A 72,089-nucleotide genomic window follows, 5' to 3' on the forward strand; every position below is an offset into this window, starting at 1 on the left:
TTGGTTCGTGATTGAGAGCAATGGCTGGCGGAGAAGGATCGTCACTTGGAATCAATAAGTTTGATGATATGGATTTTGCATTCAGGAGGATGCAGATCAAAGATTATCTATATAATAAAAAGCTGCATGCACCACTTTTGGATATGAAACCAGTAGGTATGAAAGATGATGAGTGAAATCTCCTTAATAGATAGGTGTTGGGAGTAATCCGGTTAATACTATCGAAGAATGTTGCTCACAACATGGCGTCAGAGAAAACCAGAGCAAGGATGATGAAGATTCTATCCAACATGTATGAGAAGCTATTATGGACTCAATAGCCGGACGAGTCATCCAAAGGTGACGTGGGTGAGTTGGTGACTCAGAGGATCATTCAAGTACCTTAGGATTTATATGTTTACTTTATTTCAATAGGTGGTAGCATGTACACCAACAATGGCATTACTGTAAAAACATTAAATTAGGTCCTTAGCGTGATTAACCTTTAAGAGGGCTTATGAAAGGGAAGAAGGCAAGTATCATTTCAACCTAAATCATGATCAACGTTCTCCGTTAATGAACCTAGGATCGGCGTTCTCCTTGATGAACCCAAGTTCAGGTCTCCCTTCGACGAGCCTGACTTTTTCTCTCCACTCAATCCATCATTCCATCCATTCTCGGCAATATAGGTCGACTAGGCAGATCTGTTCGCCCTGGTTCATCCCCTGCTGCCCTTGACGATCCTTCACTTCGTCGAGTGACGAGGTCTATGGCCAAGGACGGTAACACTTTGGTATCAGAGCAGGTAAGTATGGGGGAGTCTTCAAGCCATGCGGAATTGCTGGCAAGGTTCACAAAAATGATCAATGCCAGATAGAAAGCGATTGAGGGCCGATTAGCAGTACTATTGGATAGTCGAGTTTCTCAAGCGATATCTCAAAAATTAGAAGCCGTCACTAATCGGGTGTATGAGATGTTTTCAGGAAGAACACCAACCCCTAGAGAGGGGGAAAGGGGCCCTTCGAATGGGCAGGGCGCACATCAGGCTGGACGCACAGAGCACAATGTATATGGGGGAAATTTCAGTCCAAGCAGTGGGGTGGTTCCAAGGTACACTAAACTAGAATTTATTGTGTTCAATGGGTCAGAGGACCCTTTAATTTGGTTGTATCGTTGTGAATTTTTTTTTGTAATCAAAGAACGGATGAAATTGACAAAGTTGGGTTGGCCGCCATCCACATGCTCGATGAAGCGCACCAATGGGGCCATCAACTCGAATTGGAACATCTTGGTCTAGATTGGGAGGAATTTAAGGAATTGTGCACCATTCGGTTTGGACCGCCCGATTTAGTACTCTTAAGACAAACGGGAAGTGTAGCATAATACCAAAAATAATTTCAAGAAAAATTAGTGCGAGCAACCAAGATGGTACGCGTAGAATAGGATGTCAGTTTGTTCACGGCTGGCTTAATTGAGGCACTACGATTAGAGGTGGAGCTCCTTGGACCTATGGATTTGGCTAGATCCATGAATTTAGCAAGAGACTTGGAGGCCAAACAAAAATTTCAAACAAGAAGACCAATGTGGCAAGGGGGGGGGGGGGTGTTGGTATGGTTCGGGTGTGCCCTCCACTGTACCACTGTGGAGAAGTAGTGCTGCTGCTCCTAATCCTCCAACCCCTAAAAATCCTCCATCCACTCCAGCATTCATCCGGAAATTAAACAGGGCTGAAATGGAAGAACGTAGAACAAAAGGGTTATGTTACAATTGTGATGAGCAGTACACGTTTGGCCATCAATGTAAGAAACTATTTTGGTTAGAAATTGAGGATGAGGAACAAGGAGAACCAGAAATAGAGCAACCTGCCATTTCCTTACACGTAATCACAAGACTCCAGACAACCAAAACAATGCAAGTTTGTGCCTTAGTCAGCGATCATCCACTTTTAAGTCTTGTGGACTAAGGAAGCACTCATAATTTTTTGAGTTTCACAACAGCCAAGTACTTACAATTTCCAATTCAAACTCGACCAGTAGCTTCAGTTTCGGTTGCCAATGGGGAAAAAGTTCCTAGTAACGGGGTCAACAAGGCAGTTGTGTTTAGTATTGTTGGACACCAATTTTTGACGGAATTTTTTATCATCCCACTAGTAGGATTCGATATGGTTTTGGGTATCAAGTGGTTCCAAACGTTGGGCCCAATCTTGTGGGATTTCGTAGCATTGATAGTGAGATTTGCATTTGAAAATGAAGGGTTACATTACAGGGCCATCAACCTGAGGTTACAACCCATGTACATGGACTTCAACAACAACACCCTACAGAGAGCCCTATAGATAACTTGTTGGATGAGTTTATAGACCTCTTTCAGGAAGAGATCACTTTACTGCCATTGAGACATTGTGACCATCGGATTCGTTAGAAGGCTGGGTAAGAAGTGGTGGTTGTGAGACCATATAGGTACCCCCACCTCCAAAAGGATGAAATTCAATGTCAATGCCAAATTATGTTAGAACAAGGCCTCATCAGACTGAGTACGTCCCCTTTCTCCTCTCTAGTTCTATTGGTGAAGAAACATAACACTTGGAGGTTTTATGTGGACTACCAAGAATTAAATGCCAAGACCATTAAGGACAAGTTCCCTATACCAATTGTGGATGAGTTATTAGATGAACTGCATGGGGCACAATTTTTCACAAAGTTGGACTTGCGCTCGGGGTATCATCAAGTCAGAATGTTCCATCTGGATATAGAGAAGACCGCTTTTCGTACTCACCATGGTTACTTTGAGTTCATCGTCATGCCCTTCGGTCTATCCAATGCCCTTCAACATTTCAGGCCTTAATGAATGAGGTATTTAGTACCTATCTCAGAAAATTTTTTTTAGTATTCTTTGATGATATTTTGATCTTCAGCAAGTCATCGAATCAACAAGTAAAACACCTAGTTTGATATTCCAACTTATTTGTACTCATCATCTATACTTAAAACGTTCCAAGTACTCATTTGATAGAAATCAGGTGGCCTATCTGGGTCACGTTATTACAGCAACAGGGGTCACAGTGGACCCGAAAAAAATTGAAGCTATCATACAATGGCCCCAACTGAGAAACATTTTAGCATTAAGGGGATTTTTGGGCTTAGCGGGTTACTATAGAAAGTCCATCCACAATTATGTGCCACTAGCAGCTCCTTTATCTAACTTGCTCTGCTGAAATGCCTTCCACTAGAATGACGCCACTGAACAATCATTCCAAACACTCAAGCAAGCTTTGGCCACCACTCCGGTACTATAGTTACCCAATTTTGAAGTTGTATTTGTGGTAGAATGTGATGCATATGGAGGCGATATTGGGGCCGTGCTCCAATAATCTCAGCACCCTATTGCCTATTTCAGCCATCAACTCACACTCCACCATCATAAGTTGCCGGTCTATGAACTAGAACTCATTGGCTTAGCGAAGGCCGTCCGCCACTGAAAACCTTACTTGTGGGGCAGATTTTTTATCATTCGCACTGACCACAACAATTTGAAGTTTTTGTTGGATCAACGAATATCAACTTCTCCCAAACATCACTGGATTAGCAAATTAATGGGGTTCGATTTTATAGTGAAACATAAAGCCAATACATTGAACAAAGCTACTGATGCACTCTCACATCGTTTAGAAGAACTACTGCAACTTGCTGCCATTAGTCAGCCGATACCTCTCTTACTTGATTCCATACGAGAGGAAAACCAGCACACACCAGAACTGAAGGAGTTGTCCTAACAGATTGTAGAAGGAAAAATACCATCCACATGGTCATTTCTTGACAACATTATTCTATATAAACATCGCATCTATTTATCTCACACTTCTCCTTTGGTGGATGTGGCATTATCATCTTATCATGACAACACTCATGAAGGCCTACAGAAAATATTACATCGCATCCGCATGATTTTTATTGGGTAGGTATGAAATCCACAGTTGCAACGTATGTGGTTGCTTATCCGGTGTGTCAACGGACTAAGGCAGACCATTTACTCCAGTCGGGGTATTGCAACCACTAGTTCTTCCCACCCAGGTATGGTTGGACATCTCTATGGATTTCATTGAGGGCCTCCTTAAACCCTAAGGCATCGGGGAAGTCTATTCTTTTTGTGGTGGTTGACCTCTTTTAAAAGTATGCACAGTTCATTCCTTTTGAGCATCCTTATATAGCAGTGACCGTAGCCCAAGTGTTCTTTGAGAATATTGTTCGTCTCCATGGCATTCCGGAATCAATCGTAAGCGATCGAGATGTAGTCTTTACAAGTAACTTTGGAAAGACCTATTCAGATTAAGTGGCACGAAACCCAAATATTCCTCCGCCTATCACCCAAAAACAAATGGCCAGACTGAGGTGGTGAACCGCACCATTGAAATGTATTTAAGGTGTTTGTTGGGGGATAGCCCGAAAATGTGGGTGTAATGCATTCCGTGGGCAGAATATTGCTACAATACCCCGTTCCACATGGCTTTACAGGAGACACCATTCAAAATATTATATGGCAGGGATCCCCCTCGTTTTCTTTCGTATGCTAAGGGGTCAACCAGAGTGGATGCAATTGACCAAGCTCTTATGGGTTGAGATCAATTGTTGGAGTATGCTGTCCAACGCCTTAGAAAAGCTCAAGCATGCATGAAGGACTATTATGATCAGGGTCACTGCGATGTTCAATACACTTTGGGGGAATTCGTATGGCTCTGTCTCCAGCCTTCCCGTCAAAATTCCATTGCGGGCAATCGGCACAAGCTTTCTCCAAAATATTTTGGGCCCTTCAACATTATCCAGTGGGTTGGGCAAGTCGCCTATAAGCTCCAACTTCCTCTAGAGTCCAAGCTTCACGATGTTTTTCATGTCTCTCTGCTTAAACCATTCAAAGGATCAACCCCAACGTCCATTCCTTACCACCGATTGAAGACGATAAAGTTTCTCTCACTTCCATCAAAATTTTGAGTTCTCCCCAGAATGCGGAAAGGAGAGAAGTACTAGTTCAGTGGACACACACAAATGCCACGAAAGCCACTTGGGAGGACCTAGAAGTATTCCAACACGTATACCCTAGCTTCGAGATTGCGGACAAGCTCTTTTCCCAAGGGGGGAGTGATGTTATGGACTCGATAGCCGGACGAGTCATCCAAAGGCAACGCGGGTGAGTTGGTGACTCAGAGGGTCATTCAAGTACCTTAGGATTTATATGTTTACTTTATTTCAGTAGGTGGTACCGTGTATGCTAGCAATGGCATTATTATAAAAACACTAAATCAGGTCCTTGGCATGATTTGCCTTTAAGAGGGCTTATGAGAGGGAAGAAGGCAAGTATCATATCAACCTAAATCAGGATCAGCGGTCTCGTTTTAATTAACCTAGGATCGGTGTTCTCCTTGACGAACCCAAGGTTCAGGTCTCCCTTCAATGAGCCTGACTTCTTCTCTCCACTCAATCCATCATTCCATCTATTCTCGGCAATATAGGTCGACCAGGCAGATTTGTTCGCCCTGGTTCATCCCTTGCTCCCCTTGACGATCCTTCACTTCATCGAGTGACGAGGTTTGTGGTCAAGGACCGTAACAGAAGCCTTTCGCACATAATAAGGTACATCTCATGAAAAAACTCTTCAATTTCAAGAGTGGCATCGTATTTGAATGAGTTTACCATGATTGTCAATCAATTGACCTTAGTTCAGATTAAGTTTGATAATGAGGTTCGTGCTTTAATTCTCTTGGCGTCTCTGCCAAATTGTTGGGAGGCTATGAGGGTTGAGGTCAACAACTCTGTAGGCAACTAGAAGTTGATTTTTAATGATGTTCAAGATACCATTCTTGCGGGGGAAGTTCGTAGAAATGACAGGAGAATCATCAACATGTAATTTTGCCCTAAGTGTTGATAATGGGGTTGGAACTTCAAGAGGAATTCCAACAAGGGCAATGGTAGAGGGAAGTCAAGGAATGGAAGAAGTAAGACCAAATTCAGAAGGAATGTGGAGTGCTGAAATTGTGGCAAGTTTGGTCACATAAAGAAGAACTGCAGAGCACCGAAGAATGATGAAAAGAAAGGCAATGCTGTAAATGTGGTGACTGAAGAAGTACAAGATGTTTTACTCTTGTCAGTTAATAGCCACTTTGATTCTTGGGTGTTAGATTCAGGGGCTTCTTTTCACACCACTGCGCATCGTGAGATCATGGAGAATTACGTTGCTGGAGATCACAGAAAGGTGTATCTTGTTGATGGAGAACCTTTGGATATTGTCGGTATTGGTAATGTCAGTTTGAGGATGTCAATCAGGTCAGTGTGGAAAAATCACATGGTGAGACATACCAAAACCGATGCATAATCTAATCTCAGTAAGGCAACTTGATGATGAAGGTCATAATGTGACTTTTAATGGTGCTGCTTGGAAAGTCACTGAGAGAGCCATGGTTGTTGCTCGAGCAGTTAGAACTGGAACTCTACACATCACTTCTAGTTGTAGAGACAAGGTTGCAGTTTCTGATGCTGTTACTGATTCTAATTTTTGGCATTATAGGCTCGGTCATCAAAGTGAGAAGGGAATGAAAGTGCTTCAGTCCAAAAGGAAGCTACCAGGGTTGAAAACTATAAATAACAATTTGTGTGATGGCTATATCTTTGACAATTAGAAAAAGGTTAGCTTTTCTAAGACTGGAAATGAGCAAAAGACTACAAAGTTGGAGTCGGTTCACATAGATGTGTGGGGTCCTCATATTTTTACCTCCCTTGGTGGTTCTAACTACTATGTGACATTTATTGATGATGCAAGCATAAAGTTATGGGTTTATTTCCTGAAAAAGAAATCTGATGTCTTTGATACCTTCAAGAGATGGAGAGCAAAGGTTGAGAATGAGACCGATTTGAACGTGAAGTGTTTGTAGTCAGATAATGGAGGAGAATACATAGACAATGATTTCAAGCGATACTGTACTGATAATAGAATCAAGATGAAGAAGACCATACATGGAAAACCTCAACAAAATGGTGTGGCTGAGAGGATGGACAAAACTTTGAACGAGCGTGTTAGGAGCATGAGATTACATGCAGGATTGCCAAAGATGTTTTGGTCTGAGGCTATTAGCACCACTACCTATTTGATCAATAGTGGTCCCTCAACACCATTGGATTGCAAAATACCAGAAGAGGTCTGGAGCGGCAAAGAGGTAAACCTTTCTTTCTTGAAAGTGTTTGGTTGTGTTTCTTATATTCATATTGATTCTATTGCTAGAAGTAAACTTGATGCTAAATCTAAAATATGTTTCTTTATTAGCAATGGTGGTACCAAGTTTGGTTATCCCTTCTGGGATGACCAACGTCAAAAGGTTATCAGGTGCAAGGACATGATTTTCAATGAAGTTATCTTGTATAAAGACAGGTTGAGAACAAATTCTGAGAGCACAAGAAATGAAACTAAGAAGTCTATAGTGATTCAGTTCAAAGATCTTCCAGTTATTGAGATGGAGAATATTGCTCAAGAAGATTAGGAAAACATACCTCTAGAAGTAAATTAGAACATCCATGTTACTGAAGTCAAGAGATCTGCCAGAACTAGTAGACCACCATAGAGGTACTCCCTTGTATTGAATTATATTCTTTTGACCGATGAAGGTGAACCAGAGAGTTACGAGGAAGTTGTGCAAGTTGATGAATCAACCAAGCGGGAGTTGGCCATGAAGGATGAGATGGATTCAATGTTATCCAATCAGAAATGGTAGTTGATAGCGTTACCAAAAGATAAGAAGGTCTTGCAGAATAATTGGGTGTACCGAATAAAAGACGAACATGATGGCAGCAAGTCGTACTAGGCAAGATTGGTGGTAAAGAGTTTCAAAAAAAAAAAAGGCATTGACTACACTGAGAATTTCTCTCTAGTAGTGAAATCGACTACTATTAGAACAATGCTTGGACTAGTGGCAAATAAAGACGTGCACTTAGATCAATTGGATGTAAAAATAACCTTTCTTCATGGTGATTTGGAGGAAGAAATTTACATGATGCAGCCACAGGGTTTCAAAGAACAAGGAAATGAGAAAATGGTGTGCAAACTTCAAAAGAGTTTGTATGGTCTTAAACAAGCTCCAAGACAATGGTATAAGAAGTTTGAAACCTTTATGAGTATTAATGGTTTCTTGAGGTGCCAGACGGATCATTACTGGTATGTGAAGCTTGATGACATGTTGATAGCAAGTGTTTGAAAATAGGAAATAGATAAGTTGAAAAGGGAGTTGTCCAAGTAGTTTGCAATGAAGGATTTGGGTGCTACAAAACAAATCCTTGGGATGAGGATTGCTAGAGACATTGATGTCTTGAAACTGTCACAAGAAGAATATGTGAATAAGGTGTTGAGTAGATTCAACATGAATGATGCAAAACCAGTGAGTACTCTTTTGGCTAGTTACTTTAGCCTATCTAAGAAGCAGTCACCTTCTACAGAGCAGGAGCAAGCCCACCTATTGTCAGTCTCATGTATGCCATAGTGTGTACTAGAAGAGACATAGCTGATGCAATGGGAGTTGTGAGCAAATATATGAGTAATTCGAGTAAACAACATTGGGAAGCAATGAAGTGGATTTTCAGGTATTTGAGAGGCACTGTAGACTCAACTTTATGTTTCAGAAAGTCAAACTTGGGATTACAAGGTTTTGTAGATGTTGGCATAACTGGAGACATTAATGGTAGGAAGAGTATCACTGAATATGTATACACATTGGGTGGTACAACAATTAGTTTGGTCTCTAAGTAGCAGAAGATAGTTGCTCTTTCCACCACTGAGGCAAAAAATGTTGCCGTGATCGAAGCCAACAAAGAGATGGTATGGTTGCAGTCCTTCTGGGAAGAATTAGGTCTCAAACATGGGAATAATGTGTTATATTGTGACAATCAGAGTGTTATTCATTTAGCAAAGAATCTTGTTTATCATGCCAAAACAAAACACATACAGGTGCGTTATCACTTCATTGGATCGACACTAGAGGATGAAGTCTTAGCACTTGAGAAGATTCAAGGAAGTTAGAATCTGATTGATATGTTGACAAAGACTGTTACGATTGAGAAACTGAAGTTGAGTTCAACTTCAATTGGATTTCTATTTGAGGATTGAGAAGTTGTTGCCACTGCAGAGGAGATATTGATGATAGATTAGTCTCCGAGTGGGAGATTGTTGTGGAGCCTAATTAACGCCTTACGCTGAGTTGGTCGCGGATTGACCTTTATGGTAAGGTTGTCATGGGGGTTGGAAGGGGGGTGAAGCCCCCGTCTGATCCACGATATATTGATTGTTGTTTCATTAAGGGAAATTTGGGAATTTTACTCTTGTAATACGGTTGCCCTGGTTTTCTCTTTAAATTGGGGGCCACTGCTATTAGGGTTTTATGATCTTATTCTAAGGAGTGTCTTGAGTTGTAGCCCGAGAGGTTAGAGAGAAACATTTCTAAGTGTGTGATTTTTCTTGTAAACTATTTCCTCTTTATAGTGAATTATTGTAGTAGCGGAAGATAGGACATAGTCTCACCTTAAGGCGAACCTGTATAAATCTTGTTGTGCTTTTTTGTGCTTGCATTTCCTTTCTTTCACATTTATTATTATTGTGCTCGTTAGTTTGGAATTAGGGAGTCTAATTCCTAACACATGGGACTTGGGTAAGAAAATGGGAAAATTATATGGCCATGGGGCTTAGGACCAGTGAACGCCAAATGGTGATGGAGAGCACTGGGCAGGAGGGAATGATAGGTAACAGAGAGGGTTTTTTCAAGGAAGAGGGAATGAACGGCAAACATCAAGAGTGAGAGAGAGGGAATGAGAGGCGACGACGAGCGATTGGGTGGGAGAAAAACAGAGAAAGAACAATGAACACTGGGCAAGAGAAAGATGGATGCAAATTAGAGGTGTGATGAGGTCCGATGAACGACAACAACAATGGAGACACTGCACAGGAGGAAATCAGAGGCGACTAGAAGGATTTTTGAATAAGAGGCGAGGGGTAGTGAAGGCTAGGAAGAGGTTCTTTGGGAACGGAGTATGACGAACGATGACAGTGATGGCGAGAAGAGGCAAGCTGATGGTGATGGATGGCTTAGGCGAAGGTAGGGCGATGGAGGGAGGCAATGAGTTAGGCGAAGGTGAAGGCAAAATGAGAGGGAATGAGCGGGGATTTTCATTCACCATTGATCAAAATTGAACGACTGGAATAGCCGTTTCGTATTTTTTACATGAAACTAGGTTTCATATTAGACCAGGTCTCTCTCTCTCTCTCTCTATATATATATATATATATATTAGAATTTAAGTTGATCTTTATTTACTTTATGTCACTATCTCACACTTTTTTATATCTTTACTTTTTGCTAAAGATGAGCATCAATTTGGCATATTAAAAATAGTCTCAAGGTTTATTTGGTTGTTCACGCTTGAATCTCTTTCTTTTATTTTTTCTTTCCTTTCCATAATTTTAAAAAAATATTTTTTGAAAATATAGAAAAGAGGTTGAAGAGTATCATTTCATTGTTCTGGTTTGAAATGAAAATGAAAAATAGTTAGAGTTTGTTATTGTTGTTAAGAAATCCATTGGTGCCCATTTCCTAAAGGCACAACAACATCAATTTCTACTGAGGCCCTATGCAAAAATCCTCGTGAGCATTACTATAGAAAGAAGCCTAATTATACCCAAAGAAAAAAAAAGATATTGATTTCCAAATTGGTATTGTTGGGATTTAAATGCTTTTTAATTGAACAACAAGGGTACCCTCAGCTTTAAACCCCTTTTTAATAGTGAAAATAAATTCAAAATAGCTACTTGAAAATTTTCTTAATTCTAGGGTCACAGAGGGGATGACTTATTTATGCACAAGTAAATGATATTGATATTTTTTTTTGGTTATTTTATTGACTTCAATGCATGTTAATTCTTCATTTCCTTTTAATGTTTTTCATCTATCCTTCCCTACTCACCAAGAGCTTCTAATGGCCAGATCTCTTGATGAGGCTTACCCTAGATCACAAAACCAACATTTAGGTAGTATAAAAGTTTATTTATATATGCCAAAAGTACTAATATTACAAATATACTCTTCACCCTAGAAAGAGTGAATAAGAGATATAAATCATAAGGTAATTACATCAATAATATCCCAACTTATTCATATCTTCCAACACCGTAAAATAAAAGATCCCACAATTTAAACACTCATATACTAGTTGTATACAACTACACTCAAACTTTGGTAACATTTGTTGTGATATATAACAAGTAAAATGAATGTTCCCTTGTCTACAATTTAATTGGTCTACAAAGTATGTTGTATGATTGTGGCCTAATGGTGTCTGAGCTAGATTGCCTCTACCATCAAAGTAAATACTATAGAATTTTTTTTTTTTTTTGTAGAAAATTATGTGGATGTTTGCAATATATGGAATTATTTTTTCTCCAAATGTTTGCAAAAATTACCACAATGAATCCAAGAATACCGGAAATGATTAAAAAATATCATAATTCTACAAACCATTCAAATTTGAGTGGACTTGAGCTTCCTTTTGTCTATTTTGACTTTTTATAGAGATAAACATATGGGAAAAAAGCTTTTTATGGTTGAGAAATGACAAGGTAACACAAAAATAGGTAAAAATAACACAAAATTTATTACCCAGGAAAGATACGAAAAAACTAAAATAGATAAAAAATAATAAAAAATGTACGATAACATACAACAATATTCAAAACATTTATTGCAAAATTAAATATATCATTTTACACTTTGGAACTTCTAATGCCTCTAAAAAACTCTTCCTCCAAGGTGTTATGCCCTATTACCTTGCCCATGGGGATACCTCTAAGGCTTTCATCGAGAAGTATTTCCATCAAGAAAATGCATGGGAGAATAATTTACCAATTTATAACTCTACAAATTCATATTTTATGCATATTAACTATACATGCATATCAAAGCTTATATACAGACAACAAAATGTGAATTGTGAATGTCGACAAACATCCTTGAACCAAATTTTGTGTGTGAGAAATATTTTAAAAAACTTTTTATTATTTTTATGATCTATTTGTGGTATTTTAGCAAACTTTGTAATGTTTTTGTTATATTTATGGTATTTTAAGTACCAAGTGGTTGTTTTGCAATTTATAGTTCATGAAAATTTGCCAAAAAAAATAGAAGGTGAACAAGAATTATCCATTTTCTAATACATGCAATGACTAAAAATGCTTAGGGTCTGTTTGGAACCCCATGGAAAAGAAAAGAAAAGAAAATGAGAATTTAACTATTATTATTTCCAAAAATATTTAATAAAAAAAAGAATTTGATCATTATCTCATTTTTAATAACTATTTAAAGGAATAATAATAGTCAAATTCTTATTTTTCTTTTCTTTTCTAGGGGTTCCAAATAGACCCTTTGAGAAAAAAGAACTCCATATATCGCAAACATCCACATAACTTTCTACAAACTAAAGAAATTTGAATCACTTCTAAGCACAACTAATCTTTGATTGTATGGAGGTGAGAGAATGATCATTGATTTATTGTTCTGTCAACTAAATATAAATTACATATGAACAAAGATTCGTAAAAATAGAGAAAAAATTGAAACTTCAAAAGTCATAAAATATAAAAGTGTGACATATGAGATTTTTTTATGTAAACTAGAAACTTCCATAGTCACGCTAGAGTAGTTTTGAGTGACAAAAGTGAGGTATTGCCTCATATAGACATCACTCTAGCAAGGATGAACCAAAGAAGACTTTTGATAGGTTAGCACTTGAACACTAGATTCTTCTAGTAATCCTGGATCACTTTTGTTGCACAAGATTTATTTGATATTTGGCAAAAATGGATATAACTTAGGTAAAAGAGTAAAATATGCCCTAAAGATACTCACCTGTCCACTTCTCATTTGATGACGAGATTAATGTACTCTGCACTCAAACATCTAAACCGTCAAACCAAAAGTAAAAGGAATAAGGTCTAATAAACAAGGAAGCAAAACATAAGCATTAGGACACATTAAATAAAGAAGACAAATGACAAGGAATATTCAATTAGTATCTCAAAATCTACTAGAACAAACCTCCCATGGTCATAATTAGGATACTATTTGAGAATATTAGGAAAAACCACCACACTGTTAGTGGTGAGAGTGTTTCAGATATGTAGTCATTTACAGTGTGTACAACGTAATTAACATAATTACACATAAAGATTGATTACAAAATAAATGGAAAGAATGAGCTAAACAAGCTCCTATAATTGAGGGTCAAAGGACCCCTCCTTGCAAGCTAAGCGTCAGATTGGGACAGACGTGGAGCTTGGATCGGAAAAATTAAAAGAGAGACCGAGACACACTTTTTGGGGAAGATATCAACAACCTGTGAGTGAGAGGGCACATACGGTATACGAAATTTGCCAGCAACAACAAGTTCACGAAGAAAGTGGATGTCTAACTCAACATGATTGGCTCGCTGGTGAAAAACATGATTGAAACTAAAAAAATCGCATTTTTGTTGTCGCATAATAAAAGAGGCCATTGTGGAAGAGAAACTTTGAGGTCACGAAGAAGATGCATGAGTCAAAGAAGTTCGACGACAGTGAGAGCGAGGGCACGATACTCAGACCCGCAACTGGAATGAGAAACGGTAGGTTGCTTCTTGGCACTCCAGGAGACCAAATTGTCACCAAGCAAAATGGAATAGCCAGAGGTAGAGCGATGAGTGTCAGGATATCCTGCCCAGTCGGTATAAGAGGAAGCAACTAAAGAACTAGGAGCAGCGGATGAACAGAAAGAGAGGGAAAAATGCAGGGTACCCTTGACATAGCGAAGAATGCGCTTGACAGCAAGAAAGTGGTCTTTAGTTGGAGAGTGTAGAAACTGACTGATAGAGTTGACAGTATGAGCAATATCGGGACGCGTGATAGTCAAATACAGAAGAGCACCAACAAGAGATCGGTAAAGAGAGGATAAGAAAACAAAGGACCATCAAAAGACAGGTGCTAGGAAACAACCATAGGAGTGTGAACAAGTTTGCAGTCAAGTAACTGAGCGCGAGTGAGAATGTCACTCTCATATTTCAGCTGACTGAGAAAAAGACCATCAGTGGTGGGTGAGAGAACCCAAATCCTTAGTAGCAAACTCAGAATGAAGCTTACAAGTAAAATTGTCAAGAAGAGAGAAGTTGTTGCCCATAATAATAATATCGTCAACATAAAGAAGCAAATAAATAATGTCAAATTACCTGTGAAAGACAAAGAGAGATGTGTCTGCACGACTGCAATAAAAATCAAGGTGAATGGGGAAGGAGTTGAATCGCTGAAACCAGATACGGGGTGCTTGTTTGAGGCCATAAAGAGTTTTTTTGTAACTGACAAACATGATTAGGAAAGCGAGGATCGATGTACCCAGGAGGTTGTTCCATATAGACTTGTTCAGTAAGATGACCATTAAGGAAGGATGGCATTCTTGACATCTAGTTGGCGAAGATGCCATTGGTTGGTTACAACAAGAGATAGGACAACACAGACAGTGGTAGCCTTAATGACAGGGCTAAAAGTATTCGTGTAGTCAAGACCAGGTACATGTGGATAGCCCTTGTCAACGAGGCGGGCTTTGAGACATTCGATAGATCCATCGGGTAAATAGTTGGTCCGAAACACCCATTTGGAACCCACAATGTTGGTGTGGGTAGGTCGAGGGACCAAAATCCAGGTACGATTATTTTGGCGACGAGCCAAGCAGGATTCTTAGTAGTAGATTTGAACCCTTTAGGCTCAGTGGATGTCAGTAGAGCAGAGAGAAGACCAGAGGATCCGAAGAAGGCAAGATTGGCCGAGTGGCGAGGTTTGAAAATATCAGCCTTTGCTCGTGTGAGCATAGGATGAGAACCCATCAGAATGGCATCAACAGGAGCAGTGGGCCCAATAAAAAGTGGACTAGGATCTGAGTGATGTAGAGAGGGACCTGCAAGAGAATCAGCGGCCTGCAAAGACTCATCCACGGGATCAATACAAAGAACACACGAACGAGATCTGGATTAAGCAATGTGCCGGGAATGGGGCACAGGGGAAGATTGGGGCATGGCTGTATGAAGAAGACTTGGTTCCAGAAAATTTAAAAATTGGAGGAAGAATAGTGGTTGAGCCTGGGAGTTAGTTAGGGAGGGAAAGTATGTCTCATCAAACTGAGCATGTCAGGTGATATATAGATTAGAGATAGTGGGATCAAGACAACAAAACCCTTTATAAGAGGAGTTGTATCCCATAAAGATGCAAGGAACACTACGAGGGGAAAATTTATTAGACATATAATCATGTAAACATGGATAAACATGAGAACCAAAATGATGAAAATTTTCATAATTGGGAGAGAAACCATAGAGAAGCTCAAAAGGGGATTTACCTCCGAGAAGTGGTGTGGGCAAGCGGTTGATGATGTAAGCTGCAGGGCTAAAGGTGTCAAGCCAGAAGCGAGGAGAAGTGTGGGAATGGAAAATTAGGGCCAAACCAGTTTCAATAACATGACAATATTTTCGTTTAGCACGATTTTTTGGGCAGGAGTATATGGACAAGATAGTTGACGATGAATGCCAGAGGTATGAAGGTGATCTTTAAAGCAGTTGCTAGTAAATTCTGCACCACTATCACTTTGAATTTTTTTTATACGAGCAGAATGTTGGTTGTCCAAATTTTTTTGAAATTGAATAAAGGTATCATAGAAGTCAAATTGCAATTTTAAGGGATCAAGCCAAGTGAAGCGAGAATAATCATCAACGAACAAAACATAGTAAACAAAACCCAAATTAGATTTTACTCGTGAAGGACCCCATATATTGCAATGAATAAGATCTAATACATGAGACAACCTTTTTTCATTACGAGAATAAGGCAAACAATGACTTTTTGCAAGTTGGCATGTATCTCATAATTTAGGAGAGGGCAATAAGGAGGTAAGATAAAGTTATCCTTTTTTATTTAATAAAGAAATGATAGAATGATGCACATGACCCAGGCGAGCATGCCATATATCATACGAAGCATGAAGAGATTTATTTTTCAGGACATAAATAAGAGCGGAATTGCCGCGCTCTAGCACATATAAGCCTCCATCATGTTTACCAGTTGCCACCACTTTTCCCGTTTGACTATTTTGAATAGTGAAAAATCATTAGTAAACGTAACGGATAAAGGAAAATCATTCGTTAATTTACTAAAGGACAAAAGATTTTTAGTGAGATGGGGAACAACCAAAACATCTAACAATTGAAGATCGGGGGAAGGGGAAAGTTTACTAGTGTGGGTAATAGGTAGAGACGCACCATTCCCTACAATCACACAATCCTTACCCGTGTAGGTGACAGAGTTATCCAAAGATGAGTGGGCTGGAATCATGTGGGCTGAAGCCCTAGTATCCAAGAACTAGTCCGATGGTTCATTTTCGGACAGAGAGCATGAAGAGGTGAAAGCCTCTACAAGTTGTGTCGTGGGTTCATGCCGAGCATAGCGTTACCGACACCGATTTGCATAATGGCCTTCCAGGTGTCAAATCTGGCAGCGTGGTGGACGACGATCGTGGTTGGTGGTGGCACGGCCCTGTTCGTGACTGGAGTCGTTGCTATGGCCCTGTCTGTGACTGGAGTGGCTGCTATAGCCATTTCCACGACCACATTTTTGGCAAGAAGAGCCTCCGCAACGATGAGAAGTGGTCCGATTAGCAGTGAATGCAGCAGCTGAGGATGCCGGAGGCTCTAGAGATTTTTGAAAAATTTCAAAACTCTCAGCTTTAGACACAAGATCAGAGAAGCAGAGGAGGGGAGTTTGTGTCATTTGAGCAGTAGAGAAACTGGAGAAATCGGGACCGAGACCACGAAGGAACCAATGAATTTTGTCGGTTCCATCGACTAGACGACCGATGGCATGGAGTTGATCACACAAAGCCTTGAAAGCACGGGCATAGACAGTGACCGAGCGAGCACCGCGTTTCATCAATTGGAGATCATCTTTGAGGTGAATTTCAGGGGGCTTGGAACAGTAGTTGAAGGTGTTTTCTAGGGCAATCTATACCTCACGGGATGTAGAGAGGCTGACGGCTTCAGCCATTGCTTCCTCTGAAAGGGAGGAGAGGAGAAGGCTAAGGAGACGCTGGTCTGTTGCTTTCCATGCCAGGTGTTTGGTGTTTGGTGTTTGGCGTCTGAGAGGTGTGTGTGTGTGTGTGGGGGGGGGGGGGGGGGGGGGGGGTCGAATAGAGGTGGTAGCACATTGGTTCCATCCACATGACCGAACAAACCTTGACTGTCAAAGAGGGGAAGAAGTTAACTCTTCCATAGAAGATAGTTGGAGGATGAAAGCTTGATAGTAACCATTTGAATTATGGTGTTGAAGGGAAGAGGGGTGGGAGAGAAATCAGAGGCCATTGAGGATCATGGGATGCTAATCCAGGTATGTTCTGATACCATAAGAATATTAGGAAAAACCACCACACTGTTAGTGGTGAGAGTGTTTCATATATATAGTCATTTACAGTGTGTACAACGTAATTAACGTAATTACACATAAAGATTGATTACACAATAAATGGAAAGAATGAGCTAAACAAGCTCCTATAATTGAGGGTCAAAGGTCAACACTATTCTCACACCCATAAGAGAAATAACACCATTATCACCAAATAACATTAATTCTGCCATATTTGTTTACTATTAAGAGCTTGAAATACCACATTCTTGCTAAAATTTGTATAAAACTATTTCGAATACGTTAAAATAGTCCAAATGATTAGCATTACAATTTTTTTTGTTTTTGTTTTTTAAATAACAAGAATCATGATTATGGAGTTTCAATTTATGAAGATGAATTCACTCCTATTGTCTAAATATAAGTTCCATACAAACAAAGAATCACAAGAATATATTGAAACTTCAATAGTTACAAAGCATAAAAAATAGCACAAACCATATCTATTATTTTCAAAACACCAAAAATGTCCATAATCACAAGAGTGAACCCAACTCATAAAGAAGAGTGACCCCTTCGTTCAGCATCCTGGTGGATGAAATACTTGAACATTATGCAAAAATCTGAACTCAAGGGAAACATAGAGCAAACCAAGAAAAATAACAAAAGAAAACCTACATGAGATTAAAACAGTATGAAGCTTTTAGATATGACAAAATAAATTATAAAGCTCATATGACAAGTAAAGCTCATATAAAGCACATACTAGTAGACAGAAAACTAGTTCAACAAAACTGACAAAAAAACTGAAGGGAATTGCATAATACATCGGAATTAACTTACAAAATACAGTTTTCGACAATCTAAACATACAACTGCTTTCCACAACTTTATGTAACAGTAACTAGTTTCCAACAAGGAAGGCCACCACCGGGCCTGCAAACACAAAAACATATTTATGTACATGCTAGTAGCCTAACCAGGTCGATGGAATTCCTTGAAATTTGAACTTTGCATATGCTAGTACATCGTAGAAATCTGTATGGTTAAAACAATCACGAAAATCCGTTAAGAGCTTCTCAAATATCCTCCATTCAACCCTGGATGATCTCGAGTAAGGGTATGGAAGAAAAACCTGTAAAAATAAAATTCTCAATCATATTCTAATTTCTAAGTGATAATTTACATATACGATAAGAAATGTAAAATGTCTTCATATATATGCTGTAATTGTGATGGATATGAAAGGAATAGACATGAGGTGTAATGCAAGTTACTTGGAACTGGATAGGCTTCTAAGGCTTTAGATCATGTGGCAATTTACATAGAGAAAGATAGGGAACATTGAGATATAACAAAATTGCCTATATATTGCTGTATAATCACCAGAACCAGTATACTCTCTTACTCTTGAAGATGGTTATTAAACTTTAACATATACAAGGATACAAATAGCTCCATAGTAATGACATAAACCTAAACCTACCACTTTTCTATCTTGCATGCTTCAAGAGTAAATGTAATTCAAAAAATTTAAGTGAAACCCTATATAGCTCATTTATGTGAGCTCCCGTAGCTCACGTGAACAACAAAAGTCACTGAAATGCACATATAAAAGTAAGTTTTTATTCTTGTGGGGTTGTTCTTTTACAAGTCAAATTTGAGAGTAAATTGACTACATTAAATAAGAGCAGGTAAATTTATCATATTCTAGGGAAAATGGGGCAGTCACCTATTAAGGAGGTGTTTTGCCGCAATAAGAAAATAAAATGATGAAAAAAACATTAATCTTGTGACTAATTTTCCCATTGAAAAGATTCTTATCTATCAGTAATTTGGATTTGTGCAACTACAGAAAACAATGGAAAATTTAATAATAGTGCTTGTGTCTACCCTAGAAAAAACTGAAGGTTCTATAAATAATAAAATATAAGGTAGAGGTAAGAGGTGAGTGATTAAGGACAATGCTTCTAAATATAGTTTTTCCAATGTTTCCAATGGTTTCATATTAGAGTGATAGGAAACTTATTTTCCTACCCATTTAATGTTTTGAAGGGCAAGAAGAATCAAGTGACAAAATTTCACATCTCAAAAAAATCAGAACAACATAAAGACAATTTTGGTCAAACAATTTTTTTTTTGTTAGTGAGTTATTCCAGTGGTTTCTTGTCAACACAAATACACCCTAACATAGAAAGTGTCATAATACCATAAACTCTTCCATCAATCCATACCATCAACTCTACCTAGTCTTACTTTATAGCAGGCATTTTAGGAATAACCAACTTAATGTTAGAAGGACATGTAATACAGAAAAGTCGATGACAACAAAGAATAGGTGGAATGCAGTAAGTTTCTAGCATTACCACACAATTTTCAGTAGAACTAATCTAGCCAACTTAAAAATGCACCATGTTTGAAGATTCGCCTTTTTCTCAAATCTGCATCGTTTGTCTTTTCTTTTTATTTCCTAAATAGGTAAAGTACTCCAATTTGAATTCACAAACCTCAAGATATGAACACAGAGTTAAAGGCCTCAGGTACATTTATCACTTGGTCTGCTTAATCTTTTAAAGAGTGAAGAAAGATGGGTGCTTAAGTGGGTGCAGTAATTCATAAATTAAATAAACTGCTTACATCTCCCTCTAGAGCAATACGCTTTAGCAACAGAAATGTGCGCTCATTTTCTTCCAAGTTGTTGATAAAAGCTAACCAGACCAGAGAAGCAAGTTCATAGGCCCTGTCACTACATTCTCCACAGGCAATGAATTGATCTGCATGGGAGGAATAATGTCAAATTAGAATAATTTTACTAGATTAGAAAGAGTTCATTACAAATGAAAAAAGAGTACTACATATATAATTAAAACCACAAGCACAACACTGAAACATTTGACCTGAGAACAAAAGTTTAGTGTTAAAATGCATGTATCTAAAGACTTCTTCAAAAAGCACAGTTGATGTAGTAATCTTTTCCAACTGATTATGAGAATTTTATAAATTACATTGATTTTGTTGTCGTCAGGGAAATGAAAGAAGACAGGCTGAGAAATATAAATTTGACAAGGAAGCATGGATAAGCGACACAAACTTCCAGACTTCTCTTTTTCCAGTCATCAGTGGTTTCACAATTTCTGATCTCTGAATTCATGACAGGACGAGTTGAAACTTGAAAGTACAAGATGGCTGTTCACTTGAGGTGAAGGGTCATTAAATAAAGTCTAACTTGTTCAGGGATCTATGAATGTGTTATGCACGCAATAATATTATTAAGAGTCTAATTAATTATTTTTTTTTAATTTACTTTATTTTATTTCAGTTAAATAATTAATAGGTCACATGGGCATTTTTGTAATATTTTATCTACAAGGGTATTTTTGTAATATTTTATCTTAAAACTTGTAAGGGTGAACCCTATTTAAGGGGTAAGAGTAATGAGAAAAAGCAAGCATTGGTTTAGAGTAAACAAGGGTTTTGAGCTCTCCTCAACGAGCTCAGGGGTGTGCGTTCTCCTCAAAGAACCAAGGACTTTCAAGCTTCCCTTTGGCTTGATTTTTTTCTTTCTCTTCTTCCTCCCTACGAATCCATGTGTGAGATCCGGGACCATAACAAATGGTATTAGAGCGGGAACACAATGATGAATTCTTCAACCCGAGAGGAAATACTTGCCATACTCCAGGATTTGCGTACAACTGTTAAGATGTATCAAGATGTGTGCACCCTAGTAGGTGAGCTGCAACAGCAGATGCGTCAATCTTCCATTAGAATGTCAGAGGCATGGTCGGCAATGGAGAGGCATCTCGCTGTCGCAAAAAAGAAAGTCATACGACCTAAAATCCCCGAGCATGAAAAATTCACAGAATGAAAGGTAGCAGATGCTGTCCCGAGCGGGAAGATAGGCCACATGCCAGAAAAATTAAAAATTTCCTGAGCAGGGAAATCCTCGTCCACGACGTCCTGTTGTTCACCATCCAAAGTCGCTGTGGACGATTTGGGTGCGACCTCAAATCCGAAATCAAACCACTTCTGCTCAAGACAAGCAAAAATCCTTCCCGAACAGGAGAAGGAAAAATTTCCGGCGACTCTTTCGACCAGGAAATGTTTCACAACAACAATCACAGGAAGGGCTGATTTGGGTTCGGCATCCACAATCCCTTTCTCCCGGGACGCAAAAGGTCTCCCAGAACAGGAGACGCCAAAAATTCGAGAGCCATCTGTCTCGGAAAATCTCCAAGCGACGAAGCCCCAAAGGGTTGTTGTTCGCCACTGGAGAAAGAGGAGACTCCGTCATAAAAAAATTCCGGTGGGATTTGGCTTCAGGACAACCGCTCTCACTCTTAATCTCACTCTCGGTCTCAGCAACACAGTGGAAAACAAACTTCCAAAAATTTTGGGGTAAACTCCTGTGACGAATTTCTCCAAATTTCTTCTTCTCTTTTCTCAAATCCCTCTATGTTTTACAAAATTCCTCTCCAATATCGTTGAAACTGTTTCGTGAAGCAGAGAAACAGAGACAATTTTACGGCATCCCGAATTTTGGGTCTGAAACACAAGAGGGGAATTTTTTGGGGATTCCGGGAATGGAAAAAACAAAATTTCTATGGGTGATGTTTTATTTTTCTGTTGAAGAGAACAGCACCAACGCGTCTGTTCATTGTCAATTTGAATTTGTTGTATTTATTTTTTGGGGGAAGATCTGTATGCTGCTCGGTCCCTGCTCATGGAAAATTCTCAAGTTGGTGGGAGTTCTGAATTTGAGATGGTAGCCAACGTGGGAAAAACTGGAAATAATTTTTTTTTGGGGGTGCTAGGAATGGTCTTGTGGATGAATGATTTTTCTGTGGCTGGGTTGAACAGTAGGACGAAGTGTCCACTGGCTGCTGCTATTACAGTGCAGAAATGGGCTCCAGTAGATAGACAGGTTGGAGCTAATCCGGAAGTGATAAGAAAATTGGAAGAGGAGGGGCAGTTGTATGATGAAATGCCTGGCAGAGAGGGGGAGTACTGCAATTTACTGCTTAGCAGTTTGAGTTTTCAGGAAATGGTGGCAAATATGATGGGGGGAGGGGATGCTTTTTATTACTGTTATGGTTGATGGGCTCTGTCAAGAATGATGTCTTAAAGAGACTTTGGTTCTCTGTGAGAGGATGAGAGCCAAGGGTGTCCATCCCAATCTAGCTACTTATAATGCAGTGCTTAATGGTTTGTGCCATGCGGGATGTCTGATGCACGCATTTAGGCTGTTTGATTCATTAGAGAAAATTCATGTTCTTCCCTCTGTTGCTACATATTCAATTTTGATAGATGCTGTATGTAAACGACTCCTACAAGATGCAGATGTTGGAGCTTCTGACTTAGATGGAAGGATTTGGGAGAGGAGACAGGAGGAAGCTGCTGGTTTTGCAGCACATGGATTCTTCCACAAAATTTTTTGTACTGCTGCGGTGGCACTGCAGAAACCAGTGCTGCCAACAGTGGCAGTGCTGAAATTTAAAATTATTGTTGCTGTTGCAGTGAAGAAAGGTGCAAAACAGCAGCAAATGCAAACTGAGAGTAAGGACTTTCTTTCATCGGTGGCAAATCTAGTTGCTGCCAGTGGCGCACTAGATGCTGCCAACCAGGATAATGGGGCAATGTTGATGGCGGTATATGCAAACGGTGGGAGGAATATAGTCAATTTTTTTTTCAGCTCTGAACTCTGTTCCAGCAGTATGGAAGGTTACTCTGTTCCAGCAGAATTGAAGGTCAATCTGCCCACAGTTCAGATACCCAATCTCTTGCAGTGGGCTCATCCTATACTGGTTGAAGTACCTACGATAGAGGGGGAGTTCTGGAATTATATAATCAGAGGTTATGTTGAAAAGGGGACTGTTATACTTGCTGGAAAGTATTGGGTGGCCGAAGTGAGAAAGTATGGGGAGACTAATGGGTTCTTCCACCAAATGAGGTTTGCCGTGCCAATGCTGAACACAGTGCTGCCTGACAGCCAAGGCCACAGTGCTGCTGTGGCAGTGCAGCAAACATTGCTGCTAGACATCCAGCAACCAGTACTGAAAATTGTGGCAGTGCAACAACAATTGATGCTAGACAGCCAGCAACCAGTACTGAAAACTGTGGCAGTGCAACAAAAGTTGCTGCTAGACAGCCAGAAACCACTGCTGAAAACAGTGATTTTTATGCTTTGCAGTTTGGTTTTTCTGGAAATGGTGGAGAATATACTGTGGAGAATGGTTTTTCATACTGTGGATAGAACACAAATCAATTTCTAGACAGTCTCATGGACAGCACTGCTGTTGGGCTCTACACTAAGGTTTTCAGTGGCTTATTCCTTGTCTTCAACCCAGGGAGCTAATGGTCATCGCCATGGGCAGCTGGGACAGTTGAAGCAATCCTTGCTGTCTTTTTGACAGCAATAGCGATGCCATACATGGCAAGGACTGCCAACTTCCACGCTGCTGCTACAGAAATTCCCCAGAGAGCGCTACTTGCTCTTTGTGAGTCCTTTCAGCAGATTTCCCGCAATGTTGCAGCTGCCAACACAGGCATATACCATATTGGTCTGCGGCTGCAGCAAAGACTTCAACAGCGGAAGTATGTTGCTGTTTGTGCGAACTTCTTCAGTAAGGGATCCATAGATGAAGCTGCTGGTTTTGCAACACAGGGATTATGCACAACTTCACTAGTTCAACTTGTTGTTCGGTTGCTTATCCGTATTGGGGTATGCTCCAGCAAGTGATGCTGGTGTGTCGACGAAAGAAAAAAATTGCTTCTCTGGTAGGATGCTCCAGTTTTGTTGTCCAGAGAGCTGACACAGATACCATGGATGCTACTTGAGAACAAGTGGAGACGTCGGCACGGGCAAGCAGACCCTGCCTTCGAGCTTGAGGACAAACACTTTTTCCCAGGGGGGGTGTAATGTTATGCACGCAATAACATTATTAAGAGTCTAATTAATTATTTTTCTTTAAATTATTTTATTATATTTCAGTTAAATAATTAATAGGCCACAATTATTTTTGTAATATTTTATCTTAAACCTTGTAAGGGTGAACCCTATTTAAGGGGTAAGAGTAATGAGAAAAAACAAGCATTGATTTAGAGTAAACAAGGGTTTTGAGCTCTCCTCAACGAGCTCAAGGGTGTGCGTTCTCCTCAAAGAACCTAGGGTTTCAAGATTCCCTTTGCCTTGATTTTCGTTTTTCTCTTCTTCCTCCCTACGAATCCATGTGTGAGATCCGGGACCATAACAAGGATTTCAACCTAGGAACTCTTGTATATCCAACACCCAAGGAACCAAGGGATACTTTCTTCTTTCCTCCCTGGTACTTTGTCCTTCAAAGCAAATGGCTTACAGGCACTTAGAAGAAACCGAAATTAGATTAAACAACAAAAAGTACGGGATCAATGATTATAAGAAAAAAAAAAAGAAGGTGAAAACAAAGTCCAGATGCACACCAATTATAGTCCCTCGAAGAATTCCAAATGGAGGAGGCATAGTTGAATGCTCAAGTTGATCTTTCAGAAACAAGTATATGTGACCCATCAGCTCATCAATCTCCCAATCAAATCCAAAGATACGTTTACTAACATATAAAGCTTCATATCTCCTAAAACATAACTCGAAAAATATCAGAATACAACTTGAGCCTCTTCAAAACCATACTAGTAGGATCAAGAACAAAAATCTTAAAAGAACAAAAGAGTTGATGAATATCCTCACCGTCGGCTTAAACCTCGAGGAATGGGACCTGGCCATTTTTTCCTCTGGCCAACCAAAGGCCAAGTCCTCACAATAGCAGTTTCCCAGAAGCATTCTCCGAGAAATAAAGCAGCCCATTGCTTCTTTACACAGGAGATCTGACACCATTCAGAAATAGGAACCCTGATGAAGATTTCTATCAAAAGATGGTCTGGGAGATTTCCAAATGTATGATCATAAGAATTTAAAATTCCATCTTCCTCCATTATGAGGTTCTACAAAAGAACAAAAAAAAGAACAACAGTGAGCTTGTGTAATTAGTGACTCAATTTTCACAACAATAACAAAATATACTAATAAGAAGTTGATCAAAATGCTTGAAAAAATCATATAAAACATAAAAATTAGGCTAGAATGTTTAATTGCACAAGTTTTATGAGCTAGACCATATACATGCTTCACAACTTGATCTATGAAAGAGCACAAAGTGAATTTTGACTATATATTTCCAAACTATCTACTGTTATTTATTTAAGAAAATCTACCAAAAGGCAAATAATTAGAAGAGGAAATGAAATACTCACATGTATTCAAAATACTGACAAGGTATACTAGATTGGATGTTTATATTATGTATAATAGCACTTAAACAGAATAAGATTTGACTTAACGAATTGGACTGCTTAGCTTAGTATTTTATTTGAATAAAATAGATAGACATTTAAAGTAGGCATAAAAACTATGAAGAACTCCAAATCACCTCAAGGAAACAGTGAATCTACATCAGCATCCCTGGATAATCAATTTTACAATCAACTGCCAACTTCTGAAATTTCATTATACTCGAGCAGGCTTCTAACACCTCAATTTCTGATTAAGGAGATTGAAAATGAAGCAAAGATCTGTTGTAACCAAAATCTACACCACTATCAAAGTTCAGTTACTAAAATCAATTCAAGTTCATGGTTTGACCGCATAGAGGAATTTCTCCCATTTAAAATTCAAACAGCTCACAGAAAGATGCAAATACATCAAAGGAAAGATAGCTTAACGGGTGTGTTGTACTGGCGTTAAATAAGCCAGTTCATTACTCAACATTCAGTACAGTTTCTCATAGATACGAGTACGCTAATACACGCACTGCATCTTACATGCGAAAAAAAAAACCCAATAAGATCAAGAAATTATCAGAAACTAATACATTTAACATTTCTCCTCATTGAATAGGCAAACAAAAACATATAGAGATCTTGACCATTGAACTCGTTATCAGTGGAAACAGAATAACTAAATAATCACAACTCAACATCGCAGAAAAAAACCAGTCATTTAAGAATTTGAATTATCGAAGATATTGCATCAATTTCGCCGCAAAGTAGCACTTGCACAATCAAAACGGCATCAGTAACGAACTGAAAACGAGGAGAAAGAGCTAGTAGCTGCAAGTTCATGTTCCAAGGCGAGTTCAAAGAGGAATTTATGTTTCATATGCAGTATCCGAACCTCAAACAATCAAACAGAGATTCATGAAAAGGCAGTATAGAATAAATTCGAAATTTGGACGCAGAAATGGAGAAGAGAAAACGTCCACACCTCATAATTATCAGAGATAAATGAACAAATCAACCAGTGAAGTACCTTCAATAATTAATAGGAAATAAATTAAAGCATCTTTGAATATAAAAAAAGAAAAACCAAATGAACAAACACGCTAACTTTTCGTAGGAAAGAAAGAAGAGAAAACCTGGGAAAGATGGGAGGGGTTTAGAGATGGCAGCTGGTTGAGTTTGTGGGCAGTGGCTGTAAGCGGATATGGGTAAAGATTATGACAGAAATAAACAGAGGCAGAGTCCACGTCAGAGCCGGCCGAGTGAGGGTCCCTACAAAGACCCAACGCAGGAGAAAGTGATGGAAGATGGGACTCACCATGAGAGAGTGTCAGCCATCGAAGCGAGCTTCCGAGTCGTGAGGCACGCTACGATATCGAAAAACGGTTTAGTACGTAACACATGTTAACGGCTAAATGTTCAATTTAATCTTATTAAAAACAAATTAAACAGAATTAGATTAAAAATATTCTCATGAATTAAATCATTTGAAGTGGCAGATGAAAAGTGGGCATCAGATTGGGACGCATTGCTAACTCATCATAAAAAATAAAAATACAGGCCCTAAGCTAAATCGAAAGCTGAACCTAGTCCAAGGAAAAGATCATTGTAAAGCACTCCGAGCATTAAATTTTATATTGATGTACTCAACTTCTCTTGTTCTTGACATATGTGTTTCTACAACTCTGAAAGACGATAAACCTTACAAAACTGAACACTAGCTTCTTTCACAAGACACTTCTGTCACAGATAGAGAACCCTTAAGATCCCTGCTTCTCTGGGTTCTCTTCCTTCTCAGGATCCTCCTCTTCCTCTTCTTTCTTTTCTTCCTCTTCCTCGTCTTCTTCAGGGGGATCTGCTGGCAAAGGAGGGGGTAATGGTGCTTTCATTGGACTGAATTGCGGGAATATGTCAGGTCTGCGGCCTGGCTTGGGTCTTTCCCACTCCTATTATGTACAGAACAAGAGACATTCCATGTTAGAAACAAACAAAATCAAGTATTATGTGTTATGAAGAATGAAACCTAAACTTCGAAGTTTAAGTTCGATAAGTATAAGATAGCATTAAAAAATAATGCATTATTTGTTATGAAGAAAGAAACCTAAACTTCGAAGTATAAGTTCAATAAGAGTAAGATAGCATTAAAAACGATATAAATAAGAAAATCCCATGAACAACGAAGAATCAGAATGTGCTTTTTTTTTTTATCAAAAGGTTGGTTCGTATATGTGATATTAGTTTCTGCTGTGCATTGGCCATCGAGATAAGATGGGTGCTATAATTTCTCAACCAAAAAAATAAAAAATGATGAGCAGAGTCATTGCCATTAAGCAAAAGGCTAAGTCTCAACCAGGAGATATCTAGTCAGAGACTAAGTTACACTGGTTTGAGGATTTCTGGCACTTCTAATGCTTTACTTGCTTTCGATTAACAATGAGAATTAACCACTTCAATATATTGACCTACTCTGTCTACACGGCATGTTCCCCCCACTTGGCAGAATGTAAAGAAATCCAAAAAGCTTATCCTTATTCTTTGTCTACCCTGCTGCCACAGTTGGAGATCCCCCCTTTCTGTCCATAGCCAAGGGCTCCTCCCTTTCTCTGGAAGTTGGGGGAAAGGGAGGGGAGGAGGTTAGGCCCATCGGCTCTGTTCTTTTAAGATCACATAATTAAACATTTAAAAATAAGGATAAGCTTGTCTATTGTGCTTCATAGTCCTTCAGATATTTTCTCTCTCTTCTTCACATTTATACATAATCCTCCTTTGGTGCTTTTTGTACTTTCTCTTATTTCAATTAAATGCCACTCCATTGTGAACATACCCAACACCAAAAAAAATACCAACAAAGGAACAATAGTTGCACGCTTTATTCAAATTTTACTCTTGACCTAAACACATTCTGTTTTTGTCCAAACTAGAGTATATACACCTCCTAAACATTCTGTAGAAGTTTGTTGAAAGTGGCCAACATCATTGGAAGCAATAAGAGGAGAAAATAAATAGAATAAATCCGCTGAGAGTTGTTTCATCAAAGATACTGAAAGCATTTTCAACTTTTTATTTTATTTATTTGAAGGGGGGCAGGAGGGATTGATTTGCATTTGCAGCATTAGAAGCAGATATTGGAATCATTAGCATAAAACAAGTTGTTCTCTATTAATATAAAAGGTACTGTCATCCGGAAAAACAACGTTACAGTTAAATAACAACTAACAAGGGGAGCTCATATTAAATATTCCAAGAGCTGGATAACCATTAAGATTTTTTTTTGAGTTGCATTTCTCAATAAGGAAATCTCTAAGATAAAGTGGGAAAAGATGGGGATACAAGAAGGAACTTACAATAGGAAAATCAAGAGGAGAACGACGAGTCATCTTCTCCTCTTCTGGAGCCATGCATACCAAACGCATTGATGAAGTTCTCAACAAAGGAACACAATACCCTATAGACGTCCTTCTGATAGAACAACCAGAATAGAGGTGTCCCAAGCGTGATGAAACAGGAATTGAAACTGAGAGGCACCAGGATGCCATAATTGCCTCGTTACTTGCCACTTGTCCAAGAGACTTCTCTCCAAATGGTTTCTGGTTATTAATAGAAATATTGCAATATAGATAGATGGTTCAGTTACCATGCTGAAACTTCCAAATCCAATATCTAATAAGTTTCAGTCATTCCACTTTATAAGCAACTAAAATGTTTGAAGACTGTCCAATTTCCAATTCTTTCAACAGAGGAACTAATTTGGTAAGTTTTAAAATAAAATAAAAAAATTAAAGGTCTTCGCTTTCTAAGCTATTTAGGTAGAACAGCACCAACATCTGAAATAGAAAAAGAAATACAAACAAATATCAAGAAGTAAAATCAACAAAGGACACGTGCATCTAACTAAAACGAGATGACATAATCTTCAGCAAAACATACAAGACTAGAATTCATCTTCAAACCGAAATTTCACAGTTTGTTAAGTAGAGCTAAAAAGAGAAAAAAACTGAATCGCACAACTGAGTTCTTGACTTCATAGCGTGTTTTGAGAAATAAACTGATAAACCTAGCAACTAAAGCGTTCTGGAAAACACAAATCAGATAAACTTCCATTAGAAACAGGAAGGCCTTGACACTGAAACAACCGAAAGCAATTACGGACTAGGCCGCGCATTTGTAAAAAGAAGAAAAACAAAATCGCTGTGAAAAAAAGAAAAAGGGGTGAAATCTTTGATAAATATAAAAGAAAAAAACTGAAAACACAATGGTTAGTGCAAAGATTACCTGTGAGGTGCGAAGAGAGGCGGCTCACAAGAGAGTGAGGGAGAAAAAGGGAGCCTAGCGCCGGTGGTCGGGAACAGCCACCCCTGGTCTTTCCTTTGTTTTTATCCTGTTCAATTTAATCGCTTCGCGATAGCAAATGTAAAATGATTCCTCATCTGAGCATGAATCAGCTAGCCGACATTACAGACTACTACATGGTAAGCTCTGAAACCGGGTTGGGTTGGATTAGACTTTAACCCGTGAGTGGCTCAACCGCGTTTTCTTTTTCTGTTGTAATTTTGTTGAGCAGACTTAAGGTCAGTTAGTATACCATTTAAGTCACACTAGGGAGAGTGGCTCCAAAAACGTTAGAGGAGAGTGAGAGTGAATTACACAGGTAAATCACTCTCACTCATTTAAGGGGGGTTAGTCCACAGATTAAGTGGAATGAATTCCCCTCATATTACCTAGTTCTTTGACATTAGTGTAAAATAAATTGAATTGAAATAAAATTACATCACTTTTCTCATTTCCCTTTTCTCCTTTCCCTCTCCCTTGGCCATCGTCTCTCGACGATTTTTTTCGCCCCATCTTCTTCCCCTCATCTACGCTCTCTTTGCTTTCTCTGCGTTCTCTCGTCATCTCTCGTTTTCGCTGTCGGCTTCCTCTCGGCCTCACTCTTCCTTCTCCCTCTCTCGGCCTCCCTCTCTTCTCACTCTCGGCCTCCCTCTCCCTGCTTTCGATATCCTTCGATTTTCAACATTTAGGCGTCGATTTCTTCGATTGGGCTTAGATTTCCCCATTTGACGGTGGTTTTCCCCAAATTTCAGAAGGTAAGCCAAAACCCTATTTTTTTTCAACTAATTTACTGTCGTATTTGATTTAATTTGATTTCTCCGAGGGAGATGTTGGAAAGAGACTGTTACGAGTTTGGATTGAGTGGGCTTGTCGAGAGGGCAATTTATTCCAGGAACATAGATTTTGCTCAAACATATAGTAGAGTTTAAGCACTTAAAATACAAAGATTCTCTCTTCCTGGCCAGAGCAAATTTTAGAAAATTGATAAAATTTCTTTCCTGCACTTCTCAGGTTACTCCACAGTTGCAGGGAATGGGAAGCAGTCGTAGGATTGTTAGTCGAATCATAAGGTAGTGCTATGTTTTATCAAACATTGCTGATCACTCGTTTGCTCGCTGTAATTGGAGAAATAATGTTGCTTACTGTTAGACAGGGTTCTTACTAATGATGGTGTATATGATATGTCAGCGATTTGTTCCGAGCAAGTAAGGTAATTTTGTTTTCTTGATTTTCAGTTTAGGTAGACCCTGCTTGAGCTTCATGAGTTTTGATTGTCATTTGGTTGGTTCTGGTATGCCCCCATTTATACTAGATTAGCTATCTGATCAATGGCCTTGAAAAATTGCTTGACTGAACCAGGAAAGAAAGGATAAATTACTTGACAATGTATCAAGTTATAAATTTTTTTGTGAAAATGGTATTGTTACTCTTAAGATGGAATCCAGGTTGCAATTTTTAGCTACTCCTTGCGAGCATTATCATGTTCTTCTCTGTAATAAAATTAACAAGCTTTGCAATTTTAATCTCTGAAAACTCCATGCAGGTTGTTTTTCACGGCTTGTGGATTTGGAAATGATGTCCTGGTTCCACCACTATGATGTACACTCGGAGCCAAAATCTGGTAAAACATGCTGCTCAGAAGCTGCTGCTAGTCCCACAACCATCAGGGCTGTCTCCTTCTGAGGGGCGAGCTCTTCGGTAAAATAATCACTACAGTGATAGAATAAAAGAATGCCATAGCAACTCAAATGTAGAACATCATTTGGAGCTGAAAATTCCGATGATCAGTTTCCTTCTCTAAGGTTTTCTGCTCTGCCTGACCTCCTGACCTTCTCTCTTGAGCTTCTTATGAAGACTCGTGGAACTTAGGTCTAACCGTGTCTGAACAATTCCCACTTGTATATTATCTTGGTAGCAGAGTTGTTTTAATTATCTGATGCACCATTGTCACTGTTGTAATATTTTCTTCTGGAACTTCTGGTTCCGTGTAATTTTGCTTTCAGTTTTGGCTATTCTCTTATGCACAATACTACTGCAAACTTTTCTTGATTCTCTTATGTTACTCTTTCAGTTTTTAATTCAAAAGATGCTTGATTTGTCTTCTATTCTCTTCTGTACCAATAAATAATTGCATTTTTCTGAAACATGTTGCATTTACCTTTAACAAACCTTCGAAAAGTGTGATGAGATGGCAAAGAATGTCCTTATCAACAAGTAAAGTATTTCTCCAAATTATGCATAGCAACTTAAGTATTTTAAATTTTTTAATTTTTTAAAATAATTTATTCTAGTCACACTTAATTAGTATGTTAATTTAGAATAAACTGTAATAATTAATTGGTTTAATTATCCAATTAATTAAACCATTATTTTTTTATTTTTTGTTAATATATTATTAATTAATAATATGTAAAATATATATTATGTTATTGATAAATTAATATATTTTATAATTTATTATTTTTTTTATTTTGTATTAAAATAGTAAGTTTTAATGTTAAACTATATCTTATGTTATTTCAAAATAATTTGTTTATTTATTATATTCACTTATGTTATTTTTAACTTTTTTATTTATTTTAAATAATTTATTCTAGTCACACGTAATTAGTATATTAATTTATAATAAATTTTAATCATTAATTGTTTTAATTATCCAATTTCTATAATTAATTAAACCATTAGGTTTATTTATTATATTCTCTTAAGTTATTTTTTTTTATTTTTTTATTTTTTAATAATTTATTTTAGTCTCACGTAATTATTGTTTTAATTTATAATAAATTGTAATCATTAAGTAATATAATATAATTTTTCGTTAATTAGGATAATAACATATTTTAATACTACACGTTAAATAACTATTAAGTGTAGTAACTATGTTTATTTTGGTTAATTGTCTCTTTAGGTATATGTTCTATTTAAGTATATTATAAAAGGTTGGATGCTTCAATATGGTACCTGCACTTAAAAATATCCATAAAACTATAGGAACTGGATTGCAGACAATTAAACTCTCCTCAAAAGTCGTCAATTCAACTACTGGAGACTCACTAGATGTGGCAAAGTAAGACAATACTCTCAAAAAATATAACATCATTAGAAATATAATCTTTCTTTATAATAGGATTATGACATTTGTTTTCCTTATAACGATGTGAATAATCCAAAAAGAAACATTTGTTGGAACAAGGGGATAATTTGTTACTAGTCTTACCAGATGAATGAAAGAAACATGTGGAACCAAACAAACTAGAAGACATACATCAAAGACCTTGCAATGAGGTTTTAACACTTGTATGGGGATATGTCTCAGTAGAATAGAGGATGATATACGATTAATCAAATAACATGAGGTTAAGATTTACATCATCCCAATTATGAAATAACAAAGTGCATACAACCCCGTATTGTTGAAGAGTATATATACATGAAGTTTGATGAGTGATTCCATGCAAGTCACAGAAAGAATTAAACTTTTGGTTAAGAAACTCCATGCTATTACTTGTAAAAAATTGAACTTAGAGTTCATCATAGAAGGAGACACCCATCTCGCTCTACTAAAATCATTTATAAAAGACACAAATATTTGAAACCAGATATACTTGGGACTCAACATGGGCTCCATACATTAGACTAAACTAATTAGAATTCTGACTAGAACTTGTTGGAAAACTAGTTTGATGATGCTTCCCAAGCTTACGAGATTCACACTCGAATGATAGATCAAATGACAGTAAAGGAAGTGACATAGCTTAACTAGAGATGGATGTCCCAAATGCAAGTGGCACAAATATGTGAATTGTTTGTCGAGTGTCACGACCTTTGGGATAGACATACTATCCTGAAAGTAGAGTTCACCTTTCTCATGCATAGAACCACTTCTCTTCTTCATCTGCAAATCTTGAAAACCACAAGATGTAGGGTAAAAATTACGAAGCAATTCAAAGACTTAGTAATATTACTTACGAGCAAGAGACTTACAAAAAATTATGGAACAAAGACGACATACAAAGTGACATGTTTGGTGTAGGTTGTACAAAACCCTCACCTCGAACCTGTCCGGTGGACCCATTGGCTCAGGTAATAATTTGATAGGATTTTGAAGGAAATACAAATGAGAACAAGGTACGCATACCTAACATATGCATGGATGCTTCAACATGTAATCATACCTAAGTTTGCCATGGTGATGCTCACAATGAAAGAGAATCTGATGTTTTGTGGTGTGAATATGTGGCCATCATTTGATTCAATCGCTGAAGTAATTACTGAATTTCTCCTTGAGTCCTATTAGCTAGCATTGTCTCACCTTCGGTCACACTAGAGTTAGCCCATGTTGGTTTTCCAAGTTTATCCTAATACTTGTAAAAAAATGAGTAGTTCTTCTACAACAAATACATCTCCTATCACCTATATCACCACGTTCATGACCATGAATTGGATTTTTTCTACCACAACCTCTTCCACTCCCTCCACGTCCTCTAAGGGTTTTAGATCTAGTGAGGGGCATAATTTAGATTGAGGGTTGTAGTTTCACTTGTCTTAGTTTCTTTTTCTCCTTTATTCTCTACTGCAATTTCACTTCAAAGAGCCTAATTAAATGCTTTCTCAATAGTGGTCACTTCATTAATTGCCAACATCTGACCTTGGATTGCATCATTACTTTGGTCCAATTCCTTTTCAAAAACGTGCCACTTGGGTCTAATTCTTTTCTTTTTGGAGTTGATCTACATTTGTAGTAAAGGATGAAACACATTAATCTCCTTTAAGACAACTTGCATCTTAATAAAGTAGTCGGTAATAAAAAAGTTACCTCATCGACATGCTGAAATTCTTGGTATACAAATTCTAGTGTTATCCAAATTTCCTTAGAAGTCTCACAACTCATTACTTGGTCAGTAAAATTGGCTTCATACTATTAACAAGCCAAGTCATTACTTGACTGTCTTTTGTTTCTCAGTCATCGATCAACAGATTAAGAGGATCATTCTTGAGGTACTTAGCCCCTCTCTTGGCTTTCAAAAAATATGGACCAATATTGATTAATTGAAGTAGTTCTTCCTATTGGATTTCATTGAAGTCATTTGAATATAATGGGAGTCTTTGCTTGTCAGAATTTTTTGAGGTTAGTTGGACTAATAACTTCTCTAGTATTAGCCATTTCTATGACAACTATGTAAGATAATAGCCAATAAACAATCACAATCAAGAACAATCTAGAAAAATAATTTTTTTACCAAACATGACTTGCATAGGGTTTTAAGTAGTCCCCACTAGTCCCCACACTCAAGAGATCCAACTTGGACTATATGTCACAAACCCTAGAAACTCCAATACTTCAATTGCAAATCTGGACCAATTTCAAACCTAGAATAATATAACAATTCCAAAGAATTATACTATGAATGCAGTACACAAACTTAAACAAGTTTGTGTAGACACAAGTCAGCTCTAGACCTAAACATAAATAGGAAAAAATCCTCTATGGTCATACTAATACATAATAATTGTTCAAAAGGCAACACAAACCATCAATCAAGTGGTTATGGCACAAAGAAAGAGCATTTTTGTTGAAATTCTCCCCATAATAGTTGTTAGCTTGAAAAAAACAATGGAGATTGTGTAGAACATTCCAAGTTAAAACTTTATTGCTTGGATACCTGTAAATTTGTATAATAAATAAGTAAAAATAAAAGAAAGAAGAAGGAAAAAAGAAATAAGAGAGAGAAGAAAGTAACATGTAGACCAGCAACCATCAAGGGTCAACTTTATCTTTAATCTCTTTTATCATATCACTCAAGTGAAAAGACTATTAAAAGGACAAAATTTCCCTTATTAATATGTCTGCTTTATACAGTTGTGTAAAGGCAAAAAAAAAAAAAAGGAAAAGAAAATATAATCGAATTGATGTATCATTATCCTATGATCTTCCTAGTCGATGGAGATCATGAGTGTACATGTATAATAACCAAAATGCCTTTGAGTTCTTATTTTCTTACACTTTTATACATGTTCAATTATTCTGCATGACTTTCTTTTTAACATGCACTATATCACTAAAAGTACTTTTGTGTAGCAAACTTCTTGTAGACGATACAATTTTCTAAGTGGTTTCTAAATTCTTATACATATGTGTTTTTTTTTATGATCTGTAAGGGTGGATTAGACCTTGGGCTCAATTGACATATTGAAGGATTAGTAGTTTGAGGTCTTGGGCTCGATACTCGCTAGTACTGAGTGTGTTTACTGTAATCAACATTCAAGAAAGAAAAATAAAAAGATGATTCATTAGGTATTGTCAGTTCATTGAGTGAGGTTTGATCTACAGTAATTTTTGAAGTTATGAGCAAGAACGTACTTAGTAGATGGCTCTAATATTAACTTTGACAAATTTTACTTAATTTTTAGATGAATGAGGAAAATGTGTCTGTCAATCGCGTGGGCAACTTGCAAAATTAGAAGTTATGGGATAAAAAACATCAGGAATTCTTCTAAAGTTATAATATCCGGTTTTAGAGCAGTTCTTCCGACTTGTTCTCAACTTATTCTCAAAATAAGGTCCATTTTTGCAACTGCTATCTTTGCTTTATACGAGGTTCTAAAATTTCCTTTGACAAAGTATCATGTTCTTATGCTTACCTTGCTTTGAAGAGTTGTTCAGTTTTGAAAGATGAAATAAGGCATCCCCTTAAAAGCACATTCTTCCTATTGCATTCTGCTGTCTTTTTCTCAATACAATCCTATCGTTAAGGGTCTGTTTGGAACCCTAGAAAAGAAAATAAAAGAAAAAAAATAAGAATTTAAACATTATTATTTCCAAAAATAGTTAGTGAAAATGATATAATGTTCAAATTCTCCTTTTCACTAACTATTTTTGGGAATAATAATAGTCAAATTTTCATTTATTTTTTTCCCATGGGAATCCAAACAAACCTTAAGTGTCCAATATCCTTGTGATTTAGAAGAGGACAATTTAATGGAACATTGTGCTCCAACCTCAGGACCCTAGAGTATTAGTGCAGAATCCTTTTCATTGTTGTGGTTAAAACCTGACATAGATCCATTTTAGCTCTCTGATAGCAAGGATTTGTAGACTCTTCATGGTCAAGTTAATCTTCCATTGGAAGAGAGTCTTCTTTGTCAGGAAAAGTCTCAAAAGCATTTACCTGTTTTTTCACCTTGATGGTACAAAAACAGGGAGATCAACAACTGAATGTGAAAAGCCCTCTGCTCAATCTTGCCCCATATTGCTTTTGAAAAGTAATGTCGAGAGGAGCTCTCTCTTGCGGTATGTTAAGAACTGTGTCGTTTCCGTGTGGATACAGTGCGAAGACAACTTCTGTCATTACTTGGTCACTAACAGGATCTACCTGGTAAACCTTCTCATTTGAGATTGTCGTCGTTGTTGTTGTTTTCTGTCTTTCTCCAAGCGTCATGACTGTCTTGTACCCTACCGGGATGGATTTCCTTCTTTTCCTTATGATTTTCCAGATTGCAGAGGATTTTCGGATGTAATGGCTGCTGAAGCAGTAGCCCATGACCAAATGGCTGAGCTCCGCTCCCTTGCTGTGAGACCATTACGAGTTCCCATACCACCTCAGTGGGGTCGTATCAAGCTGTCTGCACTTGAATGGCCTACCACCATCCAAGATGCTCGAATACCAGATGTACAAGCATGTGATTCTGAGACAGCTAATGGTAGCTTAAATGAGCAGGAACATGTTGGAGTCTTTTTCCAAGCGTTGGTAGCAAGGATATCCACAGAATTGATCGGTTTTCTGAAAGAAATTTATGGGAATCATTTAGTACTATTCTCTCATATACCTAATGAACGAAGGATCTTCTCAGTTAGTTGAATATAGGGAGAATTAGCTGGGTTCCGAAAGAGACAAGAGAACTCCCCACGGATGGGAAATATGCTTCCTGAGAGTTCATCTTCATGGCTAAACAGAAGGTTTTTTTCGAAGAAGGAGCTGTTGTTTGTGCTCCAGTTCTTACTGATTTATCTCTTAACTTGTACGGGGCAGGTTTTTACTATCTTTTTTAACTCTGGTATTGAGCAATTTTAGCTCGGTTTCGATGAACAGTTTTTGTGATTTTGTCCAGCACTAAGCGTTTGGCCATGGCTTTATGTGAAGCAACCTTGCTTGCGCGTTGGGGCAAGAGTAGTCGGGAGAGATGAACGAAAATGGACGGCCTGAAATTTTTGTTCTGGTTAGAAATCTGAAATTATAGCTTATAGATTGGCTCTTGCGCGTCCATTGTTTTGGATGACGAGGAGGTGTTATGTAAAAATCAGATGACAACAAAGTAACAAGTAATCAGGCACGACACAAAATTTACGTGGTTCGGCAAATTGCTTACGTCCATAGGAGCTGCAGAGGATTTTATTTCTTTGGAGGAATCACAATACAAGATGGGAACCAGCGTCAACGAGTCACACAGTGTCTCTGTGTTACAATACCGAAGTGTCTCTGTGTTACAATACCGAGAGCTTCTCTGCCAGCGACGAGTCCCGACAAGGCCGAAGCTCACTGCTTCATATTCCTGCAGCACACATAGGCACAAATAAAAAATCCCGAGAGAGAGTACCACGTTTCTCTCACGGTGCCGAGTCCCGAGCTTACCTCTTCCGGCAGCGGCGTCGCTTCTCGCAACGGTGAGAGGCCTTCTCTCTTCCGGCAATGACGACGCTCGTCGAGCCCTTTTCTGTATCTCACTCCTGAGATGCTCTATTTTCGGCACTTTGTTTTCAGCACGCTGTCTCTATAAGTGCCGAAGAAGCATGATAAATCAGCAGCGGGAGAGTTAATAATTCTTGAGTGTTGCACATGCCAAACCCAAAATGAAGAAACGCTGAAATGCCCTCCATGTCCTACTCAGACGTGTGGACCAGAATCCACCATGCTCAACAATTCTCCCACTTGGAGACTAGTACACCCACTATATCGCCCTCTTCCCTCAAATATGATATCCTCCACCTCTGCAACTCACTGCCCCTGTCTTCATACTAGAAGACCAACTGAAGTTGTGCACAACTTCAGTTTCTCAAGTGTAACACCCTTTGTCAACATATTAGCGGGGTTCTTACTACTACAAATTTTCTCAAGTAACAACTGTTCGTCATCTAACAATGAACGTATAAAGTGATACCTGATCTGAATTTGCTTAGTCCTGGAATGAAATGTTGGGTTCTTGGCAAGGAATATGGCACTCTGACTATCGCTGTAAAGAATGCTCTTCTAATTCTTTTTGCCCAATTCCTCCAAGAAACCCTGTAGCCAGACCATCTCCTTTGCAACTTCTGACATTGCAATGTACTCAGCTTCTGTAGTAGACAAAGAAAATATTTTTTGTAGATTTGAACCCCATGAAATTGCAGTACCACCCAGAGTGTAAACAAACCCTGCAATACTTTTTCTGCTATCAATATCTCCAGCTAGATTAACATCAACATAGCTCCTCACCTCTAAGCTCTCTCCTGTGAAACATAAACACATTTCTGAGGAGCCTTTTAAGTACCTCAGAATCCACTTCACTGCTTCCCAATGTTGTTTCTTGGTTTACTCATGTATCTACTCACAACTCCCACTGCATGGGCAATATCCGGTCTAGTGCAAACCATAACATACATAAGTGAACCAATGGCTGAGGCATAAGGAACCTTACTCATGTAATTTTGTTCCTCCTATGACTTGGGTGACTGATCCTTGCTGAGTCTGAAGTGACTGCCCAAGGGTGTGCCAACTGGTTTGGCCTTGTCCATATTGAACCTGTTGAGTACCTTTTTCACATACTCATCCTGCGAGAGTCTCAACGTGCCTCTGTCTCTTGTCTCTGATAATTCTCATACCAAGGATTTGTTTCGTAGCTCCCAAATCCTTCATTGCAAAGTGCTCTAACATCTGCTTCTTCATATTATTGATCTCATCAATATTAGCCTCTGCAATAAGCATGTCATCCACATACAGCAACAAAATAATGTAAGAATTGTCAAAATGCCTGACAAAACAACAATGATCTGCCTGACATTTGATGTACCCAGCACTGCACATAAAGTTGTCAAATTTCTTGTACCACTGTCTAGAAGCTTGCTTCAGGCCATACAAGCTCTTCTTCATTCTGCAAACTAAACCTTCCTTTCCCTGTACTGCAAACCCCTTAGGTTGGTGCATATAGATGTCTTCTTCAAGGTCTCCAAGAAGAAAAGTTGTCTTCATATCTAACTGCTCAAGAAATATATATTTAGTAGCAACCATGGATAGTACTAACCTGATGGTTGTGATCTTCACCACATGAGAGAAAATCTTAGAGTAATCGATACCCTGTTTCTGCTGAAAACCCTTTACAACAAGTCTAACCTTGTACCTCTTACTGCCATCATGCGTAGTTTTCACTCGGTACACCCACTTGTTGTGCAATGCATTCTTCCCTGGTGGAAGTTCTGTCAACTCCCATGTCTGGTTCCCTAACAGGGAATCCATCTCATCCTTCATGGCCAACTCCCACTTGCTAGAATTTTCATCTTGCAAGGTTTCTTCGTAACTTTGCGGTTCTCCACCATCTATCAACAAAATATAATTCAAAGTAGGTGAGAAATGCTGTGGAGGTTGAATAGTTCTAACTGACTTGCGAACTGCAGTTGCAAGAGTGGACGGCTCTAGATCTGACTGCGGAATAATAGGAATGGGTGCACTGGACCCGCTCTCCCCATCACTCGCATCTCTGCACTACACGGTGGCCTATGGTAGGTCATCTAATCTCACGTACTCGGACTCCTGAGGAGCTGCTTCAGTAACTGTACTGGACTTGTCCTTGTACACAATCTTCTCATTGAAGATCACATTCCTGCTTCTTATAATCTTCTGACCCTGATCATCCCAGAAATGATAGCCAAATGCCTCATCTCCATAGCCAATGAAATAACATTTCTTGGACTTAGCTTCAAGCTTACTACGAGCATCAGAATCAACAAGAACATAAGAAAGACAGCCAAAAAGTTTAAGGTGAGAAAATTTGACCTCTTTCCCACTCAAGGCCTCCTCATGCAATCCACAATCCAACGGAACTGATGACCCTCTTTTATCAAGTATACTGCAGTATTGACTACATCTGCCCAGAAAGTAGGTGGTAATCCAGCGTGCAGCCTCATGCTTCTAGCACCCTCATTTATGGTTCTGTTCATATGTTTAGCAACTTCATTTTTTGTGGTGTCCCAGGAATGGTCTTCTCCATTTTGATACCCCGAGCTGTACAATACTCCTTGAACCCGCCATCAATATACTCACCATCATTATCAGACCTCAAACATTTTAGTTTCAAGTCTGTCTCTGTCTCAACCATGACCTTCCAAATTTTGAACACATTTAATACATCAGATTTATACTTCAAAAAATAAATCCATACCTTCTCGTTGTGATCATCAATGAACGTAACATAGTAATGAGAACCTCCAAGTGATGCCATTGGGTAAGGTCCCCACACATCTGTGTGCACAAGGTCCAGTTTTTCTTTCTTCAGTATTCTGCCACTTTTAAAGAATCTGACCATCTTCTGTTTCTCCATAATGCAAATCTCACACATACTGAGATCAACTGATTTTAGTTCTGGTAGCTTGCCTCTAGACAGAAGTTCTTTCATACCCTTTTGACTCATATGGCCAAGTCTGCAATGGTAGTAGCAATAGTGTTAGTCAAACCAGTAGTCAAATAGAGTGTACCAGTTTTCTTACCCCGAGCCAGTACCAATGCCCCTTTGGTGACCTTCGAGGTGCTATCTGAGAACACCACTGAATGGCCACAATCATCAAGTTGCCCAACAGAAATGAGGTTCTCCTTCAACTTAGGAATGTGTCTGATCTTTTGCAAGGTCCATTTGTTCTTGTTAGGGAGTGCAATGTCAATGTCTCCCATCCCCACCACGTTCAATGCCTCTCCATCAGCCAGATACACCTTCCCAAAATCACCTACAATATAGTTTTGCATTATCTCCAAATGGTAAGATGTATGGAAGGAAGCCCATGGATCCAGTATCCAGTCATCAATTGGACTATAAATTGCAAGCAATAGTGTATCCTATACTTCTTCAATTACTACATTAGCACTATCTTTCTCGTTCTTCTTAGGGTTTTTACAGTTCTTCTTTATGTGGCCAGCTTTGCCACAATTCCAGCAAGTTCCCTGCTGACCAAGCCTCGACTTGCTCTTGCCCCTGTTTTTTTATTTTGATATGCCTCTGTTTGAGTTACTGTCAAGTGATCTCCCCCAGAATCAACATTCAATGCTGAACTCAAACCCGAGGTCTCACCTGAATCCCTCCTGCATACCTCCTCAGCCAAAATCAATTGTCGTCTGTTGAAATTGAATTTAATGATGAGTTGAAATAATTTAGATGCTTTGCAACAGGTGTACCATCTGTCATCTTCAAATTGAATAACTTTTTCATCAAATAAACCTTGTTATTCGCTGAAGGCTTTTCATACACACTTGACAAAGCCTCTATGAGACCCGTAATCGTCTTCACCTTGTCGACGTTGTGTGCAATGGATCTCGATAGGGTTAGTCGAATAATCTCCAGAACCTATCAATCCAACAAATTCCAACCGACCTCCTCCATTTTTCTCGATTTCTTCCCCAACAGTGGAAGATGAAGTTTCTTCCCATAGAGGTAGTCCTCTATTTGCATCCTCCAGTATCCAAAGTCCGTGCCATCGAACTTCTCGGTTCCCGATACCTTCACTTTGTCTCCAGCCATCGTTTTCCCTCAGTCGAACCTCGACTCTGATACTAGTTGTTAGGGAAAAAATTGATGACAATAACAAAGGTAAACGGTAATCACGCACGACACAAAATTTATGTGGTTCGGCAAATTGCCTACGTCCACGGGAGCTACAGAGGATTTCATTTCTTTGGAGGAATCACAATACAAAATGGGAACCAACGTCAACGAGTCACACAGTGTCTCTGTGTTACATACTGAGAGCTTCTCTGCCAGTGTCGAGTCCCGACGAGACTGAAGCTCACTGTTTCTTCTTCTTCTAGGCGAGATCGAAGCTCATTGCTTCGTCTTCCTACATCACACACAGGCACAAATACAAAATCCCGAGAGAGAGTACCCCATTTCTCTCACGGCACCGAGTCTCGAGCCTACCTCTTCTGGCAGCGGTGTCGCTTCTCGCGACGGTGAGAGGCCACCTCTCTTCCGGCAACGACGATGCTCATCGAGCCCTTTTCTATATCTCACTCCCGAGGTGCTCTATTTTCGACACTTTGTTTTCAGCACGCTATGTCTCTGTAAGTGCCGAAGAAGCATGATAAATCAGCAGCGGGAGAGTTAATAATTCTTGAGTGTTGCACATGCCAAACCCAAAAGAAAGAAATCCTGAAATGCCCTCCATGACCTGCTCATACGTGTGGACCAGACTCAACCATGCTCAACAAGAGGAAGATGCCATTTTCTTATGATACTACTTAAGCCTTTCCATTGTCTGATATAGTACTAAATGCATTGCCTCTTTACGTTCCCTTGTATCAAACATCATAAACCCTAACTTGTTACACAATTTGAAGAACCTAGGCCTAGGCAAAACTTTAGTGATCATGTCAGTAAGTTTATCTTTAATTCGACAAAACGAGTTGAAATGCAACTTTCTCATGGGTAAAATGACAATCAACTTTATTATGTTTTGTTCTTTCAAGGAAAACTGAGTTGTTTGCAATGAAACTAGATACTTGGTTGCCACACACAAAAACCATAGGCAATGACACTACTAGGCCAAATTCACCAAGGAGAGATTGCACCCAAATTAATTCACAAGTAGCATGAGTCATTACTTTGTATTCAGCCTCAACACATGACTTTGCAACGACAATTTACTTTTTACAGGTAACTCAATTTCCACCAACAAAGATAAAAACCACTTCTCAACCTAGTAATCTAATTGTGACCGTCTACATTTGACGAGCTTATTTCCTTAGTATGGCCATGGTTTTGTTATTGCATATCTTTGCTAGATGTCTTGTTTACATATATCTAAATCCTATGAACAACCTCGAGGTTTATCTTCCTTGGATTCTCCATTAATCTACTCACCATACCCATTGCAAATAAAATGTCAGATGTAGTAATTGTGGCATATATCAACTTTTCATCTCGGCTACAAAAAAATAAGTATCATCTTTCAACACGTGTGGATTCATCAACAAGTTCATATTAGCTTTCAAGGGAGTGTCAAATAGCTTAGGTCTCAACAATCCAATCTCCTAAGCATATCAAATAGAAAAGTATACCTGGTTTGCTCTGAGTTACCTCAATGCCAAGGAAATAACATGAGGGATCAAAAACTTTGGTTTGAAAATGCAGAACTAAATGACTCTTGATAGCCATAATTCCTTGAACATCATCCCTTGAAATCACTATTTCATCTACATACATAACAAAAATCACATAACAATTTGTCTTATTTACACAAATACATACTGATCTAAGATACTCTCCTTGAATCCAAAAACCAATCACCACGTGGATAAAAATTTAAACCATGCATGTGGACTTTGATATAACCCATAAATAACTTTGTATAAGCGTTTTCCCTTTCCTTCCTCTCCTTGAGTAACAAATTCGAGAGGTTGCACCATATAAACTTATTCAATAATTAAGTTAATATACAATAAAATATTTTTCACATCAAATTGATGAAAAGACTAACTTTTGTTAACAGCCACTAACACTAAAATGCATATGTAATTCAATTAAGCAATTGGAGAGAGTCTGACAATACTCTACTCCAAATGTTTGTGTATATCTCTTAACAAAAAGCTTGGCTTTATACCTCTTTAAAACACCAACTACCATGTGTTTGATAGTAAATACCCACCAATAGCCAATAACAGTGGCACCAGTAGGGGCTGAACACAAGGTCCATATTCCTTGAGATACAAGAGTAGACATCTCTTCCTCCGTGGCTGCTTTTCACTTAAGATCCTGTAGAGCTCCTTGGATTTTTTACTCAAGGCTTTCGTGTTCGTCCGGCTTTCGTCTTTGGTGCTCTACCCACTCAACCTCTTCCGTCCCAAATCACACTTCTTTAACACAGTTTTAACATTTTATAACACCATAAACTTCCAAAATGCCCTTATTTTCCATCCACAGTGTTAATTAAACAACCGACACATCGATTATCATCTCACAGAAGCCACTCTTTGATTATTATCGAGACGGAAAAGCCAGCAAACAAAGAGAAATCAGAAACGTGGGCCAGACACTGATTTCCACTTAAGAGAATGTGGAATGAGATGACATCCAACGCGTCACTCACTTCTTTTGTTTTGGTTTTTCCTCCTTTTCAGCTTTTGACCCTTATAGCAGCGATAAGGCAAATCCCCCTTAGCCATGTTTATACTTTATAGGCTCTTTTTCTTTTCTGTAGAATCTCTTTCCTAGTTTTTTCGTGGTGAGATAAAGAGAGGAGCTTTGGCCTTCCCGTTCATGGGGACTCCTTTTTCTGATTTGTCTTCCATTGTGGTCTTACACATACTTCCACATTCATCAAGGTTTTTGTGGGAATTATCTTACGACATTGATTATGTCTCTGTGAATTACAGTCGTGTTAATGGAGCTTGGTGTGTTATTACAGTGGAGACGGGGACGACGGGACGAAGGAAGGAGGATACTCAAAAAAAGGCAATAAGATATGGTAAGAGAAGCTAGGTAGACCAAAGGTGAATCGTTAATACGACAATGGAGGTGGGTTTGGTGGAAACGTAGGAAAGCATTTAGCTTAAAGTTGGTAAACAAATATGTGAACTGTACTAGATTGAAGCATTTCATGCTGCCAAATACGGAGATGACGATCGTTAACCCCTAGAAAAGAAAAGAAAAGAAAATGAGAATTTAACCATTATTATTCCTGAGATAATGATCCAATTCTTCCTTTCACTAACTATTTTTGGAAATAATAATGGTCAAATTTTTATTTTATTTTTTAATCCTTTCTTAGTACTCAAAAAATGTTTCCATCTTCAACCATCTTGATACCTGGTAATGTAATGGACACAAAGTGTAACGTTTCATTTATATTTAGGTAAATAATGATTCCACTTTTACGTTAATGCCACTGATTTGTACATGACGAGACCATATCAATTTTCTTAATTAAGTGATATGTTCGAGCTTCTCCCTTTGGAAAATCGACTTGATCGAACTTGAATTCTCACAGGTTAACTCGCTGGATCCAAAAATCATACTTAACCTGGATTTTAATCCATAATTACGTCAAGTAAATTCACAATCTTGACGACTTCTTTTTCCTTTTTTTTTTTTTTTTAATGAGACTTTACTGATCTGTTTTCATGGTCGAGAATTCAGGGGTTACTTCAATGAATCCGCCCGGGGAGAAGGACGATCACTTCGTCGTGAGCTTCGCAAAAACAACTAAAAAGCAGATGAAAAAGGTTTCTGGGTGAAGAAGATAAACCATTTTTTAACAAATAGTTGCGGATTTGTATCAACAAATTGTTTACACTCATCTTTGCTTTCTGAACGTATCCCCACCAACTGAAAAACTGAATTGCTTTTCATGCCTGGATCCCATTCCCCCATCTGGCTCATGTTCTGCCACTTTTTTAATTCCTTCAATAGTTGCTCAAATTATTCTGCGTTTCTCTCCACTTCTCTGCTCGCCTTTCGAAATCTCCCACACGCTATAAGTCTCTCTACCACGCTCTGACGTGCCTTGTTGGAGCCCTTCGACTGTGCTGTGCCTTTTCTTGTCTGCTGCTTCGGTTGGAGACATTACCAGGGGGAGGCTTCAATCGGAGCTTATCTCTTCGTGTAAGTTCTGGCTTCCGTTTTTTTTATGGGAATTTCTTGGTGTGAGAGGGCAGTTTACAGGCTGCTCTATGCGTGCTTGTTATCAAGCATTCCATTTCCGTCTGCTTCATCTTCTGTTTTTTGTCTTGGAACATAAAATGAGTGAACGGATATCAGACTGCCAACATTGTTTCCCTTTAAATGGTTTTTACTTTCTTTCGTTTCAGCTAGTATTAATTATGCCCAAAGAAATTTACTGTGTTTGGAGAAAGTTGGTGATATCATGCCAAAAACTTCATTTTTTGGTAGTACCGTCTCAGCTCCTCAGATTTCTACTGGTATGACTGAAACTGTAATTCAGGGTTCCCAGCTCTCTGAAGCACAGCGTCGAAAATTTCACCTGTTTGGCTTGTTTGTTTCGACCCATTTTCTGGTATGACATTTCTTCAAACATAAGAGAGATGCGGCCTTCCATTAACTTTTGATTTGTTATTGATCAGTGACAGTTTCTGCTCGAGTGCTTCCTTTTCTTCTCTTGGTGCCCTTGCGCCTAAAATCTGTTTGTTAATGTGTTAACATAAGCTGAGCTCTTGTTTACTGTTTCTGGTCTCCCAGGTAGGCGGTTGTGGATCAATGGCTTATCTTTATCCTACTGGTTCTGTTTCAGAAGTAAACAACCTACTTCGCCGCCATGCTCTGTCCTATCTTTTGTCAAGAGAAATCCGACTTATTCTCCGGCTGCGTTTCCTTATCTGATTGCGTCTTGAATCAACCGTTTGCTATTTTCCACTCTTTTGGCGGCTGCCATAAAGAAAGCTAGAAACAGATTCTTCTCTGTTTCTTCAATAGATTCTTTCATTCAATCATTCGACTGTAATTAGTCTTTCTGTGTACCTTTTTTTCAATGGTCTCACCATGACTTGCAAAGAAAACAAGCAGAACTGCAGAAACCGTTCCTTAATGCTTCGCTGTTCCCTTGGGTCTTTCCCCACGTTCCGAACGATCGATTTTCAAAATTAAGTTTCGTATCTTCAGCTTTGGCCCTTCGAGGTTCAGAAGTTTCCTGTAGTCGTTTTGGATTCAGAAGTGGAATCTCTAACTGGACCGGGAATCAATCGTTTGAAAGCTCCGGCGAAATATCTAGGCCTGTGGAGAAACATAGCATTTGAACATTTAAACAACTGTTCTTTTGATTCGTTAAATTCCATGTCAAATTTCATAATTTGATGCGCAGAGATAACAGAAAACGGGAGATCTAATTTGGCTTCATCGAGGTAAGGGATCTTATCCCATGAGTGGAGTTACTTCAGAGAACCCATTCTGATGACAGGAGATGCTCAACACAAAACACAAATGCTAAAAATACCTTTTTCTCGTTCCCTGTCCCTGGTTCATCTGGGTACTAGTCTTGTTCAACTTGGTTGATTCTCTTCATTTACGGAAGATTAATTAACTTCACTTATGTTGTTTCTGTTATTTCCAGACTTCTCTCTGTTTTTCTGCTGCATCTCTGTTCCTCAAAGGCGGCTAACCATGAAATTTCTGTTCTGAAACTGAAGCTTTTGGAAAGCAAATAAGACATTGCTTTGACAGCTTTACAAATTGTTTTTATCCTCTCCCAGTCTCGGTGCCAATCTTCGTGGTGGCAACGTGGTGTAACGTGTCTGAGACTCACTTCCTTCACGGGACATGTGGAGCTGTGAACGGCCTCGTCATTATCGATCATTCGGTGAGCTACAAAACATCCTCAAAGGGTCAAATCCCCCAACATCTGCAGAGAATCGGATCCCAACAAGAAAATGCCATTCTGGTTCGACAGATGAGCGGTTTCGATTGATGAACGCCTGCGTTTTGTAGATTTTACAATGCGACTTGTGCAGTCTGTGGAAGAATTTTTGTCTGATCTTACCTTTAACAGATCCGATAACATACAATTCAGAATCTCATACCCATTTACCTCCGTTCCGTGGGCTCCAGCAATTCTCATCAATTTGATTGATATTGCATGAGCACTATTGTTCTTTCTTCTTCTGGGTGAGCCGAGCTCTCATGGTAGAAACCATTATTAAATCCTATGCGGTGCTTTTAGCTCACCTGAACTGAACTGAACTGAACTGAACTGAACTTCTCCAATTCTTCGTTTCTCCTTTTTTGTTCCATCTGGGTATCAAAATCAGGTGTCCTTGGTATTGATTTACTCTGTTTCTGCTGTGTCTGCAGCTAACACTGATTGAATCAGCTATATGGCTACTGACGGCGAAAAGAAAGTCACGAGATTCCAGAAGAGTTATTTTGACGTTCTGGGTCTCTGCTGCTCGTCTGAGATTCCATTGATTGAGAAGATTTTGAAACCATTGGAAGGCGTACAGAAAGTTTCAGTCATCGTTCCGTCAAGAACAGTCATCGTCGTCCATGACAACCTTCTCGTCTCTCAGACCCAAATAGGTACGATGAAATCTCCTCGTCTCTTGATACTAGACGCAGAAATTAGAAGTGTTTGCAGATGGACATTATTGTAACAGGACTGTACCAGTCTGCGAATCTAGTTTACTGAAATTAGTTTTTTCTTAATCTCGTTGTTGATAGTTAATTCTGGGTATGCTGTCAGTTAAGGTGCTAAACCAGGCAAGGCTGGAGGCAAACATTCAGGTGTTTGGAGAGGAGAAAAAAGGGAAATCATGGCCAAATCGATACGCATTGGCTTCTTTATTTTTGCTGGTGATCTCGGCTTTCCAATCGCTTTATCGCCCATTGCACTGGTTTGCACTGGCTGCAGCGATTGTTGGCCTCCCCCCTATTGTAATGAGAAGCCTCACCGCCATCTGGAGACTTACCCTCGACATCAACATTCTGGTCTTGATCGCAGGTAAGCAACAATACCCATCCCCCAGATCGTATACTAATGGGTGGGTTTTTCTGTTAAAGAAATCAATTCTGGTGATCTTCAGTTATGCTAACAGGCAAGTGCTTATAATCCTGCAGTGTCTGGGTCACTTTTGTTAAGAGACTTTTGGGAAGCAGGGCTACTTGTCTTCCTATTCACCTTTGCTGTGTGGCTTGAATCAAGAGCAAGTCACAAGGTCCTCAATCTATATCATCTGTTTCTTCTCCTTTTTCTTCAGGAATTCATAACCTGTCTCCCCCTTTTGCTTCACTGATTACTGTGCAAAATTCACATCGTTTAGTGAAAAACGAAAAATTCTGTTGTTCATGTTCTTATTCAGTTTCCTCTTGTGAAATCGAACTACAATACAGGCTACTGCAGCCATGTCTTCCCTGATGAGTATGGCGCCACAGAAGGCTGTGTTGGCAGAAAATGGGGTCATTGTGGATGCCAAAGATGTTAAGGTGGATACAATACTTGCAGTGAAGGCAGGGGAAGTGATCCCAATTGATGGGATTGTTGTTGGAGGAAAGAGTGAAGTTGATGAGAAGTCCCTAACTGGAGAGTCCTTTCCTGTAGCTAAACAAGTTGATTCAGCTGTCTGGGCAGGCACCATTAACTTAACCGGTACTAGTTTCTCATCTTCTCTTCGTCTTCCTTGCCTGAAGCGACTATTAGTTAACTACAACAGAGTTACTTATTACAGGTTATATCAGTGTGAAAACGACAACTGTTGCTGAAGAGACAGCAGTGGCGAAGATGGCTAAGCTAGTAGAAGAAGCACAAAGCAGCAAGTCCAAGACACAGAGACTTATTGACAGTTGTGCTAAATACTATACACCAAGTACGTAACTCAAGAGTTTGTACTCTCCAGATTCATCTTCAACCTCCTGCCAAGGATTCACTGTGTAAATTCTTTCGTTTTGCAGCTGTTCTTTTTATAGCATTGGGTGTTGCAGTGGTTCCAGTCGCAATGAGGGTTCATGACCTCAGGCATTGGTTCCATTTAGCACTGGTTTTTCTCGTAAGTGCCTGCCCGTGTGCTCTGGTTCTATCGACCCCAGTCGCTACATACTGTGCTCTTACAAAAGCAGCCACTTTTGGACTTCTAGTGAAGGGAGGAGATTATCTTGAAGCCTTGGCCAAAATTAAGGTTATAGCGTTTGACAAGACGGGGACCCTCACGAAGGGAGAGTTCTCTGTCACAGAGTTTCAAAACTGCCACAATGTCAGCAAAGAAACCCTTCTTTACTGGTAAATTGATCTCAAGATTTTCCGTAGTTCAGCTTCGTTTGGATCTAAGAACGATCATCTTGTTCGACAAAGCCATGGATAGGCTGCTCTTGATTTTTTTTGGGTAGTTAAGCTAATTATCAGGTGATGATTTCAGGGTTTCAAGTATAGAGAGTAAATCAAGTCACCCGATGGCAGCAGCGCTTGTTGAGTACAGTCGATCGAACGGCGTGGAGCCTAAACCGGAAGACGTGAAAGAGTTCGAGATCTTCCCCGGAGAGGGAATTTATGGTGAAATAGAGGGAAAATCAATCTACATCGGAAGCAAAAGAATTGCAAGGAGGGCCGGGTGTAGTTCAGGTAAGAGTAGTGCCTCGAGCACAAAGGTTTTGGCTGATCAAAATATGCCTGCGTTTGAAACTTAAAAAACAGAACTGGTGTTTGATTTTCAGTTCCGGCAATGGAAGGGACGACGATCGGGTATGTGTTTTTGGAATCAACCCCGGTCGGGATCTTCAGCCTTTCAGACACTTGCAGAACGGGAGTGGCGGAGGCGATCAGGGAGTTGAAGTCATTAGGCCTGAAGACGGCCATGCTAACAGGAGACAGTAACGCTGCGGCCATGTATATCCAACATAAGGTTCTTTTCTACAAAGTTTTCTGAAACTGTAATCTATCATTCATTCAGATGATTATAACTTCGAACAAATCGCCTAGTCTCTGTATTCAATTCTTCCTTGTGTCTGTTAATGGCGTCACAGCTTGGCCAAGCAATCGAGACAGTTCACGCAGAGCTTCTACCAGAGGAAAAGGTAGCATTTATAAAAGAGCTGAAGAAGAAGGCGGGACCAACTGCAATGGTGGGAGACGGAATAAATGATGCTCCCGCCTTGGCCACTGCAGATATCGGCATATCAATGGGGATATCAGGCTCCGCGGTTGCGATCGAGACTGGTCATGTGACTCTGATGTCGAACGACATCCGGAAAATTGCCCTAGCCGTTCGACTGTCGCGAGAGACCCGACGGAGGATCATTGAAAATGTGATCGTATCGATAGTGACGAAGGTGGCCATCCTCGCATTGGCCCTCGCCGGCCATCCCCTCGTTTGGGCGGCATTGGTCGCCGACGTGGGTACATGTCTTCTGGTCATTTTCAACAGCATGCGCCTCCGACGAGGAGCATCCACTGTTGCCGACGTCAAGAAGAAAAACAATTGTTTCAGAAAAACTACTCAGGGGAGGTCTCACGGTCACGGTCACGGTCACTGTCACCAGGACGGCTTCGGCGACGAACACTCCAAGTCTCACGCCCATAAAAGTCATTCCAGTTGCAATGGAGGCTCTCGGCACGAAGACCATGGCTGTGGCCGAGACTCCCAAGCGGAGCTTGGATGCCACGCACACGACCATGGCTGTGGCGGAGACTCACCCGCGGAGCCCAAATGCATCGGTGCAACGATTGATGTCGAACTGGGCTTGACAGAAACAGCAGATGAAGCGCACGCAGACTGTTCAAGCCACGAAACAAATGCCAATCATGGTCATTCATCAGACGATATCACCCATGATCATTCTCCTTGTTCTTGTGCGCGGTCGCAGCATTCGCATGAAGGCGAAGGGCGTGAGGAGCATTCGATCATAATCTCCGGCGACATTGAATCGGGTAAAGTTTGCAGTGAGGTGTAGGCTCTGTTTCTGTGCTACGTCTCTGAAAGCAAGGGATGCTGAGCGACAGGAAAGGTTGAATGAATCTATAGAGATGCTTTAATGGAGGCATTCTTCTGGTTACATTAGGTGAAAGGCCAAGTCCTGGTTCTCTCCTCCTTGGAAGATTTTTGGCCCTTTTTTATACGATGGGCAAATCAAATTCCGGAGGAATTTGAAAGTAAACAGAAATTCTACACCAGAAGCCGAACCCAGTTTATTAAGGCGTTTATCGGATGTCCGTTTCATAACGAGCTGAGTTCGTGTTTAGAAAATACAAATTATTATTTTTGGTAATTCAAGTTATTTTTATTTTTATAATTAAATTAAGTTTTAAAATTTGTTGGATTCCATCATGGGGCCGGGATATCCAATAACTTCTATTGGATATAGGGTGGCGAAGGTGGTTCTAACACCATTTCTGTTTGTATCCTGACTCAGCCCGTACGTGCCGACTCGCGAGCTTTCGAGTCGAACTTTGATTTGGTCGAGCTAGGCTCATTAATTTAAACAAACCGAACCGCTTGTGAATTGATTCGGTTCAAAGCCACCCCTATCTACAATACCTGTATTATTGGCTCTTGATTTTTGTTGATTGAATAGATCGACTCTATTAAGTTGGGTTGCATGGCATTAGGGGTGGCATCGAGCCGATCCGAGCCCGAACTTGCCGATGTTCGAGCCGAGCCTAGGCTCGAACCTAAAATTGTTATCGAGCTCGAGCCTAATAATTTTAACCGAGTTCGAGCCAAGCTCAAGCTTCAACATTCATTTAAAATTTTTTAAAAAATATAAGTTTCGAGTTCGTGCTCTAACATTCATTTAAAACTTTTTAAAAAATACATGTCAAATAAATTGTATATAAAATTATACATACATTTTACATATAATTGGGAATTAACTCTACTTAAAATTAGGCATAAGGGTGGCATCGAATCCAACTGAATCTGAACCTTGTTCAAACCGAGCTTTATTTAAATATTTTGAATTTGAGCATGACCGACCCTAGCCTCAAACCTAAAATTGTAATCGAATTTGAGCCTAATAATTTTAACAGAGTTCAAGCTCGAGCTCTAGCTGAATTCGAGCTTAACCTACATTTAATACTCTATATAAAATATATGTCAAATAAATTATATATAAAATTATGCATACATTTAAAAAAAATAATGATAGGGGAGGTTCAAGATTGAATTTCAATAATGGATTAGAAAGCACCAATATTAATCTTTTTTACTCCAAATGTTGTCTAGCTTATTGTGTATTTTTTGAATCTAGCCATATATTTACTATGGCCTCGTTAGTGCCCCTAGTTGAAAATTTATATTCTAGAAAAAACTAAAAATATTTTTCCTATGATACATATTTCCAAAAAAACCTTTAAATAAAATCCTATTACAATTAGTGACTTATTAGAAAATTATAAGAAATATTTTAAAATTTTCTTAGGAAAGTTAAATGGACCACTTATTGCCTCTTCTAGGGAAATCAATAAAAATTAATAATCAATCTAATATATTACTATACTTATCGATAAATTTTTAATCAAATAAAATGTCAAACACAAAATTGCTATGAAAATTACCTCATGCTAAAAGTATTACAACATCAACTGTCAAATACTTATTATAATTTTTTCTATACGATTTTCTACTCCATCCTGGCTGGAAAATCTTACTTAGAAAATTATATGATGTTTTTTAATAAAAAAATTTAATTAAAAAAATGTTTAAAAAAAACACGAGACACTAATAGTAGGGGTGGCATCAAGCCGAGCCTGAACCTGCCTATGTTCAAGCTGAGCCCGAACCTGTCTATGTTCTAGCCGAGCTTGATTTAAATATTTCGATTTGAGCTTCGAGCCGAGGCACGTCTTGAGCCTAAAATTTTTATCGAGCTCAAGCCCAAAATTTTTAACCTAGTTCAAGCCGAGCTCGAGCCTCAACATACATTTGAAACTTTTCAAAAAATATATATCAAATAAATTGTATATAAATTTATGCATACATTTTACATAAAATTGGGCATGACCTCAACATAAAATTAGGCATAACCTATATATATACATATAGTACATGTATAAGATTGGGCATAACCTCTTCTTAAAATTCAGCATAATCTATGTATATAATACCTGTATAAAATTCGGCATGACCTCTACTTAAAATTGGGCATTATCAATATACATAATACCTGCATAAACACTCTATAAAATTGCCTATACATTCCATAGACACTCCGTGAAATTGTTTATATACTTCATAAAATAGTCTAAACACTCCATACACTGCACGACATTATAAATAAACTCCATACAATAATCAAACACAACAAAATTAAATGAAATATCACTATCAATTTACAATCACCCAAATAAAAACTATAAATCCATTATAAATTTACAAACTATAATTGTTTCTCTTCATGCTAGAAAATAATATACATCCCTACATGATCAAAATCTCCACCTATGACAAAAACAAAAAAATAAAATTAGTTATTGTTAGATAAAAAAATATTCTTCCACTACTAGTTACTTAATGTCATTAAAAATATTAAAATTACCATGATGAGAGAAACATGAAAATTATGTAGCTGGTAGCATTATCTCTACACTCTTCTTCTCATGTTGTAATCATAAAACAAAATTTTAATAAATAAAAGTAAAAAATATCATAATAAATAATTAATCAAAGAAATTCACCTTTTGTTTTTTCTTTACACCGTGAAGAACCCAAACCCAATCACTGCCACAAATCAAAGCTTGAACTATATTTGGTACCAAGGAAGAACGGTATGAGTCTATTACTCTACCACCACCACTGATATTTTACATGATTATTACAATAACCAAATTTAATCCCATAACAATCAACACATTACAGTAGAACAACTCCGCTATAAACTTTAACTTAATAGCCTACGCATTATGTAATGACAGTGAACAAAAACAGAAAAAAAAAAAAAAGCTGGTGAACGAAAGTTATCTGTTCCTTCAAGAACCATCAACAACATTGGTGGCCTGCAAGAACCATCAACAACACTGGTGGGTAATCGGACTAAAATGGTTTTTCAGTTCAGTCATGTATACTTCAGCCTAATATTGGGAACAATAAAGCAAAATCATGCCCCACCGATAGAGAACATAAAATATCCCATTTGAGTTTCTAATATTCGGATCTTTCACTAGCCAATCTCGGTTTAACATGAAAAGGTGGGAATGCTAATTAGCACTTCAAACATACTAATTATAAATAATTTCACCATGAACATTATGAAATCTAATCCTCTTTTAGGAGCACAAGATATCTTTCACTCATTTCAGGTAGCTAGCAAGAACTTTAAAATACACAGTACCACGACTAATAAATTCAACAACACAGCTTGAAGCTGATTCTCTCACAAATTAAGCACAGGTTTCTTAAGAATTTCTTCCTAGTTAAGACATGACCATAGAAACCCTAAATAGATCCAAGAAAACATACTAGACAATCAGCAACAATTTAGGTCTACTACAAGCATCAGTAAATGAGCAAAGAACCCCACTAAAGTGGGTCATAAACATCCAAATAACTTCTTTTATTCCAAGAACTGCAACCTAATGCCTGAGAAGAATCCCTGCACCATCCACCATTCTCACAGTATAGATTGGTCCTCTGAATTAATGGTAATTTAGATCATTATATCTCTTCCTTCAAAAAATGCAAGAACTCAAAGTTAAACACAAAGAGTTTCCATCTGACCCACAAACCAACAACTTTTCCTGCACCTTCAACCACAGTATGAAACTTTTCAATGCTCAGAGATTATAGGCAATCATGAATGCCAGCTTGCTTACATATTAAACTAGAAAAATATCAAAAGGAACTGTTGTTTACTAAGGCCGAGTAATGTTGTACAAAGAATCAGTATAAAGTAATAGTAGCATATTTCAATTCACAATAATATAATGATGACCTTTGTTCTTCAGACAGATACAAGTAAAAAGCAATACCTAGGACAATAATCTAGATTCAGTATCACTTTTTGTGCCCGTGGATAGTTTATCTATTGTTTCTCCTTGCTTAGTGTTCATTTGAATTCCAGAACTCCAACCCAACTATTACTTATTTCCCTAGATACATGCTAGTAAAGTGAAAAGAAAAAAATGGTTTTTAAAATATTATAATGACTTTCAGAAACACTTGGACTGTAACAGTTTTATCCAACAATCTGATGATAAGAAAATAATACCTTCAAATTATGCTTTTCATGTGAAAACCAACTTGACACAAATAGGAAATTTATATTTCCTCAATAAAAGACAGTGAATGAAGAGAATATAGATAAATCAAGAGACATGACCAGTCACCAAATACATTACATGAAAAGTGTATGAAACCGTGTAAACCAACAAATGACATTAAAAGCATAACGGATAAATAAATCATAACAGAAATACATGTGACCTCTTAAACTCAAAGCATTTTTCCTTCTCTCATTTCCTTTCACCTGTCCATCTCTTATCTCCTCTCTGATCCTTATGTTTTAATTCCGTACATGTTAACAACATCAAGGAAAGTTTTGATGTACTGAGACTTACAATGAATATCTTATCACACACCAAGACCTGACATTGAACAAAAAACTTTTTAAATTATTTTATGTGGAATAACTCATGAAATTCCATTTGTTCGAAATTCTAAGTTGGTTTGAACATCTTACAAAAACATAATAGTCCAACATCCATTTGTTATGCAGCAGACAATATTCTTAAACTTCTGTCTAATTATGTACTATAAAACAAATATAAACCTTTTACAAATCTAAGACACAGGACTGGACTGGAACCAAAAAAGTCCATAAACCATGACAATATATCAAACAGTCAACAAAATATGTTATCAACACTCAAAATCATGAAATAAAATTCATACCGGCAGTTTCTTCCAAGGATTTCTTCCCTAGTGTACTCTGTAAGTTCAAGAAAACTGTCAGCTGCAAATATCTGCAAAAAAAAAAGAAAGTTCGTTATCTTTGCTTTGGCATAACTGCATTCTAATACAGAATATTTCACTTACAGAAACAGAGTGTTCGTCATTCGGATATCCAAAAAGCCTTTCCAAGAATGAAGGAGCACTATTGAAACAAGCGAGAATTAGAGATTTTGTAGGGTTCGGTCAGCGATGAAAAAAAAACAGAAAATTAAATAAAAATCTTACCTCCTTCCGTCGGACCATCGCTTTCGTCTCGTCGGCGAGGAAGAACTTTGGATGAAGAAATCGAAGAAGAAGAAGAGAAAGAAATCGCAAAGGAAGAAATTGAGGAATCGAAGAGGGAGAGGGAGAACAAGGGATTTGAAGACCAAATCCCCCTTTTCCCCTGAATACCTGCTGACGGACAACGATTTCCGCGAGAAATCATGCTGAAACAGCATGGAAATGGCAAAGACAAGTATGAGTTTCGCAGGTGGCAAGATGAAATGGAAGAGATGTTTCCCAAAAATTTTCCAAATCCCCCGATCTAGAATGGCTCGTTAAATTAACGAGTCGGCTCGTGAGCTAGTGAGCTGAACCTGGCTCTGCTCGTTAATCTAAATGCCCCATTTCTGAGCTCGAGCTCAAAATATAACGAATCGAACTGAGCCAAACTCGAGCGGTTCGGTTCGAAGCCACCCCTAACTAATAGTCCCTAAAAACTTATTTCTACTAAAATGTATTTTCAATTTCTTTCAATTTATTTTTACTTTATGATCTCACATGTGCGAAATCATCTTCGTACACCGGTGTGTGTGTGTGTGTGTGTGTGTGTGTGTGTGTGTGGGGGGGGGGGGGGGGGGCGCTGAAATTGTGTTTCTCCTTAACTTAGGTATCTCTGCTTCTATTGGTTTGGTTTTCCGCCGAGACAAGGAACGATGTTGAGGGAACCAACGGCGGCGGCGACAAAAACAAAAGTGTCGGCAGACGAGAGGGAAGAAATCAAGTGGTGGCCACATAATCGGCGGCGACAGAAAGGTAGAAGGCAGCCGGTGAGGCAGCTGTCAATGGCAACCGAGGCGGCCACAGCAGCGGTCGGAGGGGATCGACGGTGACGAGGGGAGGAAGAGTTTTTCCCCATGTGCCCTCGCTCACGCTCCTCTCAGCGCTCCGGTCCTGATCCCCGGTATCGAATCCCGCACCGACCCATTAAATTAACGAGCCAACTTGCAAGCTTTCGAGTTGAACCTCGATTTGGTCAAGCTTGTTAATTTAAATGAGCCAATCCCGGATCTCGAACTCGACTCGAGATTCGGGTATACCGAATAGAACCGAGTCGGAATAGAGCCAAGCTTGAGCCGCTCGTGAGCCGGATCGGTTCGAAGCCACCCCTACATGGCTTTAACCTATGGTGTTATGGTTCCCGTCGGGTATGTTTTGGGGGTCATACTCAACTCTTCTATTACAGGTGAATCCCCTTCACCCACCCTGAGTATCAATCTAAACTAGAGTTTCAAGGAGTCAACTCGCCCCAATCCCTAATTGTAACTCCAAACATTGATCGATTACATATTTTTTGGTGGATAAGTGACACTATGGCATCAAGTTTTATGTTTCCTCTATTCTTTTTAAGATATAAATAGTCACAATTAAGTGTGCGTGGAGGATATTAACAAATTATGAGGTAGCTTCATATTTTTTTTTTTCATTTCTACTTTTTTATTTTTGTTTTTACTTTTTATAAATATGTTATACATTCTATGATGACATGATCATACAAATTTTAACTAAAAAAATGGACAACGGGATAACGAGGAAGGGACCATGGAAGAGGTGTTGCCTTTGTCCCTCTAGATGTTTCGGTGAGGGGGATGTTCCACCAACCATAAGGCCCTATTAGTGCCCCTAACTGAAATTTTTATCCTAAGGAACCTTCCGTGTAGAATTTTATTAGTGCCTTACAAGGAAATTGCATGGAAAATATATTAAAATTTTATTATACCTATTAGGTCATGTTCCAAGAAAATAAACAAATTATTATTATACTTATCATACTAAGTTTTTGTAACATAAGATGTCAAACAAAAATTTAAAATAATTTCTTATATAAAAATAAATTAATCATGTTAAATCAACTATTACATTTTTTATATAAAAGACAATTAAAAAAAATTCATAGTTTAGAAAATATTCATATGTGGTAGTAGTGACCATAGTATGAACAAAATAACATGTCCATTTGTATCTAATCATATCCTCCGATTTCTACTTTCTTCATAGATGAACTTAAAAAATTCCATTTTTTTATAGCATAAAAAAGGAATACCACTTTCTTTTCATTTGTATCTAATAAAGAGGGAGCTTGAAGGCAAAGATTTGTGTCTAAAATAAAATTTTATTGAATAACATCCATCCATCTACTTGCTTTAGAACTATTCCCAACTTCTTTAATTTTTGGATTGTAGTCAAAAGTTGTTCATACAAGCCACTATTACTTCGTCCCTCTCATCCATTACTCGAGCTTGATACTTAAGCTTGCTTGACAAAGGTGTTTGAAGGTATTGTCTATGACCACTACCGGAGCCATTTGCATCACTTGATCTTGGAATTTCTTCAACCCCTAATTTGTGACACCATCATATTCTATTTGCACTTCATCTTCTATCACTTTATTTGTTTCACTTTCACCTCTAGCCATAATAGAAAAAAGTTCACGTTGTTGTATCTCCAACAGTATAGAGGAACTTGTAGTTGTGACAACTTTGATGCCTAAAGTGCTTAACATATTTGTTTTTCTAGGAAAATAAAGTATAAAATAAATTCAAGAAAAATATCCTCTAAAATCTATTATATATAATAGTAATAGATAATACGTTAGTTGAATTACTCATTTGTTCCCACTTTACCGGTCTAACCCACTTTTCCAACTCAATAACTCTACTCAGATCTCATGCAAGTTGACTCACAACTTGAGTGAGTCGAGCAGCCATTTGAGGCATCCAAGTCAGGTCAAGGAGTAGAATCACCCTTTCTGTTTTAAGCAATTTTTCCAAAATCAAAATAAGCCTTGCCTTGGACTTGAACAAAACGACCCAATTAGTTTAGTCCGACTTGGATTTCCACATAAGTAAGAAAACCATGGCGGAAAATCTCAACGTCTAACCTACTAGAAAATTTTATTTTCGATCTCAATTCCTTTTTGTCAATATGGTTTCCACTTCGAAAGGAAATTAAGAACAGCCATGAGTGAAGATAAGAAATCTAGAAACTGACGGAGGAATAATCACTTCCCCCAAATTATAAGATCTGAAAGTATAAAGTTTGCTAAATGAAATCAGCTTCGCACATCAAGCTGATTCTTTTTTTTCATCTAGCTGATAACACTGAATCACCATTACTTATTTTAACAAAATTGAATAAGTTAATGTTTAAATGATGCTAAAAAGAAGAAGAGCATGTAGGGTGATAATAAGAAAGTTGTGATATGAATCATAACTAAAATGTAAAATTTCAAATCTTTTTCTCTCGCATTCTTGTTCTGCTTGCTTTTAAAGACTACTCTACAACAGCATAACCTACTTGAATAAGTTACAAATATGGATGCAAGATCCCTTTGGATTTGAGGTTCAAGCATCAATTGGCTTGAGAAAGAAACATGCTTCCGGCAAAGAAAATCAAGAGTATAAGCGATAGAAATCTTATTTCTTCTTCTTGGATTTGTTGGACTTGGCAAAGGTAGTTCCCTAACCAACACAAACAGTGGATAAAAATAATGTTAATGGGATACCAACATTCAATCTTTAGATGTCAAGTAAACTATCTACAATTACAATAAATAATAAATTATAAACATATGAAGAAATGGTAGGTGAAAACAAATGATGCATAGAGATAATTTAGCCCCAAAACTTGCCTGTAACCATTTGTCGAGTGAAGATTTTGTAGTAGTAGTCCCAACCTCCACTTTTGTAGGGTTCCTTTTGGTTTTCTATGGAAATTGACATAGTCACAACCTTTTAAATCAGTACAAGAAGAAAAACGATGGAGCTAACAAGTAGGCAAAAAAGAACATCTTTTGTGTCAGATGACTTGCTGAAGTTTTAAATCATTTTAAAAAGTTTTGTAACTGAACTGATTAGTTTTGTTAACTAGGACTAATATTCAAATATATGGTGCATGAATAGAAAATAAAGGATTCAAATGGGAGCTTTGGTCCTTAATATCAAGAGAATCTTTAAAATTATTTTCTTAAATAGAGGGTTTGTTTACCTCTAAAGTCAACTACCTATACCAATCATATATTTGGCAATGTAGCAAAATGTTAAAAAGGTCCAAGTTGCTAGCCATGTATCAAGTGAATAATTATGTTAGACCCTCCTAAATTGGCCAACTGGGCCTCATGGAAGAAAGCACCAACGTGAGGGAGAGTATTGGAAGATTGGAGGATTGCCATTTTATACAAAAAGATTATATTCATCATTTGCAGCGAGTTGGGAGTTCTTGATGTTCTCTCACCCCTAGCTTGAGGGGGAGTGTTAGAAGATAGGACCCAAGCCCACACGACCAAGGAATGCTCACATATCTAAGAGTATTGTAAGATGATCCCAAACACATAAGAATTAGGACCCACCATAATTACCACGAGCTAGCATCCTTATCACATAAGTTGGAAGAACAAGAAAGACTCACAAAGACAACCACAAGCTAGTTGGAAGATCAAGAAGGACTCACAAAGATAACCACGAGCTGGCATCTTTATTTTATGGTCACATCTTAGAAGAGTTATAGTTTGAATTATGTTTGTCTGTTATTTATATTGAGTAATGTAATTATGTTAAGGCTTATCCTTAAGTGTTAGAGTTTTGGTGTAATTGGGACAAAGGTAGTTTTGTTGTAATTGGACTCTACTACCTTCATCTATTATAAATAGAGGTTCATGTACTCTGGTTATAATATGTTAATAAAGTCAATGAAGTATTTCTCTTTTCCATAAATTCAACAAATATAAAATAACAAAAAAGCTTAGATATAGTTCTTACTAACATGATTGTAAATTTGAGAAAATTCATGCCACTATGGAGAATGAGAGAGACCTTCAAATCAAAAAGAGAAGCCTTCAAAGCACCAAGAGGAGAATGAAAAATTGCTTCAATGAATTTTCTGAAGTGGCATGAGAAGGATTGATTTCCACACGTTGGGGACTCTGGGTGTCACCTAGTTGTCTTTACATTTTTTTGTACAAATCATGGGTGTTTCCTTCCATTCATGTTCCATGATTTTTAGATCTTGATCTGCTTAACTAAGTGATTTATTTGAGCTTGATTTTTCTCCATTTGATTAAGTGATTTATGAGGATAATTACCCTTCATTGATTTTGATTGATTGAGAGGATTGATGAGTAGATTTTGTAGAAGGATTTGAATAGCCGAAGGATCATTGTGGTGGGTCCCTCATGTGAGTGATTATAGAAGTCTCTTGGGGTGGCTGAACATGACTTGTATGTGAGTGGATATCTACTTTGTATAATTTCCCTTTGCATGATTTACTAGTGTAACAAAACTTTCTAATAAAACTTTGACATCTAATATCACGAGGTTGTCACGTTGACGAAAAAAAATTAAGATGACATTGTATGAGAATTAGGGGTTGCATTGAACTGAGTCGGTTTGCTAATAGCTCGAGTTTGGTTTGATTCAATTTTTTTTTTCATTTTGAATCGAATTTGAGATAAGGTTTTGGGTTCATTTAAGTAAACAAGCCGAACTCGAATGAGTGGTCGTTCAGGTCTTCCGTCTTCGGGCATTCAAGAATTGTGAAGAGGCATTTCGCCGAGAGAACAGGGCAGCCACGACTCCTCTTCGACTCTCTGCCCACCAAAATCCGATCTTCTCCCTCTTCCCTCTCTAGGTTACAAAATCTCCATTAGAAGCATCTGTCATAGACCTAAACTAGCCTTCCCTATTTCTAAGCAAAAAGTCCATCCATTGAAGAAGACTTCAAATTCACTAGTCCTTATTGTCCATTCAAGCTTCTTTTTTTGTTGAATCTTCATCTGCACATGCATTTCTTTAGATTGAGCTTTAGTTGATACATTTAACTATGTCATTTGTTTCTTAATTTTGTGTATTTTTTTAAGACTTTGGATTATATATTCCACTGTGCCATGGAATTCTGATTATGTTGTAAAGTTTTTATTGCATTTTGACCTATCTTGCTTTTTATCTATGAATTTTGTTCTTATCTTCATTTTCTGGTTCCTTTGCAGCAGCAGGGAGTCGGTCAAGCTCAGAGATCAGCAATGGAACAGATTTCAAGTCACTCCTGATTCTAGCTTAATAAGGACATGGGTGCTTGCAATATGTTGTCCTTGCCTATTGTTGCTATGTGTTAGTCAATCTGACTTAATAATTTGTTTTGGTTTCTGACTGAACCGTAGGACTCGCTGGAAAGTTTGGCATGTTGGGAGCTGTTGAATTCTTGTCCTAGCTGGAGTCTGCACTGAAATACTTAGCATTCCCTAGTTTTCCATGTCTTCTTTGGCCATTGAGATAAGATATTTGGATCATTTTTTTGTCGCTGTATTTTGTCATACCACTTTGTTGCAGAAAGAAATAAATGTGAGAGACTTTGTTTTGTGGTACAAAGGATGATATTTGCATCTAGGGGTGGCATCGAATTGAGCCGAGCCCGAACTTGCCTATGTTCATGTCGGGTTTGATTTAAATATTTTGAACTCGAGCTCGAGGTGTAATCGAGCTCGAGCCCAATAATTTTAACCGAGTTCGAGCAGAGTTTGAGCTTATGCCTATATTTAAAACTTTGCATAAAATACATATCAAATAAATTGTATATAAAATTATCTATACACTGCATAAAATTATTCATAAAAACTGCATAATTATGCATAAATTTTATTCAATAATCAAACACAAAAAAATAATTGAAATATCAATATCAATTTACAATCATCCAAATAAAAAATTTACATCCAATACAAATTTATAGACTCTAGCTATTTCTTTTTGTACTAAGAAAATAATATACGAAGTTCCCTTCACATGAGCAAAATGTCAACCTATGACAAAAACAAAAGAACAAAACTTATTATTATTTGATAAAAAAATACTCTTCACCTAAAAATTACTTAATGTAGTTGAAAATATTAAATTACCAAGATGAGAAAAACATGAAACTGGTAGCATTATCTCCACAATCATCTTCTCAGGCTATAATCATAAAAAAAAAAAAAAAAACTAAAAAATATACTAAAAAATAATTATTCAAAAGAAGTTGACCTTTTGATTTTTCTTGACATCGTGAAGAGCCTGAACCCATATGTTAATTGTTAGATATAATTTAAGGGATAGATTGGTTATTTTACAGAGGTTTTATATTTCAATGAAAGTGTCACTGGATTCAGTATATTTATATTAGTCTATGGTCCAAGTTTCATAATGTTTGGACATGTAATTATGAAGATGTAAGGAGATGCATATAAGAAGCATACTTATCCTTAATATGGAAATAGAGGAAAATGTTTATTACACTGTATCCTTACCGAGAAATTGCAGAAATTGATAACATGTTGACTATTTTAAACCCATGATGAAGGGAAGCTATGTTGAGGAATGACAGAGTTCCATCTTCAAATCATTCTTCAATACCTTCCCTTCTCTTTACAAAGCCAATATCAGCAACTGATGCCGCTACAGTACCTAAGAATGTCAAAATTTATGAAGCCATATTAGCTTCCAAATGAACTATATATCTTCTTTACTAAACCTACACTTTTTGTGATTGCACAAAGAAAACCATTATAAAAATATGTGCTGATCAATAAATCCAAAAAAACTTACACACAGAAAGTGGAAAAGGTACTAATGTGTGTATCGGTTCGAACAAAAAGAGCACCAAGTCCAGTAGGATAACTAAATATCTAACCAAGTTAACAAGATGATAAATGGTCACTCTGCCATAAGTAAAATTTTTAGAGCAAACCATCTCCAAGAAGTACCTTGTAAAAAGAAATAACCACAAAATCAGCAGGAAAATGAGTTATATCAGGTGGCTGGGTTCTTCATACTTTTGCAGCATCTATCAAAACCATCCACTAACCCCTGCCTCTCCAACAGTTCAAGAACAAGGCTTAGGATTGCCACATTTATAGAATTAAAGTTTTCAAAAGAAAAAAACCAGTCATTCATTCACCAGTAAGAGAACCAACTGCTAGAGTACTTGATTTTTATACCAATTCAACATAATGGTTATGAGTAGGGGTGGCATCAAACTGAGCCGATTCACTAGCGGCTTGAGCTCGGCTTGGTTTGATTCAATTTATCTGGATCTCGAACCGAGTTTGAGATCCAGATAAGGCTCGTTTAAGTTAACGAGTCGAGCTCGACCGAACCATGGTTTGGTTTGAAAGCTCATGAGCCGGCTCGTTAAAGGGCTCGGGAGTCGGGACCAAGAGCGAGGACGGGGGGGGGTTCTTCCTCCACTCCTCACCGCCGAGCCCCTCCCATCCGTTGCTTGTGGCCGTCGACAGCTGCTCATTGGCCACCTTTGCCGCTCCTCGGTTCGATTTATTACTTCGATTTTTTCCTCTGATTTATTCCTCCCCTCATTTGCCTTCGCCATCGCTGCCGTCAACCCCAACGATAGGTCCTCGTCGGCGGTGCTAGACCCCCTTCCCTCCGCGTCGTCTCGACGAAAAACCAGATACCTAAGTTTGTGGAGAAATAATTTTCCCTTTGCGCGTGAAGACATCGTGCGAGATCATAAGCAAGTGAAAAAAAAATCTTTCTTGAACTCCGATTGTCCCTTCCTCATGGCTTTTGAAGAGACTTAAATTGTTTGAGGTACTCTCTTAATATTAACTCCACTCAAGTTTTTCAGAAAGACTTGATTGGTAGCATTTTAAAACTGATGCTGTATGAATCCATGCTCCGAAAAAAAAAAATGGGCATACGATTAAGTCATCCAAAACCATTTTTCTTAAACTTTTTTCTCTATCTCCATAATCTGGTTTTCTAGTCCTTGAATCAAAACGATCTAATTGAGTACAAATGGACAAAACTAGTGTTGCTTTTCAAATGAATGTTTTTGTGTTTAATTATTGAATAAAGTATATACATAATTATGCAGTTTTTATGAATAATTTTATGCATAGTGTATAGAAAATTTTATGCAAAGTTAATATACAGAGGTTATGTCCAATTTTAAATAGAGGTTATGCCTAATTTTATGTAAAATGTATGCATAATTTTATATATAATTTATTTGAGTTGTATTTTATGCAAAGTTTGAAATGTAGGTTGGAGCTCGAACTCGATAAATTTATTAGGCTCGAGCTCGATTACAATTTTAGGCTCGAGACTAGGCTTGGCTCGAGCCCGAGTTTGAAATATTTAAATCAAGCTCGACTCGAACATAGGCAGGTTCGGGCTCGACTCGACGCCACCCCTAGTTATGAGATAAAAGTAATGAACTGCCAATTAAGTGGAAGAATCTAACTAGCAGACCTAGTTTTGAGAATTCAATGTGAAAAAATGGCAACTCTGACTCTTACACAATAGAATTATTCTATTGGATCCAAGTAGAATGTATGGGAGGGAGTAATGATGTAACATTCAACAGTTACTAATGCTACAGTGAAATTACAAATAAACCACAGCAAGAACTCACATAACTTTTATATACCTACAATAAGGTAAACCTTCCAAAACTCTTCCAGGATATTTCTTGATAACATTCACCAAATTTCGTGCCAGATAAATTGCATTATGAAGGAAAGGCAAATAATTTGTATATAGTACCTGCACAAGAAATTTCATTAAAAAACACAGTGAAAATATTGCCTCTTTACAATAACTAATGTTTCAATTTAAAAGTATAACATCAAGGGCATTTTACCAGCTACGATGACCAATGAGGCAAAAACATATGGTCACCTAAAACAATAAAAGTCAATAGTAGGGTGACAGGCTGAGAGCCATTACCTCTGAGAAATGAGTAGGAAGGAGCTCCTAAAACAGTATCAGCATGAGGTGTTCGTCCAATCAAACATTAATAATGGAATACAAAAGATAAAAAAAAAATCAGTGTTAGGTCGGCGACGATAAAAAAACCCCTAGAAGATTAAGAATAAAACAACTTACCTTTATTTCGTCACTTTTGTCGGCGAGGAAGAAGTTCAAAGGAAGAAATTGAAGAGGAGGAAGATCAGAGAGGAAGAAATCGAAGAGGGAAAAATCGGAGATTAAGACTAAGAGTAAGAAATTGGAGACTGAGACTGAGCGTAAGGAATCAAAGAGGGAGAATGAGGAATAAGAAAGAAGACGGAATTCCCCCATTTTCGCTGAATCAACACCTGCCACTGATTCCCGAGATAACGAAAGATGAAGAGACTCGAACTCGAAGAGTCGACTTCCTGCTCCCACTCCCGCTCCCACCTCCTGACTCCACGAGTCCTTGGCCATCGTTAAGTTAACGAGCCGGCTCACGAGCTTTTGAACCAAACCATGGTTCAATCGAGCTCGGCTCGTTAACTTAAACAAACCTCATATGGATCTCGAACCGAGTTCAAGATCCAGATAAATCGAATCCAATCCAATCGAGCCAAAACCAAGCCGAGCTTGAGTTGCTTGCGAACTAGCTTGGTTCGATGCCACCCCTATTTTCAACTAATGGATGGCGGAGTAAAATCAAATCGATTTGGTTTGTCTCAAATTCAAAAAGAATTAATTTTAAGTCATTCTCATTTTTCAATGAGTGAAGGATTGTGTTTTTTTTTTGTTTAATATCTAGTTTTGTTATAATCATCACTTTTTTCTGTTTATTCTGAATTATTTATGGCATGGATATCTTAGAAGTATAGAGAGAGTGAAAAGAGGGAGTGCTTTAAGCAAAGTGTATGGACAATTTAATGTAGGGTTTACGTACAGAGAACATTCCCAATTTTTTATAAAGGTCATGCCTAATTTTAAGTAAAATTTATGCATAATTTTATGTACAGTTTATTTAATTTATATTTTACGCTCAAGGCTGGCTCGACTCGAGCTCAAGTTTAAAATATTTAAATCAAATCCAGTTAGAACACATGCAGGTTCGAGCCCTACCACCCCTAACATTGAGAATCAGAGGATAGAATTAGAAATTTGTAAGTCATCACCTGTCTTCTGCTTTGAATCAATCTTCTGCTGCAGAAAGTTTTGAGAACGTGAGTTGGGTATTTCTTCTCTGCCCCAACTTGGTACAAATTCGACATTCATCACCCATCAACTTGAGTCCCAAATTACGCTAAACTCTCATGATTAAAGTTTCGATATAACATGTAACTTACTGCTATGAAAGATTTTTTTTTTTTTCAAATCAATCATCATACATGAACCGAAGCAGCTATGGCGCATGCGCAGTGAAAAAGATTGACGTGCGGTAATCCGTAACCAAGACCAAGGTACATTGGGAACTTTCGGTGAGTAGTTGGCTCTCCCTTTCGTCCGCTCCGTGTTTTTTTTTTCTTCTTTCGTCGCTTTAGAGGTCTGAAACATCAGAATAATTATGCGATGTTTTATTATGTCGGTTTCAATCGGCCTTGCAGCTAATGTTTTGCTTAGTCCATTATCGTTGTGTTCATTCTTCTACTTGAATCTTATCATTAATCAATCTATAAGCTGTTGATCGCAGTTAGGGAACAGTGATGGTGTTCGTGTACTCCTTTCAGGATAATGGAATGATCTATAAAGCCGTATAATTATCATACGAAAGAAGAATTAAAGTGAAAAGAAAAAAGAAAACGGAAACAGTTAGGCAGGTGTAAATCTCCCTGGCAGATTAGTCGAACAGACAATCGACATGTATGTATTGAGTTGAATTAAACTGATCAAAAACAGATTCTCAAGTTGGTATGAAATCAACTGGTTTCTGATGATGTAGAGTTGTCATGCAAATTGCTTTACACGATTCTTATTCCAGTCAAAAGCTCAAATTTGGACTCCCGTTGAGTCCACTCAGGCTGTGAAGAGCTTCTGCAACTTATCGTCTCCGGAAAGAACCCTAATGGAGATTTCAATATCCCTTCTGAACCAAGTCAAGGTTCTGAAACAAGTTGAGGCGTCAGCACGCGGAAAGATATGCTACGCATTCATGGGTCGGGGACGATCAATAATAGAATGTGGCATCTGCTGCTGATTCCGACCAGTCGGCTTTTTACCTCTCAAATCAGCATTCCATTTTCTAAGCCAGATACAACGACACATGATTTTTTTTTTCTTTTTTCCCCCACTATAATGGCTAACCCAGTAAGAATCTCAGAACAATGTTTTGTCGAGGCACATGAGGCAATAGTTTCACGCTGTTCCTTACGCAAAGAAGGGAAGAAGCAGAAAAGGGTGATGGCGATTCGCAGGAACCCTCTAGACAGAGAAGGGAAATGATAAATTATGCTCGTGATGTGCTCATGGGTATTCTTCTTCCGAGCAGCCGAAATACAAACATGATAGCGTTGCCCAGGTAAAGAGAAGCAGGACAAGGCCAGCATGAACCGGCCTCACCAGCCTACCATGGGATGCCTTCCTTTAAAGTCAATTGCCTTTAGAAAGGAAAGTTGCTCTTCCCCTTCCAAGCAAAATATTGAACTTTCTCTTGCGAGATTCTATTCCCACAACATGCCAATACCGATTTTAAGGACACCTGCCCCCCACAAGGTTCCCCACCACCATGGTGATGCCTCTCTACGATCCAGTAAAGAAAAAAGGGCGAGGTCCCGCTCGTGTTGATCAGCTTGATATGTGCCTAGTGAGGGAAGATTTGAACCCAGATGAGCATAATTTTGTTCATCTTTTCCTTTATTTCTTTTCCGTTTTCTTTTTGGGATGTTGTAGCCTGTCCTTTTGGCGGAACAAGAGTCACATTCGTTCTTTTGGTTTTTTGTCTGGTAAAGAGTTCTTTTAATGGAAGAGACCCAGAACAGGATCAACTACAGCTCATTCATCGCTAGCTTTGCCTATATATAGGGGCACTACACCCACAGACAACACGAAGCAGCAGAGAACCCCAAAGAGGGAGATATAGAGAGAGAGCTTCAAGCCCATTCGCTGAGCGTTTGGTGCTTCGTGAGTGTTTCGTGAGGGCCTTGCATGAAAAGAGAGAGAGAGTGGAATGCAGCCATGGGTGTCTTGCTGGATTCTGAATCGTTGGCAAGTTGTTCATGGCTGCATTGGACTCTCTTCTCCTAGATGGGAGGCTGTATTCGATGAACGAAGACCGGTCGGAGGCTTTGCATGAAGAGGTAGAGAGTGTAATGCAGCCAAGGATGACTTGCCGACATCAGGCAAGTTCAGTTCAGGAGTGCCTGAACGGCTTGTAGCTGGCAGGTCGTCCTTGGCTACATTGGCCTCTCTTCTTCTCATGTAAATCCGGCATGACCCAGCGACTCTGTACTGCTTCTGTAAACTGGGATTCAATACATTCAATCTCTGCAACTCATTATGTAGCTTCACTGGTAAGATGCTTTACAATCTGAGGATCCTTTCCACTTTTATCTTTCAATCAGAATTTCAGCAAACTTGATAGCTAGATGAAGCTTTCTACTGTCTTCTCAACCCGGTTCTTCATACGTCAATACAGGTGAGAGAGAATGAATCCCTTGCACTTTTATCTTTCAATCAGACTTCATCATTCTCAAATGAATTTCGTGACTATTGGTATCGATTCTTTCTCTGTAAACTATCTCACTCCTTTGCTTTCCTCTTGTAAGAAAGATTACTGTTAACTCAATTTAGTTGGGATAAGTACAAGATAATGAGCATGATATGAAGGGAGTAGTGGATTGGCTATGAGAGACAAAAAGGAAGACATCGAGGTAATGTTGGATGAGAAAAGATGTGTACATTATTGTAGATATTGGAAACACATGATTCAGACAAGTTAAAGGCAGATAGTGATGATCGTTTTCGGAATGGAAATGTTTCCCGAATGCTGCAGTAACTAAGACATGATATAGACATAGTGTCTAAAGTACAGCATCAGGTCGAAATTATCTGAAACGATTGATTACTTGTAGTCGACCCCGCAATTCAAACAATGACACCAATATCACATCAGAAAAATTTAAGGAAACAGCAAAACTGAAATGGGGGTACCACAATGATAAGATAAGTAAGTGAGTACCCCTGTGAAGGATACCAAGCCGTAATAGCAGCCCAAAAACCAATTCCAATTACCGGAAATAGAGGCCAAAGATCAAATCACCGAGATGCAAAAAAACTTGATTTTTCGTTGTATATTCTATTGTAAAATCAGTATAAATAAATGTAAATCCTCACCATTTAATTCATGGTGATTACAAAGATTTTAATCAAATCTTACATGGTATCAGGAGCCCCGTCGATCCTCTTGTCT

At 38.3% G+C, this 72,089-nt stretch overlaps 2 protein-coding genes and 2 long non-coding RNA genes across 11 annotated transcripts; 2 read left to right on the top strand and 2 right to left on the bottom strand.

Annotated features, from left to right (window-relative positions):
* Positions 1 to 18,257: 18,257 nt before the first annotated feature.
* Positions 18,258 to 26,942, bottom strand: LOC137937790 (uncharacterized). The gene is made up of 6 exons (XM_068782971.1): positions 26,907 to 26,942; positions 26,756 to 26,800; positions 25,184 to 25,437; positions 24,919 to 25,070; positions 20,101 to 20,237; positions 18,258 to 18,598 (listed from the first exon to the last, which is right to left on the bottom strand). The coding sequence occupies exons 3-6, from the start codon at positions 25,426 to 25,428 to the stop codon at positions 18,431 to 18,433; spliced, it is 702 nt and encodes a 233-aa protein (XP_068639072.1). The 5' UTR covers positions 25,429 to 25,437; positions 26,756 to 26,800; positions 26,907 to 26,942; the 3' UTR covers positions 18,258 to 18,430.
* A 686-nt stretch (positions 26,943 to 27,628) lies between these two features.
* LOC137937670 (uncharacterized) lies at positions 27,629 to 30,196 on the bottom strand. The gene is made up of 3 exons (XR_011109634.1): positions 30,043 to 30,196; positions 29,115 to 29,357; positions 27,629 to 27,716 (listed from the first exon to the last, which is right to left on the bottom strand). It is a non-coding gene; the product is annotated as an uncharacterized lncRNA (long non-coding RNA).
* Positions 30,197 to 30,559: 363 nt separating this feature from the next.
* LOC137937660 (uncharacterized) lies at positions 30,560 to 32,146 on the top strand. Its single transcript, XR_011109631.1, has 4 exons — positions 30,560 to 30,854; positions 31,111 to 31,169; positions 31,253 to 31,309; positions 31,643 to 32,146. It is a non-coding gene; the product is annotated as an uncharacterized lncRNA (long non-coding RNA).
* Positions 32,147 to 46,288: 14,142 nt separating this feature from the next.
* LOC137936392 (putative inactive cadmium/zinc-transporting ATPase HMA3) lies at positions 46,289 to 53,031 on the top strand. Of its 8 annotated transcripts, none has more exons than XM_068781026.1 (13): positions 46,289 to 46,378; positions 46,468 to 46,932; positions 47,527 to 48,310; positions 48,395 to 48,945; positions 49,132 to 49,356; positions 49,520 to 49,777; positions 49,894 to 49,991; positions 50,167 to 50,422; positions 50,502 to 50,639; positions 50,725 to 51,049; positions 51,186 to 51,388; positions 51,481 to 51,668; positions 51,790 to 53,031. In XM_068781026.1, exons 5-13 carry the CDS (start codon positions 49,155 to 49,157, stop codon positions 52,714 to 52,716), a joined length of 2,595 nt encoding a protein of 864 aa, XP_068637127.1. In that variant the 5' UTR covers positions 46,289 to 46,378; positions 46,468 to 46,932; positions 47,527 to 48,310; positions 48,395 to 48,945; positions 49,132 to 49,154; the 3' UTR covers positions 52,717 to 53,031. The 8 variants fall into 8 exon arrangements, with proteins under 8 accessions (XP_068637127.1, XP_068637128.1, XP_068637123.1 ...); XM_068781027.1 differs by having other exon boundaries at positions 47,527 to 48,185; XM_068781022.1 differs by having other exon boundaries at positions 47,527 to 48,945.
* The last annotated feature ends 19,058 nt before the right edge of the window (positions 53,032 to 72,089 follow it).

Source organism: Aristolochia californica, unplaced genomic scaffold, assembly GCF_029961685.1.
Source record: "Aristolochia californica isolate CCGP_79_NKW_82.1479 unplaced genomic scaffold, dmAriCali1.0.hap1 SCAF_7, whole genome shotgun sequence".
Taxonomy (NCBI): Eukaryota; Viridiplantae; Streptophyta; class Magnoliopsida; order Piperales; family Aristolochiaceae; genus Aristolochia; species Aristolochia californica.

Excerpts from the sequence above, each read along its gene's own strand:
- LOC137937790 (XM_068782971.1), bottom strand. The coding sequence starts at position 25,428 with ATGGAGGAAGATGGAATTTTAAATTCTTATGATCATACATTTGGAAAT. Across the intron at positions 25,071-25,183 it reads CCTCGAGGTTTAAGCCGACG|GAGATATGAAGCTTTATATG; the intron begins GTGAGGATATTC and ends GTTATGTTTTAG. Across the intron at positions 20,238-24,918 it reads TCTTCGAGGGACTATAATTG|ATCAATTCATTGCCTGTGGA; the intron begins GTGTGCATCTGG and ends CCTCCCATGCAG.
- LOC137936392 (XM_068781022.1), top strand. The coding sequence starts at position 49,155 with ATGGCTACTGACGGCGAAAAGAAAGTCACGAGATTCCAGAAGAGTTAT. Across the intron at positions 51,389-51,480 it reads GAGGGCCGGGTGTAGTTCAG|TTCCGGCAATGGAAGGGACG; the intron begins GTAAGAGTAGTG and ends TTTGATTTTCAG. Across the intron at positions 51,669-51,789 it reads CCATGTATATCCAACATAAG|CTTGGCCAAGCAATCGAGAC; the intron begins GTTCTTTTCTAC and ends ATGGCGTCACAG.